Source organism: Achroia grisella, unplaced genomic scaffold, assembly GCF_030625045.1.
Source record: "Achroia grisella isolate CSIRO2021 unplaced genomic scaffold, CSIRO_AGI_Agris_v1 utg1096, whole genome shotgun sequence".
In the NCBI taxonomy this organism is placed as follows: domain Eukaryota; kingdom Metazoa; phylum Arthropoda; class Insecta; order Lepidoptera; family Pyralidae; genus Achroia; species Achroia grisella.
Genome location: NW_026712575.1, coordinates 856,200 through 928,288, shown reverse-complemented (window position 1 = coordinate 928,288; position 72,089 = coordinate 856,200). Strand labels below are relative to the sequence as shown.

General features: G+C 30.4%; 1 protein-coding gene across 1 annotated transcript; it reads left to right on the top strand.

Moving 5' to 3' along the window:
- The first annotated feature begins 14,936 nt into the window (after positions 1-14,936).
- LOC131849018 (tyrosine-protein kinase Dnt) lies at positions 14,937-67,536 on the top strand. Its single transcript, XM_059198997.1, has 13 exons — positions 14,937-15,155; positions 43,926-44,053; positions 48,524-48,630; positions 49,184-49,314; positions 54,271-54,457; positions 58,556-58,683; positions 59,459-59,574; positions 65,288-65,462; positions 65,702-65,864; positions 66,001-66,144; positions 66,382-66,541; positions 66,723-66,859; positions 67,184-67,536. The coding sequence occupies exons 1-13, from the start codon at positions 15,047-15,049 to the stop codon at positions 67,293-67,295; spliced, it is 1,797 nt and encodes a 598-aa protein (XP_059054980.1). The 5' UTR covers positions 14,937-15,046; the 3' UTR covers positions 67,296-67,536.
- Positions 67,537-72,089: the final 4,553 nt, after the last annotated feature.

Genomic DNA, 72,089 nt, shown 5'->3' with positions numbered 1-72,089 from the left:
ACGGCGGCCAAGTTGCGCAATCAGAGTCGTATGTAGGACAAGAGGCTGCGGCGCGGTGGACCCGTTACTTTTTACCCATACATGTGAACTGTTTTTTATTTTGTTTCTACTTTAAGATGCTGCAACTTCCACCATATAAAGTTTTTAATGTGTCACGTATTCTATATCCTTCTTCAGGCTTTTGTAACCCTTCAACAAATGATATTTATGTATGCAAATTAGTAGAGTAAGTTTTTTATATAATTGAAATAGCAAACAAGCTGGTATTCGACTTTAAGGAAAATGATATCCATCACATACATATACATATATACTGGACAAACACTACAGATTTCACGTCGTTGTGTCATAAATCCGATTTTGGAATACTAAGATATTAGGCATCCTTAAACTGTAATTGCATATTTCATCCATAAAGCGCCAAACAGCTTAGTTCATAAACTGTGTTAGTTTACGAACTAAGCTGTTTGGTAACTATAGTAGTAATAAAACATTTTGTAGTTCTCGAAAAATAGGTTAGAGCTATCTTTATTGTTATGTAATTAAAATGGCAAAGAAGTAATTGTAGAAGCTCATAGAACAAGGAATCGTAACCAATTGTCTAAAGATATAAGACAATATATATAGAAATAAATTATTACGTTCGTAAACTTTGCAAATAATTTCAGTACTTATATATATTTTCTTAATTAGGACCTCAGAAGGAGGCAGAGATATAATTATGTCCATCTTAAATAATTTCAATAGTCGTATTTACTATATTAATTGTATATATAGTCAAGTATGTTCGAAATATTAGAGTTAAAACATGTTTATACACAAATAAAATATGTCCAGACAAATTCATATCCAATTCATACATAATACATTTGTGAAACTACGTTATACACATAGCAACATTCAGTCCATCATACAAGAGGTCTGCGACATGGCAAAAACATTTCCTATCCCATATTTGTTGGTAAACACGTCTCGCCGATCAAACAACATATCCGATGGAATATTTGCTTGAACCTTAAACATCTAGTATCGTTTTGGCGTGAGGTACAAGTGATTTATTTAAGTATGTATTTAAGTTGATAAAATAAATAAAAATATAACTTTTCGATTGCTATTTGAGGTGGTGTAGTCAGAATCACTGCCAACTGCTGAAGTCATGGTGAAAGTCAGAATCAAGATGACATTTTATTTTGTTACCTTTTGTTACCTAGTGATTACCGTCGCCCATGAGCATCGAGAAACCAGAAGAATTGCAAGTACGTTGCTGGCCTTTTAAGAAGGGATTAGATCTTATCTTGAAGGTTGATCTATCTTATATCGGTTAGGTAATGCCATTCCTGGAACGTGTTCGTAGCTTTGATTAATAATCTAAAAAAAATAAAGAACTCAATTAAATTAAAAATTCGGCTCGAATTATTGATCATGACGGTAATTTATTTAAATATTCTTATTTAGGAGCATGTTTATGCTTAAGTGTAAGATTTACAAATACCTACCACAAAGTAGTAGAGCAGTGTTAAGAAAAGTTTGTAACTGTCAACAATGTCACTATGAAAAACTATGTATTTTCTTCTCCTGTTTCCTATATAATCATACCTCATTTATAGCTCACCTAATTTCCTAAATAAGAATCAGATGATACATAAGATATATGTAGAGATATATTTTATGTATCATCTGATTTTTATTATTCTGTTTATAAGTCAGCTTCATTTATTAACAATAATAATATAAAACTGTAGTTCATAATCGCTAAATTCTTTTTCGTTCGTTTCATTTCGTTTCGTATTTATTTAGCCGTCCTGTTGCCCGTCTTTTGTAAATGGCATATTGATCAATACAAACGCATTTTCCAAAAGAAGAAAATAAGTACTAACATCTATAACAAAATCTGTAACACCAAATATATATAAGGAAAAATTTCAATGTTAAAACAAGCCTCTTAATTGTAACTATAATCTATATTTTTTTTCAGAACAGAATTTCGAACCGTTAAAATTTATTCGTACGACAGAAATATCGCTACCGTCTAACGTAAATACCAACGTACAGAGATGAAACGGGGGTAGTCTACAGAATAGTTTCACTTTTCCGCACCGTGGAACTGTGCGCCATGAATGTACGAGTATACGCGCAGGAAACTTTAAAAGTGGAAATCACACGTTGCCTTCTAGACTGTTTGAATTTTTAAATTTAAATTTAGTCGGAATACCGTCAAAATAGTCACTCACTCTTTCTGGTTCGTGGACTCAAAGATATTTCAAACAGATCTCGGTGTATCTATTTGACTTATTAACTAGCTTCTCGTCCACGCTTCGCACAGGTGTACATGTATTATATATATATATATATATATATATATAAACTTTCCTCTTGAATCACTCTATCTACTAAAAAAACCGCTTCAAAATCCGTTTTAAAGATTTGAGCATATATAGGGACGGACAGACAGCGACAGCGATTTCGTTTTATACTATGTAATATAGAAAAACATCAGAAAATATTTACAAGTAAATTAATTACTGTGTGCTAAAAAGCAGAATAGCTTTATGCGTACACGGGGATTATATAGTTATGCGTACACGGGGATCATATAGTAAATAAAGTGGAAAAGTGCTAAATTTAGCGTAAGTATAAAATTGTATATTTTATAAAAATAATTGATTAACATATATAAGAAAATATAGGTGGAGCGACGACATACGTAGGGTTGCGGGTAAAAAATGGAAGAGAAGGGCTGAAGATCGTGCCCAGTGGCGTGCCTTGGGAGAGGCCTATGTCCAGCAGTGGACTGCAGTGGGCTGATGATGAAGAAAATATAGACGGGATCTGCCAAGAAGCTTATATCCTTCACTTATTCAATAATTCTAATAATGTAACTTATATTTATTCAGGTTTATGAATAGCACAAAAATGTATAAGATAGTACTAATCGTAGTTCTTTTTAATGGATGATAATAATATGGTTCATCCGCCTACGCAAACTGTATATGCTGGCGGGGTACGATATGATATGATAAATTAGATTAGTTAGCTTATCATAATGAATTCATCAAAAATTAACTACGATTGTTTCCAGAAAGGACCGTGAGGAGGTCGATCTGACCTGGTATTATGTAAACTACATGCTAGGAAATAATTAGCAAGCTGAAATGGATTTTTTTATACCACAATGGTGACAAACAAATATATGGCTATCTGATGGTGAATAATAGTGAGTCGATGGATGGGGGCTTAGGTATGTAATGTGGGGTAAAATGTAGGGAGCTTCATGTTTACCTGTGAGCTATAGACTAGTTAGATACTAATTTTAATTGCAATATATTGAAATCTGAATAAAATCTGACTAATTGCAATGACCAGGCCTATGTCCAGCAGTGGACGTCTTCCGGGCTGCGATGATGATGATGAATTGCAATGACTAGAAATGTATTTATCATACAAATATCACCTACATTTGTATACTATACACCAATATTAGTTATGGGAACTTGTTGACATTGCGTTGTTGACATTAGTTCATGTCAGATTGTATTCTGCAGAGAAAGTCGTCTAAGTCGTAATGTGAAACCAGTAATAACTCTCATGATTTGCTATTTCGGACGTCTTCGATATGTCATGCCCGGTACTCTATAATTTTATTTCCTTACCTTTATACCTTGCAAATATGTTGCTTTGTACAACATACAGGCGAGACATAGGTAGATCAGCGACTTTAATCAAAGTTTACCTCAAAAAGTATGTAACGTTAGTGCTTTAACTACAAATTTCATCGCCTTTCATTAAAAAAATCATAGTCAAGTCTAACTTTTATTTTGACGGCAAAAATAGGAAAAAATTACTTCACAGCCAGCGGACAGTATCTTCCCTCACGGGCCAATTCTCGCACTTTCCAATTAGAGGACAAAGGGGTGGAATTGTACCGTTTTGCACATAACAAAGGGTAGTTGCGCTCTATTCCGGCCACTTAGTCCCCTTTCTCTTTGTGAGCATTTTAAATTCCACCTAAAGACCACCATTACACAGTAGCGTAACGTTACTGATATTGGATTTAATTTAGTAATCTAAATTTAAAAATGAACTGTATTCTATAATGCATTATTCCAGTATACGGCTTCGACATTGAAACATTTCGTAAGAAAAAAATCAAATTAAAGTGATAGATAAAACTGGATCAAAATCAGCTGACTGTTCAATAAGAAGTAAGCGGAGAAACACAGATGCAACGCGACTGTGTGAAAGTCAGAAAATAATTTCAATATATATAAATCTTAAATAGCGCCGTTTCGCAACTTTTTATATTCTTAAATTATATACTATACTGTGTGCTCTGCTGCATGGTGCGGGGGTGACAGTTATTAATTTTATATTTAACAATTGCTATATTTAAGTTAATACAGTTGTTGATGATTTAATATATTACGAATGTGGTACAGCTGAAATACTAAGTCATAATTTGTAAGTCGCAGCAACTTTTAAAAGTGAAACGAAACGTTAATGAAACTGTCATCCACACCATGCTACAGCGCACATGGTATAGTGACATATTAATTCCGTATTTAATGGTCAATAAAAGAGCTAAACTGTCATTCTTATTCGTCGTGTCGTGTTATTCGATTTAGACTTGTACACAAATGTATTGTATTGAAGTCAGTATTGAAATTCGACTCCAGAGTAGAGCTACTGATATGGTATGTACCACTAATACCTAACACAACAATCTTTTCCCACTTGTATTATGTACGAATGAATACTGAATTGTACTCAAACAATGCTCTTTGGTGTGATACGCTGTTCGGAACCAATGAAAGTGCAGCGATGCGTTTGGATTTGAGCAATTATTTTAGTTTTGACTCATTCGAGTGGAAAACTTCTTGGAATGAGAAAGTTTGTTACAGACGATATTGAAAGTAAGGTAGACCGAATCAGGGTTTTATTCAATCGAATGAACCGTATAGTGTATACATACAGCATTATGGATTTTTATACAATTTTGTCTGTACAAAACTACTGACTAAAAAAACTGACTAGAGAACTGGCCAATTTCATTTGCGTACACATTTTAATATGTACATTATTACTGAGTGAATATTTCAGTCGCCAAATAGTCAACACTAGGCTTTCAAGCTACATTCTAACTCTATTCAATGTCTGATTATGCCTCGTTCAGAGGCAGAACTCGTGTCGCAATATGGGTGTAGACTCAATAACGGTCGGAATTTGATCACCATTAGAGAAGGTCGTAAAGGGTAGTCAAGTTTGCGCACTGAATATTTGTGGTCTCTCAAGCTAATTGTAGCGGAATTAATCAAAATAACATAAATCAATTAAGTTGTGAAATTAACTTCAGCAAAATAACAGTAACATTTTTATTAGATGTCCAGATCAAATTAATCTCAAAATATATCTGTATTGGAAAAATGCAGACACATTTTGAGTAGTTGTCGATGATATAGATAATATAATTAAGTGATGTGGGACTGTATGTTACCCTAACCTATGTGAGATGCTTAACAAAAAGATCCTACTCTCGCTCCCTCCCCTAGTGTAGCTGATGCTCATAGGCGACTGTAATCACATACCATCAGGTAAGCTCGTTTGGTATGGTATAAAAAAATAATATACAATTTCTTCCAGACAAACCTTTGGATAAAAAGGTAAAGATAAGAAAATAAGACAAAGGTATATATGTATTAATTTATGTAATGAATTATTAATTATAGTTTTTTAGTGTTCTTTATTTTACACCTGCGTATTTGCACCCACAATAAACATTGAAATATACGATAATGTGAGTAAACGGCGAGCCGTGAACCCGCGGAAGGTTTATGTTCTGAAGGCATGCTAGGACGGTGACCACTCGCATGACTGTCAACCGTTTGATTCAATACCTAACTGTATGGTCCTATTTATAAGTTGAGCGGTTTAGCATTTGTGACAAGGATCATACAATCACAGATAACATAATATTACATAATACAATCAATAAATATAACAATATATAATGAGATATTTACCTATCTTTGACGCTTAGAAACAGATAAAATGAATGAATTAACAAATACCTACAGAATATAGAATACCTAGAGATAATGGGTAAGTTATGGGATTCGTTTATTATTGTCTAAATTCATGTTACTAAAAATAAAAAGATATTTATTTTAGCTGAGTGTACTTTTAGAGTGAAGCTTTTTATAGATTCTAGAAAACGAAATATTTGGTAAAGGTTATAAACAATTTGGAATATTGAGTTTTTACATTGGATTTGGTATAAAAATATTGAATACTAGTGACAAACTGACTTCGCGCAGGTGTTTGTAACTTTCTGAGTTTTGTATATTTTAGCATAAAGTTATGTCACTCCGCAATAACGTTCCTTTCAAATATTTGAGGAACTTCTCAGATCGCTGCAGTGGCTATGGAGTTTATTTTCTTTATAACAAACTCCGCTCTCTCTCTCTCTTTATAATATACTAGCAGTTATCTGCGACTTTGTCCACGTGATAGTTTTTTTTATTATAAAGAAATTAAAACTCTACCGTATAAGTGGCCTAAGTTAATCCTTAAAACATTAACTATCTGCGGCTGAAAGTACTGTCACAATCGGTCCAGACATTACAGAGATTAGCAAAAACAAAGAGATAGAAAAGTAGACAATTTATTTTAATACAATTTTTTTCAACGGACACTTCAATTTTATTTATAAATAGAGATATATTACTATATACAGATATCACGGATAATATATAATAAATAAATAAATGATATATAATAAACTTTGGAATATATCTGTTCGCTTATGAAATAAGCCGTTTAATTTCAGGAGCATTAAGGCTTTCTAGGTTTACGACTTTATAACGACGCGCTAAACACAGTAAACGTGTCAAGTCTTATATGGTATTTTTGTTTAGCTATGTTTTTTTTAAGGAAAACATAGTTATCTTGATTTGATATCAGTTTTACTTCTTACTTACTTATTAACATTTTGTTCATTATGATTTTATAGTGTTTAATATAAGAATTTAATTAAATTGAATAATATTGAGGTTAAAATTGAATAATATTGAATTAATATTGTCGGTACATTATTAGATTTTATTAAAAAACCAAAGTTAAAAATCTAATTAAACTTTTAAAAATTATGTACAGGCAAATCATTACGGAACTCGTTCAACATTCCTATTAGATGTGGAGGCACGCCGCAAAATGCAATCTGAATTAGGGCCCACCGCTCGCTCGTGCTACTGACGGCTCGCCAGCATCCAACCGCTTTTATATTTTAGTTCCTGATTAAACTACAATCTGTTATAACTAAACAAAAGTTTACGAGTAATTATATTTTTTTAATGTGTTTAGAATGACAAATAAAATCATGGGTCACCTGATGGAAAGTGGCAACCATTAATATCATTGAACGTAATAATATCCTTGGACAATTCATACAGCGCCATCTAGTTCAAAGTTAAGCAGAGTTTGTGTTATAGGTATTAGACAACTGTTATTAATACATAGATACTTTTTTTATAAGTAAATACATATATAGATAACACCCATACCGACACAAACAATCATACTCATGAATACAAATGTTTGTACCGTGCGAAGAACTGAACCCGCGACTATCGAAAGTAAAGCGGTGTTATCTAGCACCACCGAGTCCGTCAAAATTGCCGTTAGACATGAACAGTATCACAGACGCCAATCTATGAGGAAAGCCTCATGGTTTCCATTCCAGATAACTAAAGTTAAATATTATGTCTAGTCTAGGTATTCAGTCTGAATTCAGGGACGCACAATTTACCATTCATTTTTTATTACATGATAATGGTATTATAAATAAATATTATGTTTGTTAAATAATAAGAAAATAACATTATCTCTATAATCTGATATTACTTACCTAAAGTAGAGATTATTTTACGTGATAGAAAAACTTTAAACGACAAAGGCGAATTTACGGAGACAAGAGACAAAGTTCCAGGAAATTGTGACTCTCGGAGAATATAATTTAAGACTGAGAAGTAAGTTAGGTGTATGAGCCATTTTGAGGTTATTAGTTTAAGAGTTTCAAATATAAACACACTTGTTTCAAAAATATATATTATTTCTGGGTTTCATCAATACCCTAAGTATTTAGATGTTATTTTTGTAATAATAATTATTTTTTAGTGATTGCGTACCACCATGCGTCGTAATTTAAATGCTATAACCCTTCAACCTAAACACAGCTAAAGCAAGTTCCTTGGCAGATGAGATTTGGACAGAGGCACAGATAAGATAATATTACATACCAGAGGTGTCCACGTAGACTAATTTGTATAAACTCTACCTCTAATCTGTACTAAAAGAATATGTTCTATATTTAAATTTGATTTTGGAACTCAACGCTATGCGTATCTCAACTAATATCTACATGATAATTTTGTAGCCAGCTTTTTGAAGTTTTGCATTACAAGATTTACGTATTTTATCATAATTTAAAACTTATACCATTATAATACAATAGTCTGTGCATAAGTGAATAAAAATGTCCTATAATTACTTTGATATAAATATTCCCATTTACCTTCTGCAGTTGGAACCGTAACCTGGTAACCAAGACATTCCTTATAAGTGTACAATACTATACGAAAATAAAGTCGTTACTGGCAGCTTACAAATATGTGCATTGTCATGCCATAAAATCACAATAAAAAACAGACAAAATTAAATGATTTTTTATTGAGACATTGCATTAACAAAAAAATATTTTTACATAATCAATCATCCCTCCAAATATTCAATTATTCATGTAGGTTTCTATTCTACGTATGTTTGTATGATCATATTATAGTTTTTATTTGCACCAGGTATTGTATTTCTGCAGTATTCCGCACCCGATATGGTTATATAAAAAACTTTGGTAGCAATAGAATCGATGTGATTGTGAGCATTCGTAAAATGTATATTGGATAGTAAACTGTTCGCAGTTGAATACGAAGTTGATGTCTTAGTAGTTCCTAAGTTATTTAGCTTTCATTAGAGTTTCAAAGTGATCCCAGATACTATTATTATAGCTGGAAACTTTGAGATTGTGCTCTAACGTATAGTTTCATAGTTCGGTTTTATCGCACCAATATATTTATATATCTGTATATGTCTTCATATCTATACTCTGTACTCATAATATACAAGCGAAATTGTGATTGTCTCTTTATTTATTATCTTTTCATACTAAAAACTTGAAGATACAAGGTACAAAAAATAGGTAATAATTTGTATTAAATAAAATCGATAGAGTTCATTTACTGTATACAATGCTGTAGGTATAATATTTATATGACGATTTATCAATCTGATAAGGCGCAAAGAAGTAACAAACAAATAAACGAACAAACAAATTCCTTTTTATACACTTTGTCCAGATAGGTAAATTTTAACCTTTATTTCCCACAAATTTATTCGTGTTAAAACCTGTTTAACTACATTAATAAGACAGAATGATGACAATGTGGAAATTACGAAAGATTTCACCGTAGTGTTAATAAGAGAATTTGAGTAAATCCTCGCCAACTCAACATCTGTGACCCAACTGTCAACACGGATATTTTCCAACTAATTCCAAGATCCAACCGAGTCGTGTTGTTCCCAAGATTATCATAACATGAAGGCAAACAAACGATCCAATATTGTGAGAGATCGCTAAATGTTTGTGTGCACTGTATAAATAACCCAACATCCTATATCTTAAGTAAAGTTTCACAGAGATGATCCCGCAGATGCTGTCCATCAATTTTCTTGTGGATACAAATAATTATATTTTAGGATTTTTTTTTGTAAAAATGATTTGTCTATCTCATTTCTTCATGTTTTTTTTATTATAATTTGCAATAAATATGTGTAACTAAACATATAAACAGATTGGATACGATTCTCTTTGTCTACTCTGTACTCAATATAATAAATATGTCAGAACAATTCACAGACCGCCATCTAGTCCTAAGCTAAGAAAGTTTTTTTTATGTTTGTACCGTGCAAGGATTCGATCCCGCGACAATCGGAAATAAAGCGGTGTGCTAAACCGCTACATCGCCATGGCTATGAAATTGTAGTGATTTTTTATAATAAACTCATGAAAATTGTTAAGGGGGTCTTCCTATGTGACGGCCTGTTTTTTAGGGATATTTTAGGATTTTTTTTCTACGACCAGTAAATATTTAGAGCTTCAAGTTTTTTATCATTTATTAACACATATTTGGACAGTATAAATATAAAATTTCAGCTAAAAATATTCAGTCAAACTAGAGTTACAGCGCTCTGAACACCCCCGCCTCGAAAAAAAGAGCTCCCACTTCCTCCACGATTCCGGCTGATCGGCTTATCTGAAAAAAAAAAAAACGGCGTTTTAATTTGTAGGCTTAAAAGCACGGAATGACCTATAATCAAATGAATATAAAAAAAATTGGATTTTTGATAGACATTTGAAATAAAAGTTGCAAATTAGGCGTTTTTTTTTTTGTTTTTTGCTATAAAAAAATCGAAGTTTTGAAAATTTTCGATTGATAATAGTTCATTCCATGCGTTTACATATATTGAGTGTGCCCTGTAAATTTCAAGTAATTCGGTCCAGCCGTTTCTGAGATACAATGGAGGAAAGTTTGAAAAACACAGTTTTGAGAAAACGCGTTTAAAGTTTCAAGTCCGTTAAAAACTATTAAAATATCAACTTACTCTCAATCGGCGATGCCTGGTCCATAGAGTATTCCTTCCTCTTCCTCGTGAAACTCTTTTAAAGCAGATTGTTCAGCTCTTGAGTCAATCCTGGCTTGTTTAACGACATCACTTACGCGCCGCTCAGAGCGTAAGATTCGCTTTTCATCCCGTTTCTCAACATACGCTTGGGCTTCACGACCAACAGGGCATCCCATAATCGACATAACTTTTAAAATACCTTGAAAACCTCCATTAAAGATAATAACTGCTAAGTAGCTAGCAATTTCAACAACTTTGGGACCAGAATGAAGATGTTTAGGAGCGAAAGTCCAAATCAAAGAATTCAAAGATTCGTTATTGTTTTGTGTCTCTGCTCCTAAACAACGAATTAATAATTCGTCTTTCGATAAATCTTCGAAAACCGGTTTGATAGCTTCTTGGACTTGCGGAATTAGAGGTGGTTTATCGTGATGAAATTGGTCCAGTTCATTATTAGCTTCAGCCTTACGCCATTTACACCAACTGTCTTCGCCTTCTGGACAAAATTGATGCTGAGGGTTTTCATCAGAAGAACATTTGTGATAGTACGTTGCCCAAACTTCCTTTCTCATATCTTCAAGCGAATCTGGATGGCGTCGAATTGCTAATCCGTAGAATTTTGTAATTTCTTGGATAACTTTATCAGTAAGTTTACCTGCTCCTTTTCCTCCTATTCCTTAATTTCTGTTTAAGTCTGTAGAAACGTGTCTAAACTTGTATAAACAAATATATTAATAAAAGGGAGGCCAGGTATAAAGCCGACGGTACACAATAGGCCCGGTCTCTAACTGCCAACTCACCGCTCCGAACCGCTCTTTCTTTTACCTGCTGTATCTTTAAAACGACTTCGAATTTTCTAAAATCGCTTTACTACCGTATTCTAGACATGTTAAGGGAGCAATTTATGAAAAAAAAAAAATCGATTTTTTCAACCCATCACATAGGAAGACCCCCTTAAGGAATATTAATTTAAATTTAATAGTAGACACAGTACTCTACAACTGTTGTTTTTTTACTTTTTACCATTTTCAAAGGCTTTTGCCCTGGCTACGTATGGTAACTGAATACAATTCTCTTCCTTCTATCTTCCTGAAAATTTTGTTTTTCTTTTATTCCACAAGTAAGAAAATACGAAAGCAGCAATTACACATCTAGACTAGTTGTTCGATAATATTTTCCGTACAAAATTGTAAAAAGGAAACCATGCAAAAAGTTTGCACCGAGCGTGCATGCTTCATGCCCGCGTGAGTTCCAGAATTTTCCGAGAGACTGCGCTTTGATGCTGGGTGCACTCGTTGTGGGGTAAGGCTGTCTCGAGACGCTTGCTCTGACTGATGTGTGAATAATCTCTACGCTATATATTTGTAAGTAATATCAGTATCGATTACCACAAGTTTAGCTAAACAGATGTCTACTACCAATGGGGAATGTACTCAATAATGAGAATGGGTAAGTTTAGACTTTAAAATTATCGTAATAACCAGGGTGTGGAGGGTATATGCTTAATATATTATAAGTATTAATTTAAGAACTTGTCTTTCTTATATGATTGATATGAGAAAATAGTTATCTACCCTTCTGTGGGTAACAATATATATATATATACTCCAGGGAGTAGTGGACGATGTGATTAATATATTATCAGTACTAATTTAAGATCTTTAAAGCGAATTGATTCTCTTTTTTATACGACTGAAATGATAAAAAAGCTGTCGGACTACATGTGATTTTTCTTCGAACTATTATAATACAGTTGGCTGCAGCTGGCCTTTACAGCTTAACCTAATGGTAAGGAGCAAGTGCAGATAGTGCTCCAAATCTCTAGCAGGACTTATGGAGAGGTCAACTCCTGGCTGATGGGTGACTAGTGTGGGGGCACCGCTATGAGTTAGAATCTCGTTTCTAGAAGAGCACCACGCATACCACCAGATATGAACTTTTTTTGTCCGTACCTTGTATTTTGAATGCCGGTGATTAATGACGATTTTTAGGGAAACAATATCTATTCCTATTCATAAAACAATGTTGCATACATTGCTTTACCATGTTACCATTCTTTTAAGAAAAGTGACATAGGTAAAAAAACATAAAATTTTCTATCTAGACTAACATTATAAAGAGATTTGATTGTTTATATTGATATGAAATATCCTTTTACCATTAGAATTGTACATTTTACCTGATGAACAGAGGCGATAGAATATTTTCAAAAAATGGTTCGGATGCGTATGAAAACTTCGATAACTGACTTAACTTCAATGAGTTAAAAAAATACCTGAACTTTTTATATCGTGTAGGCTGCAAATATTATTGATAATAGAGTATCAACAATTTCTTTTCAAAGATATAGTGATGTTATCGAGTTTTATAGAGAATATCAATGTTGAAGAGTATATACATATATATGTATGAAAAAAAATATAATTTTTGGAAATTGAATCATAATAAATGAGCGAAATTTGATTGTGTAAAGAAGTCTAATACAGTATGTAATCAGGTTCTTAGTAACTTCTCGTTTATTAACCAATGCCATCCATCAGTGCCAGGCTGCCAAGCCGCCAGCGGTGTGGGATTCGATTACTTATGCATTCCCCGCAGAAGCTAATCCGCAACAACATGGCGCTAGGAAACTAGCGGTTGCTTGATGTATGAGGAGCGAAAAATCTGTCAGTTTTGTTGTATGTAACTACTAAACAAGAACAGAAGCTGATAACATTTGCATTCTACCCTATGTATATTATAATATAGAGGTCTTTATGCTTAGGAGACTGGTCGCATATAATTATAAAATATCTCATGACAACCATTCATTATCAGATAATGTTGTAATCACTTTAATTTTATTTTAAGGAATATAGATTGTACTTGATAATGCGGCTAGTGCAATATAAGTTTATATGTTACATTTTTTATAGTAGTTCCTTTTATAATTTCAGTAAAACCTAAGAACGTGAATTAAGATCGATTATTTGTATTTTAATAATTAATATATTTTAATAATAATTATAATAATAATTTATTTATATCGGACAACATGATCCATTTGTGTTAGTAACAAAATAATTTAAAAACTATATTAGTAAGATTATATATTAATTCAATTAATATTATATAATAACTTTGGCTATATTAGCTCTTATAATGTTACAATTAAATTTTAACCATATAATCTTCATCATACCGTTGGTTGAGCCATTGTTAGATTGGTTAATGGTTTGTTTTAAGATGCACTTCTATTCTTTTACTTAATATACATATAATTTGGACTACCTTTGTTATATTAAGGCAGTATTAAAAACTTGCAACGTAGATCTTTCATCGTTAATTTGAATTGTTTTTTTTTAAATTGGTTATCTAGTTCGGTGACTTTCGGTATGACTGCCATAGCATTTCTTTTAAATTAAACGATTTGATGAAATATGTAGTTAGTTTTCTCCATAACATATATGTCAACATAAAGTAGATTTATCTTGTCAAATATGCAACAAAGTTAAATTTCCTAATCAAATTACGTGCCCCAACAAAGTCAGAATGGGATACTAGTATTCAAAATAGCGTACTAAACGGATCACTATATCGCGTCTGAGATTGTCAGTTGTTTAATTGTATTAATACAGCAACGTATTGAAGACTGAACTGGCACTCTATGAAAAGAGTAATTCTGTTACGTCGGGTCTAATGCAAAACGGAATCGCCTTCCCTAGAGACAAACTCAATTAATTACCTTTAAAACAGGAGTCGCTCTCAATGAAAGCCTTTCAAAATTTAAACACATTTTGACTTCAAGTTTCGAAAAAAGTTCGCAATACATCGAGCACTCGGTTCTAATTCTGTTACGGCTCTAGATAGATTCGTCGATGTATTATGATCTAAAGCGGTAAATACGATCGTAGGGCGCATGTCAGTAAGTAACTTGTTGGCTCGTAGAGTGTTTGAGAGCGGCAGTGCGGCGCTTCGCTCGCGCCCTACTGTACCTGGGCTGGCGCGTTCCGGTTCCGGGAAAACAGTTCTCGATTTTACGTATCTTTTAACCTTTTATTTTTTTATCATTAAACTTTTTACACTGTATTTAGTTTACATTCTATATTAAACTTTTAATTATATTCTTGGTTGAAAAGAGTTAAGTTCCTTTTTTAAGTTTTTATATTAGTTGTGAAAGTAAATTTAAATTTAGAATTATTTTGGTTATGTTTTTGCAGGCTTGTAATAAAATTTAAGTTATGGATACGACATAATAATGATGTATTTATAAGAACTTAAGTGTTAAAATGCACTCAAAAGTGAAATTGAAATGACTGGAAAGTGAAGTGATACGATGGCGGCCAAAAGACTTATTATAGTGTGGGCGGTATGGCTCGCGTTACCATTGGCAACGGGTCATCTCAATGTACTCATCAGTAAGGTTGAAGTAATGAAGCTATTAGGTAAGGATTGTCTTATCTTTATTTATTATCTTTTGTGTTTTTATGGTTGTTTCAGTATTAATAGAGATTGCCGGCATTTAACACTAATTATTTTATAAACTTTCTTGTATTCAATGTACTGTTAAATGTTATTAAAATAAAGTTGTAACTAACAGAAACATAACTAGTATGCTACTACCGCAGAAAACAACAAGTATAGGAAGTATATATGTTATAAGATAGGAAAATGTATATTAATTTACATACATTGTTTTTAAAAGTGTTCATATCTATATTTATTAAACAGAAAATTTTACTATGACTTTAAGTTTGATATAAATTAAAACTATATTGTTCATTCTGACATAGAATTATTTTAATAACTTTTTGGACATTTTTTAATACTTACTACTTTATATTGTATTTAATATACCGTAATTAATATATTACATTACTAGTCTTTCGTCAATATTAACATTTGAGATCTAGTAGAAAATAGATTTATATTTATTACGTTACAAAAAACAAGGTTGCCAGTAATAAATATACCTAGCGCGTACTAAATATACCACGAGTTTTTTTTAATATTATAATTACTACAAAGGGCAGACTAGTATTCAGTCACGTAAAAAGTTTGTTAATTTCTTTCATAAATAAAATAAATTGTCTACCCATAGACAATTTATTTATTTATGAAAGAAATTTATTTTATTTAGGAAAGAAATTACAATCATACTCCTCTGGCGTCTATAGATTGTTTGCAGATTTTTTTGGCGGTGATTATGAAATAGCGATGAGCCTGTACTGTAATACGCCAGTAGGCTACTAGTAAAAGATAAGAACAAAGACAGGTCACACAAAGGCACGACAGATATCCTACGATACCTTATACCACTGACGACATCAGCGGTTTAGATCACCGCCTCACTCTGACGGTCGCGGGTTCGATTCCTTGCACAATGCAAACATTTGTATATATGAGTGTGATAGTATTGGGCCGGCTGTTATCTATGTATATTATATATATATTTACCAAAATAAAGAATATAAGAATTTCTATCAGTTGTCCAGTATCCATAACACAAGCTCTGCTTAACTTAGTACTAGATGGCGTTATGCGGATTGTACAGGATGGTATTATTATTGTCGTATACTCACAATCTATGGCAAGTTGTATTTAAATGGATGAATTTTAAGTGGTGCAATCCTGCTAAATATATAACGCTGGCGAAGTGCCATGCGCCAGTGAAGTTGGTAGAACGAGGATGAAGCCGCATCAGTTAGCATATGAACTAGGGATTACTAATCCAGGAAGTACCGTCTGGAGATAAAACTGACAAGGAATATTTCCAGCAATAGATCTAATAATTCCCATTACTCCTAGAAATTCTCTTCCCCCAGCGGTATAAGATTAAAATTAGAATTATAAAAAACCTTCACTTTTCCCTAAAAAAAGTGTTAAGTACTTTTTAACTTTATCACTTTTTTGCATGGATAATACAAACTTTGGTAAATAAATGACCATCCTGAGAATGCCCTAGAGGCATTTTAAGGCAGTTACAGAAATTAATATCAATAAATAGGGTCGTAAAAGTATAACAAGCAGAAAGCCAAGGACAGTATTCATGAAATTGAATAACTTCCGCAAAGAAAACGAAGTCGAAAATTGAAATTATTTTTTTAAACCTTCATAGAAATTGCACAGTCACGTGATCAATTTAATGTGAAAAGTTCAAAATATAATTTCGGTATTCTACTAAGTAGAGTATCTAGTCTAGTCTTAGTTTTGGAGGGCAAAATTGGGCTGGAATTTTTTTAATTTGTATAATATTGTCATTGAATCTGCATAAAGTTATTATTAAAAATCATTTATTCATTGGACATTATAGCCGCTTATGAACGTCAAGTTTTTACTATTCATATTTTTCCTTATCGCACTAATATGACTATATTATTTACTAGAGGGTAATTTTTAGACCCATTCAATAATTAATATATTTATATCTAAATACAGGAATACTGAAGGACTATGGTTTTGCCTGGCTCTTGGCACCTTAGGACTTGTTTTTCAAGTGAGAAATATTATCCGTTATTTAGTCAAAGATAAAAATGTTATGGATTTGTAACTGAACATGTTAATAAATATCTGCATGTTGTTTTTATTAGACATCTGTAGAACAAAAGAAATAATAGACAAAATGTACTAATAGTACTCTTTCTTTGTTCTCTCCGTCTAATTGTTTGAGAGCTGCTTTAATAAAATTTTAAAGATCATTTTATATTATTGGAGTATATACAGAAATAACGTAGATAGGTAATAATAATATACTGTAAACAACCTAATTTCCTATAGTTACATATGATATAGTATTATTACATGAAAACATATCAACATAAATGCACAGACAAATAAGCAAAAATTCTAAAATCTATTTTTTAACCTCGGTAACATAAATACAATGTATAATATTTTAAGTCTAAGATACGGCTCACGGATTTTGTTATCTGTATTATGATTATATTTAATATATATATATACCATTCCTATTTATTTATACATGTCTATCTCCATCTCTATCTTTGACACTATCAAAACAAGTTTAATACAGAGGCCTTATGAATCCGCAGCGTTGACGTCAACCCCAGTTTCCGAAGATCAAAAAAATGTAATTATCAACCCTCGATCTACCCTCAACAATTTATATTTGTTCTACAAATTCACGTATATCGTGTACGCAATTGTACATGTGTCCAATACACGATGTAATCATACGTCAAAAAGCGTTTATGAAAATGTATTTGTAATAAATTATAATATGGTTCTTTTTATTTATTATAGTCGTTTCATATCAAATATAGTATATATATATATATATAATAATAATAATTATCGTAATAATTTATACAGTACTATATATTTTTTATATTATATGTTTAGCAGTAATATAATAACAACAATTATTTATCATACTTAATCACTTTCAAATGAATATTGGATACCTTCAATTTAAAAAAAAATTGTAACCCTACTGATATATTTTAGTTTGCAGAATATAAGGTTTTTTTTTTATAAATTACGTAATTGAAAATAAACAAATAATATTCAGTATACAATATATAATTTTATATAACAACTGATTTACTGCTAAATGTTTTTAGTTGTTTTTACATGTTTTAAACATCGATAAAGAATATTAAGATGGAAATAATCAAGATCAATTTAATTACTATAAAACAACAACGATACGTCATTCAATACAAAAGCCGTATAACAAATCCGCCAATCAATGGAAACGCACCACCAACGAGCACTATTACTAGTTTATTACTTTAGGGAGCACGAGACATCAGACCATCCGAATTGGAATCTTATTATAGATAAAAGAAACTTGTCCTCGTGCAATGCATACACAATTACGCACTACACCCGTATTGAGTCATAAACCGAGCTGTCAAGATGCGAAACAATATTTAGTAGAGCGGGGAACAATACATAATAGTTTGTGTTGTAATTTTCATTCATTCATTCGTTCAATGGCGGGAATAGGGAAGATTTTTTTAATAATGGTATCTCAGGACAATCTTATACTGCCATCTAGTCCTAAGCTATGCATAGCTTGGGTTATAGGTACTAGACAACTGATATACTGGAACAAATCGCTGTTTAGCGATAAGGCCGTCATTGCTACCTTTGTATTGTAATTGTGTTGTTTTTATATTTAGTATACATATTAAATTATGTAATTGTTATTTTATTTCTATGTATGAGTAAGAGTTTTTTTTATTTAACTTTCATTTCATAGATACATTTTTTATAAATACATAAATAATATACATAGAAAACACCCATACAGATACAAACAATCATACTAATTAATACAAATTTGTGCGAGGAATCAAACCTGCGACCATCAAAAGTAAGGCGGTATACAAAATCATTAGACCACTGAACGGCCTCAGTGGTGTAATGATTTTGTACCATATTGTAAGAGGATTTATCGTTATTTATAATCATTTGAATGAACATTACAAAAGCATTGTTGGGTGCCATATTATGTAGTAAAGATTATCTAATACCCATTCTCTCCTATAATGAGTAGATAGTACGTATTGTTCTTTTTATGTCTCTTTTATCTATGGAATTAAATATGAAGCTCATGATTGTTATTTCATATACATATATACAGACTGTATGGTAATTGCTTATAGTGAAATTGTCTCTATGTCTACCTATAATATACCTTGATGACTTACGGTTACGCTGTATTGACTATATCCCTTGTCAACATCACGCTACTTGGTAATCAATAAGTAATAAACCGATTTCGTAAAGGAGGAATTTCCATTTTTTTAGTACAGTAAAATTTATCTAGTCCTTTTTGAATTGATTTCGAATATATGTACTAAATTAGTTTTGATTGAAGTAATTTATCTATAAGTGCAAAAAAATATGTCAATTGACATCTTATGTTGTAAACATATATTCTATTCAAAGATAATTGCAGAAGTAACTGTCTATAACCATAAGCAAAATGTATTAAAAAATAAAACTGTAGTTATACCTGTATTAATTTACGCAAATATTCTGATTTTCCAACTTTCTTCAACGATTAAATACTACAAGTATTTACATATGGCATTGTACATAGAGGTACTTATATAGGTATATAAACTGGAAGCTTTTATGACTACAATTAGGGTTTTATTAATCTCAGATATGATACCAAATTATATTCTAACAAAATACCATAAGAAAATTAGTCTGTATGGTTTTATATCCTTGCTTATACAATTGTAAATAAAAATGTATCATAAGTAATAAGTTTATAATGTCATACATGGAATACAAAATGACAGTAATATAAACCTGTCACAGAAATACAAGGATACAGTACAAAGCAATTATAAAGATGACCTATAAAGTTAACAAAACGTAACTACACGAAATTACAATTTAATATCTACGAACTTAATCCTTCATTCGATTATACGCCACCACAAATATAAATCATCCTAAATGACAAATGACAGTTGTATGTGTCAAAAATAATAGACGAAAGCGACATCTGTCGGTTGGCGGGAATTAATGGCAGTTCAAACATCAATTTGGACGGAGTCTTATCGCGCCTCGCCAGCGTGGGGTGCCAACTACTTGCATAGAGCGACTTAATGCCACTGCATACGGTCGCCGAGATAATTGGATGCTTTTTATGTCTAATACGTGAATGTGTTTGTCGTTTGCGTCCATCTTAATTACAGTTCCATTTAGAAGTCATAATAATATTAATGACTTCATAGTAGTAGTACCTACTTAAAGTGAAGTAGACTTTACCTCATGTACTAATGCATATGTATTCAATTTTATAATTCACTAGCTGTGCCTGCGGTTTCACCTGATGTATAAACTATTATTCTTTTAAGTTTCATCAAAATCCGTTCTGTAGTTTTTGCGCTAAAGAGTAAAAAACATACATTCATACTCATCAACTTTTGCATTTATAATATTATATAGTAGTATTAGTATTTTATATGTATACTTAACCACGGTCGTTTAGCGATTTAGCACATTGATTAACGGTCGCTGGTTTGATTATATCCTGTTAATAATAGTGATATTAAAGAGTGTAGTTGTTTGTATTGGTCTCAATGTTTTCTACAATACATATACCTACAGGAAACACCTAGAGGTGATTTATAAAAATATGGATGTAAGTATTTTTATCAGGTAGATTAGTAACCATAGCCAAGCTCTGCGTAGTTTAAGAATACATGGCCTCGTGTGTATTGTACTGGGTTTTTATTTTTATTATTCATAATATTACTATGAGAGCGTCGCAACTTAGTGATTAACTTCCCTTAATTACGCCAAAGAGGTCTTGAATTCAAATCTGGCCTACACAAAAAATCAACTTTGGGTGTTACTATATATCTAACTGACTCTCCGGTGATAGAAATGCCGATAATAAATAAAAAAGTATAACGAGTTTCGCTTTCTGCCAGGTTGAAACGTTAAGAAATATAGAGCGAACTGTGGGCTTGTTAAGTATTAACATCAAAATTTGACGATGTATCTGCTCACCCCATTTAGGAGAACAGTCGTGAAGGATGTTGTGTCCTGTGGATGATGATGTAGAAATATTACACATTATATTAGAATATGATATTAATTATTCGCTACAAAGGTTTTTCATTTGAATATAATTATGCATTACATAAAATTTGTATTTAGTAGTAAAAGATCATCCATCAAGTAAGGTAAGAAATATTAAAGCAAATCATGTAGAAAGAAAGTAATGGAAAATAACTTAAATATGCACATAGCATTAATTATTAATACCAAAAGTTTTTAATTTGAATGTAATTATGCATTACATCAATTTATATTTAGTAGTAAAGGACCATTTATCAAATAAGGGAAAAATACATATTATAGAAAATTATTTCGTAAAGACAACATATATATTATTTATTATCTTAACAAAATTAAAAATAAAGTAATAAAATATTTCTGTTGACTTAATACTTTACTAAATCCAGTAGGAAATGAACCACTTGTTGTAAAGACGCCGTAGTAATGAAGCGTGAACAAGACGTATTACAGTTTCCCCTATTCTATCTTATAATAGTGTATGCTATGGGGTGATAATATGCCTGCAAGTTTATTAAAATTGTATTAATATAAAATTATATATTGTATTAAGTAAGTAATAATTAGGTAGGTATGGTTAAGTTATTGTCTATATGATATGATAATCCATGAAATGGAATCATCTGCTTCTTCCTTATCACATTTATTTGGGGTCGGCGTAATATGTTTTTCTCTTCCATTCATCTCTGTTCACAGTTTTTCAAATTAATTAATTATTATTTTAAATTAAATTTAAATTTAAATTAATTAAATTTAATTTAAATTTAAATTTTAAATTTTTAAATTAATTATCACAGTTTTAGTTATTTGGTATAATTTCAAACTGTTTAACCCGCACACACTTGCGGTAAATAAATTCAAATTTGATTACAAAAGTATTTCAGCATTGGCTATTGATATATGAACGTTGGTTTACGAATCAGTACTAGGAAAAAAATTTAGTGAACTATATTTTATAAAAAGTTAATTTTGTCGAAAGAAGGAGAAATATGATTTTGCCTAAAAAAAACATTCTAAATACTCCTAATACCCTAACGCACAGCAAAGTTCTTGTAACACCAAACTCATTTTTTCTCAGCATGTCCTGACGTATTGTTTATAGTTTTATGGACCCTATAAAGTTTATTGATTCAATATTTTCTTGTTTTAAATAATATATTAGGAGAATAACAGTTCTAATTTTAAAATAAATACTATTTTCTAAATTTAAGTGGCCTTTTATTTTTCTTAAGCGTATCTATTTTATTAAGCGAGTCGGCAATACACTGCTTATGAGAAATGATTACATTTACGTAATTTGATCGTGCTTTTTATTTTATTGTACGTAATTTTCATTCTTGACTATATTCTTGTTTTTAAAATAATATTTATCATTTTATATTTCGGACTGACTCTGTGGTTACGATAATATCGAGCAAGAGGGAAATTAGTCCAAAACATGGCGGTAGCTTATCTATACTATAATAGCGATAGTTATTAATTAATTTATAATATTATTAGTGATTTTTACTTAAATGTTATAACTTATTATTGAACTGTTACTAAGTAACTATGCAATATCAATTTTAATATCATTGTTGTTGACTATATACTCATATTGCACTAGAATGTGAAGGAAAAGTTTGTCATCTGAACGGCATTACCGCGGATGTCTGCGGATGTTCAATATTCCGCATACAAGTGCCGCATTAAACCGTTACTAGAGCAGCAAACTTAAACTATTTTATTTTAAAACTCTGCGGCGACTACAAAGATTTTTATCCCTCTTTAGTGAGCATTTTTCTATTTAATTTACCGTAATACGTTACGGTAATTAAATAGAAAAACACTCGACACGTTTGAACTTAAATTATTCTATTATCAAACAGATTAAATTTTTATATTGTAACCGATCGGCCTACCAGATGGAAAATGGCCATAGACCACAGATAGAACAAAATATATTGTGACGTCATATCTCATGTAGTACCATTCTCGAGGATTGAGATATATCCCAGTAATTTTTCTGCCATATCTCAAAATTTAAATCAAAATACAATATGAAAAGAGAACTGCTTACAAATACAGATAATTTTATATCTAGCAAGTCCAAGGTTTAGGTTAAGGTGTATTAATAAAGGAAATATATTATCTTACTAATATTACAAACGTGGAAGTTTGTGAGTATATCGTCCATCCATATATATGTTTGTTACTCTTTCACGCAACAATTACTTAATGGAATTTAATGAGACTTTACAAAACTTTAGCCGATACATCAGAATAACACAGGCTATAAAGCGGGAGAAACCGCGGCCATAGCTAGTACATATACTATAAACTGTCCACACGAGAACGTTACTAATGTCTTCCCATTTGGCTACTATCACGTTACATTTTAATTGGTCGGTTTGTCTCGTGACATTTTTCATAGAGTTATGAGATCCATAATACATCACGCTGTATGATGGAGAGGGTGCGTACTCGATACAAATCGGTTTGACTTCAAGATAAATTAATGTGTCAAAGGTTCGGATGTTACGTCCTAATTCATTATAATTGAGGCTAATTAAGATTTTATAAATGAAGATTGTCACTGCATCTGATAACAGATTTAGTATTTGTGAAATGTACCTAAACTTTACTGATTTGGTGAGAGATTGTAGTGCAGTGGTTTATTAATGTGGTTACAATTTTTAATGCGACAATGGAATAACTATACGATAGAATGTTTTGAAAATTTTGATTCATATATCATATATTTTACAATTTTTTTTTAACACACTATGTGTTAAAATAAAAAAAAAAGGTTACTTTACCAATAGGACTGAGCTGTACGGTCTTGGAGCAGGACATAAATCATTCGTAATACTTTTTGTAACAAGTATATATTCATAATTTCGCATATAGTTAGTTGCAATAAAATGGCAAAAGATGAAAGAGACCGTACCTATTCACAATTAGCTAATATTATGTATAGTCTATCTCCTACTATGATATTGACAAGGAAACAACACAAGTTACATCTTAAAGCAACACTGAAAACAATTGGGTCAATTTCTCGGTCATGAATCTGTGTTCGTGAATGCTTTCACGATACAGGTAAACTGTGTTGCGCTGTAGACTCACTACATCGTATGAGGAACTAAAACAGACTAAATTGGTATATAAGATATTACATAGTGTATAATTACGAAATCGTAATGTATATGCGTAAGTAAGTCATTTATTTGCATTATAGACTGATATATATTCATATATTTACGAAAATTACATGGACGGAAGAGTATGAAATTTTGCATATTTATAGTTTATATACGAAGGAGTGCACTACGTTATTTTTTTTTAATTATGCATAATAATACTGAATGTATCTTTATCACTATCAATAAAAAAAAGCACTACTATGTATTTCGCACTTTCTTTATTGCCACTGCATGTGATTATAGAACATATAATCTTTGACAATGGAACCTTCATAAAGTTTAAACTTTAAATTAATTATAGTTGAATTTCGATCACTAGGTGACTACTCCTAACCAGTACTACTATAAATATTAAGTCAAAGTAATTTTCGCGAATATTATTATTATGATGATACTTCTTCCTAATATCGTAGATATGATACATCATTTAATACTTCTACACGTGATCAATATTATTGAGCGTGTACCCAATAATAATAATGCTTTATTTATACAACCACTAGATTACAAAATGAATAAGGATCAGTACATAATAATTGAAGTTAGTTAGGTAATCAAATGGAGATGAAAGGAGAGAGAAAATGAGGACTCTGATAACATAAACTAGGTGTTACACCTGTGCTATAGGTATTAGTGCTCTTGCAGATATTTAATGGTAAGTGTGGTGTATCTATCTTAATCACTAAGTAGAATATGGATTACTAAAAATATTTGAAAATTTGAATATTGTTTTGAAATGAAATCAACTCAATTATCTCCGAAATACATTCTACAATTGCAATAACCTTTCATACGATATCATCTATGGAGCAATCAACATAATCTGATGCTTCCAATGGGACGCCATAAACTAGATACGAATTAAATGACTGTAAAACGTATATTTCAACAGTTATCATTTTTGGCCCGAATTTGGGTTTTTCATGCCCGTGGGTGCCGTTTGATAGGACATGAAAATATAACGTTGGGGTTTTGAAACGATTTATAGACCTGTATCAGAGCCCTTCGTTATAGATACTTGAAATTTCTCCCCGATCACGTTTTGTAATAGATTCCTTTTTAATTACTTTATTTTCTTCTCTTCAGTACGTACACAGAGATGAAAAATATAAACATAGGACACATTTTTGAATCAGTGGATTTCCAATTTACAGTCTGTTTATTTATTTTTATTTTTTATTTGAAATAATGCTCTAGATAGACAGAAGTAATATAATAATATATATTAGGTATGTCTATTGAGAAATCAGAAGAAATCGTTTTGACTTTAAAAAAGGGCCTTATATCATCAAACTGAATGATATTTATTTATAATATGGAAATGAATCTTAAAACTGTGAAAAAAAAAATTAAAACTATTTAGATAGACACAGAAAGTATTACGTATAAATATGAATGTGACTGGAGCGGGAAAACTGTACAGTTATTCAATAAAAAGTAGGTATTCCTACTTTTACGTGTAATTTCAAGATGGTTCGCAGGTCAGTTAAAAGCAACATATAAAAATAGGGAATCAAAATGTCATATATTAGAAATATTTAAAAAAAACAGTAGTTGATAAGCTGCCAGTAACAATGAAGATTAAACCGTCGAATTTCAAACTATCAATATTAGGCAATCCACTTAAAAAAATAATACCATTTATAAAATAATGCGAAATGGATATTATTATATAGTCAACTCCAATAGCAAAAATTTAAGAGTTATCCCAAAGTTATTCAGTTAGAACCGAACTACATTTTTAACAAGTAAAATCCTATTTATCCTCCCCGAAGAAACGCTATAAATAACCTCCCAAAGGATACCGTGGGAAGCATCTGGTGTGACAATGTACGGAACCGTTTGTCAACCTTTTCAGCCAATTACTATTTATCCCGTTCGCGGAAACCTGAGAATTAAATGTCGGTTTAGTTGACAGTGTTTACACTGTTTTAAAATAAAGTCTAGAAGAGTTTAAGTCAAATATAGTATATAATTTGCATATATATATATATATATACATTTTACTAAAAATAATAATTAAAAACAACTTATACTTTTTGAATTGATTTATTACCATTAAATTATACAAAAAAGAATAAAAAAAACTTAAAATCTAGTCGGTTCTTCTTTGGATTTCATTATTGCACTAATTTTAGCTGGCATGCTGCGTACAAGCATAGTGCAATCCTCCCTTATAATGGCATGCCATTCTTGTACTAACCCATTTTTAATGCCGTTTTCGATGTAGTACTATGCTCTTTAATCTTGCGCTTCAAAATGCTCCAAAGATGCTCAATTGGGTTCAAATCTGGGGGCTGTGCTGTTATGACCATCAAAAATAGAGGTTTGCTTCTCTAAGAAGGTATTTGTGACCCCGGTATGCCATCTAAGACAAGCATTTTATCATTGTTCAATTGGTAAACATGAATTGTGCATTTTTCTGGGGTGCCTAATACTTTTGGCCAAGGCTGTATATGCATACTTGTATAAAGTTATTTATGATTCACCTAATCAGCCGCCAAGCAGCTTGCTGTTGTTAGATGTGTTTCAGTTGAAGGGTTGATATGAGTATAGTATATATGAAGGCACGATACCTAAGTGCGGAATTAATATATGTACATGCAGCATTACACGATGACGTGATGTCCATTATGCAGTACATGTAAGTAACAATTGTCACTTACCATCCGGAAAGAATCCGAATTAGAAATTTCTAAAAAATAGCAGTAATTTGTTTCGTTTCGCATATATATTCGTCTTCTAATAATCAGTCACCTACCATATTGTAACAATGATTATAAAATTATATAGGTATAATTAACCAATTATAATTCCGTTTAAAAAACTCCTTTTGCGTATATATCTTATAATCTGACCGAGTGCTTAAGTATGATTGTATAATATCTATACTTAGAAACTTTCAGTAGTATAATATTAATAGGACATGCACTACCATGACGTAATTAAGCTTTTAGTCAAAAACTTAGTAACATTGTCCTCTCTACACACGATTCCAATCTAAACAATCTGAACCGGACACTTATGGCCAAAATAAACGAACCGTTAACTGTTTACGTTACGTGAGCCCTAAGCAGGGTTGCTAACTGCATAACAATTTTCGTACAGGTGTCAGATACTTAATATTCTCTACAAGGATAATTTCAGGCTCATGCAATTTTGTATAAATATTTGTCATTTTGAGTTAGTAAAAATATAAAGTTTCAGAGTCAAATTGAGTTAATATATAAAATTGTTTACTTCTTTGTAAAAAAGTAAATGTTTTAAAGTTGGCAACCCTGGCCTCGAGTGTACCACGCGTGTAAGTGTACCCTAAGTTGTCCCGGAGAGTTCGTGCGTGATGGAATTATAGCTGTTGAGAATTTTTATTTTTGGACAATGTTCCTGGATAAATCATAGAGATCGTGTTTTGGTTCTATAATAAATATTCTTTATAAATAAATATTTTTGTTACAACTATTTTCGTATGTAGATTCATAACACATTAAATAAAACAGAGTAGGTCAATGTTCAATTAAAAAATTCAAATTTTTATTCAAATTATTATTGAAAAAACAATATATTAACGCTTCTTTATTCTGCTACGTATTACTTATATTATATAATATTATGTTATCTGTGGTTACAATAAATATATACTCTTGTAAAAAGTAGTGTATACATTTAATTTTACTTATTGGTCAGGCACTTTTTAAAGCAGCCGTCATCATTACCCGATACTGCATCATCATTTTGGGAATCCAAGTCAAATGAGAGCAGTCTCCAAAGATTTGTCCATTTCCTTACAATCCTGAAGTTACTCAACGCATTGCCTATGTGCTCCCCATGTCGAAGAAAAATATCCGATAAATTATGTATAATATGTAAATACACAATAATAAATGTCATATAAGTCAACATAAAAGTATGCTCACAAAATGTCTGAACACGCTGGGATTTAAGAGAATTTGTGCTTCCTATGAATGAATTTGTAAGCAATAGGCTGATGTTGCTTTTTATTTCCCATACTAGTTACATAAAAAACGTACGGACATTTTTTTATTCATTTTATTCTTTAGTGTACAGTAAAACTTATACAAAAGGCGAGGGAAAAGCCATACGGCATTCTCCACCTGAATTAACTCTAACCATTTTTTATTTAGAGAAAATTCCTCATGTAGACCTAACTTAATCATTACCTTATTAATCTAACCTAAAGATTAGATATTTTTTATTCTGGAACAAAACCAGAATTCAGTAAAACAGAACAACGAAATGACGAGAACTTATTTGTGTAGCAATATCCACTTGTTGATACCTACTCGTGGGTGGTCTACATCTTGGTCTATTTGTCATTTTCAGTTCACCGTATTATGATGTATTACTACAGAAACTATTAATAAGTTCGACACCCTTGGTGGTGAATTGTTTCAACATTAGCTGCGCTTATATTCTGATGGTTGTGGCTTCGATAGATTTATATTCATATTGTGACTATTTTGAGACTATTTATATTTTGGATTTTTCCTATTTATTTTATTTGTGGTAATTGACCATGACTATAAAGTAATGACATGTCTAAACGTATACGCTACTAGTGATGGACAATGACAATGATAGGCCACAGAAAGGACAACTGAGATCCTATTCCACTGGCGGTATTGATGGTCTGGTGATTTTGCAGACCGCTTTACTTCTAATGGTCACGTATTCCTTCCTTGCACGGTGCAAACATTGGTATTCATGAGTATGATTAATTGTATCGGTCCAGACAGATACCGATTATGTATTTACAAAATTAATGTATATATGTATTTATATCAGTTATCTAGTAGCAATAATACAATTTCTGCTTAGCTTGGTACTAAATAGCACCGTCTGAATTGTCCTAAGTCGTTGTTATTATTATTATTTATGAAAATATATTTAACTATGTCTATATCAATGGTACTAGATCTCTAATATCAATAGTAGCTCCGCTTGCTTTGGATACAAGGTCTTCCGCACCCTTCCAAGAGGGTGCAGGTTGGAGCCTCAGGGCGGTTGGAACCCCATTGCCCCTGCAACATCTCCAGAGGCAACAACCCTCCCGGAGTCTGGATTACTAGCTTTCATCTATTACTTCGGAAATATTACTTCATTGTAAACTAGACTGTACTAGTAGTAAATTTTATTTTAGTTAGGTATTTGTAAATATAGTCCTTACCCTTAATTGCATCTATTTTCTGAACGGTACAAAATAGTGTAATAGCTTTTGTATGCATCTTTGTCTTGTTTTTTAAAAAATAAATAGTTTATAACTTTTTCGTCACATCACTTAATGAAATTTTATTAAAATTCGTTCAGCCCTTTAGTCGTCAAAAGATTACAAAAAACAGACCCATTTTTGTATTTATAATATTAGTATGTTTCAATAATACAAATGTCTTTACACTTATAAGTTAAATATAATACCCTATAATAAGAAAAGAATGGCACAAAGGCAATACAGAACGTAATAGCAGAGTATTAACCAAAAATACCCAGTATTGTGGTAGTCAATAAAAATAATATTTTGTTACCCCAAAACATTATTTTAGCCACTTGTTGCCGATGCGTACGTGCGTTCAGTACCCACTTAACCCTGAAATAACCTCATTGTTGTCCCGGGGCGGATGTTCAGCCATCTTTGTGGGCAAATTAACCGGAAATCCGATGATATCGGTGTCTGATAATACTATGATTACTTTTGCAATTCGACTGAGAGGCTTCAATGTATATTGGGACATATAAGCTTTTATTAATTTGAGAGATATTGCGGTGGATATCTTATTGATATTATTGTTTTAGCTTTGGTATATTTGACTTTTATAAATATAGAGATAAAGGCATTGCGGAAGAATTTACAGGGGTCATACGAAGTTTATACATCACAATCATTTTAAATCATTTACATTATTTACCTACAAGTAAAATTGACTTGTATTTTTTACTGATAGTAATTTTTCATATATACATGCAATTTATATTACTGTGAAATTAATTATAGACATATTATAATACAAAACATAATATGGTTATGATTAATTACGCATACGATTATATATATACTAGCTGTGCCGGCAAACGTTGATTTGCCTTAAAATAAAAAAAAAATTAGGGGTGGACTACCCCTAACATTTAGGGGGATGAAAAATAGATGTTGGCCGATTCTCAGACCTACTCAATACGCTCACAAAATTTAGAGTACGGGAACAAAAACTGTGACAGGAGAATTTTATATATAAGATTTTATTCTCATTAATATTAAATGTTAAAATTTTTAATTACAGAATACTAATTAAAGTTGTTAGGTAAAGAAATTATATATTAGAATATTTTAAATATAACTGTTGTACGTTTCATTCGCCAATGTTAATTATTTTAATAGTGTTAGGAAAATTGTACTTTTCAAATAGGTATTTATAAAATATGAGTCTATATGGGAACATCTGTCTGAATACTTCGTATTATCCCGACTTTACATAAATTAATAATTTAATTTAATATACAAATAAATTCTAAATATATATGTATTAAATAATTATATTATTCCAACTGCTAACGCCAACCAAGCCGCACTCATCTAAAGCCACCATGAATTTAAAGCAATTACTTAGGTATTTCATGAATTATATAGCTACATTAAATTGCTTACTGTACCTCACAAAGAGCTGTGGGAACATGGGGGTGTGCCAGACACTTGCTCCATTAGTCAAATCTTGTGACCGAGCAAAAACACCAAGACGCCTACAGTATTACGGTACGGTGTAATTCTATTAAGACTAAATTATCGTGGCTTCTATCGTTACATACAATATTTTATATACTGTTTTTAAATTAGAAATTGTTTCATGTTTTTTCAATTGATAAATTAAAAAAATTTAATATGAGATAGTCAAGGAAGAATCGTATGATGATTCTTTATTTCATCATACTTTTCTTCCTTACATCCATTACAAAAGCATTATCGTCTTTGCTATTTAGCTATTTCCTAGCATTTATCTTGTGTATTACAATAATATGTCCATTCATCAATTATTAAACGAATGAATTCATCAAGTAATGAACATAAACAACATTTTATTAACGAAACGTAAACATAAATACCTCAATAATCATTTATTTAACATACACATCGTTATTAATGGTTAATATTTTTTCAAAATATAAAATAAAAAACAAAATAAGTATGAGATAATCAAGGAATAACAGTACAAAGATTATTTAAAAAGAAAATAGTCTTAGTGCCTTATATAAGTGGATGTTGTAGCATTTATCTTGAGTATAAAAATAATATGGCCATTCATCAATTCTAATGTACATTTAGGACAATAACATTAATTATAGAATATATTGTTATTATAACACTTAAAAGTGTATAAAGAAATAACATGTAAGAATCATTAATTAAAAGTACAGATAATGAGTATATATTTTTGGTTATAATTGTTTACTTTTAAATATCCTATAATGTGACTTTGAAGAAAGTTAAGGGCTCAACAATATGTAATATTATGTTATCTGTGATATAACTATCCTTGAGTTGACCAAGGGTAAGTAGTATTACCATAAACGCAGTTACGAAAATGAGAAAAGATGTCTAAATCAGGAAATAAAATGAAATTGTAGATAATAAATTACTACTGAAAATACATATGGCTTCTACAACGATGACGTCATTAAGCTGACTGTTCAAGCAAATGGATGAGTCATAGAAGTTGAATGCTTGTTGGTACATAATACGATAATATTTCAGGACTTTCCTGTAAATGATAGGCCAAAAAATGCTGAATATAATAATATTAATATATATATAATAAATATATAATAATCACAACTATTAGCCGCATATGACGTAGTCAGTGGCATTGCTATCTGTCGACGTTGTATTAATCGCAACACTTTATATGTCTACATTTCGTTGAGTATAATTACCATTATATATTAATATGTGAAGCAAAAACTTTACATTTTTACGAAAATTACGGAGGAGTATGAAATATCTCACACATACAGTTTAAAGATATGTTTTTAAAATAGGTATAAAAATGCATTAAATTAAAAAAAAACATGACATATATGTATTTGACACACACATATATACTCTTTTGTTTATTGTTCAAGTCTGTGGTCAAATTGAGAGTAGATTAATATTGTTTGTCTTCAATATTATTTGTCTATAGTCTTCCTGAATGTTAAATTAATAATGGTCGACTTTCAACCATTGGACGACTCGTATTTATAACTTATTCTTATAACGGCCAAACTATTTAAATTTATCACTACATTGTTCTGCGTTCCTAGTACTTTATAGTACCAGTAGCTACCCACCCCGGCTTTACACGGGTGCACGTATATTATACATAAAAAGCAATAGTATGTTATGCAGTATTTATACAAAACACTAAAACAGCTATATGCGTTCACTGAAGTTGCCTCAATTTTCCAATATCTAAACCAATTTACGATATTCATTTCTTCTTTAGTAAACAAAGTTCTAGAATTAATAGGCCATTTCGCATCTTCGATAAAATCTTTCCTGCCATTAATACAAGGACTAACTCCGTTATCTAATGAGACTCTTCTAGTAGTTCCCAAATTTATGTAACCAATGTATATCAATTGTAGTGTTATCACAATTTAAAAAATAGTCTAAATAAAATAACTTACAACTAGTATTAGTTAATCTAGTAAGGAAGAAAATATATAAATTATTTTTTTGTAAAAGAAGGCTTTGGAGATCTTGCGATTTCGCCGTCGTTCTATACATAGATACTTCCGATGGTCGCAGGGTCGGTTTCTCGCAAGATGCAAACATTTGTATTCATGAGTATGATTGTTTGTATTGCTCTGGCAGTTGTATATGAATATTATGTATGTGATAATAAAAAAATATATTTATGTATTTCTATCGGTTATTTAGTTATCCATAACACAAGATCTGCTGCCTACCTACTAGCTAGGTATGAATTTGACTGAAAATTTCAAAAAAGAACTTCTAATTATTTAAAATTAATATACATTATATTAGTTCCAAAAAATTAAAGATCCTACAATAATTGCATTTTTACGAAATCTGGACGGGTTGCAAGTAACAAAAATATTGATGCAATATATTAAATTAATAATTTTTCATATCAAGGATTCATGTATATTTCATTAAAATACCGTTACCTTTAGGTTTCCTGCTACTTGATAGGCTTCCTACAAAAATTATTCAACAACTCATACTGCGTGAAATCGATACGGTAATCTAATACGGAGCCAGAGATTCAAAGAAAGCGAAAATAAGGTGCTTACACTTATTATACGTATCTCTTAATTAAATATACTGCGAAAATATATCTTCTAAACCTATTTCGAACATTTATTTCAATACTAGCCGAGCCTGCGATTTCGTACCCGTGTACTTTTTTGGTTTTAAATAAATTAGAATTAAAAAACAACTAAGTTTTAAATGAATATTTATTGAATACATTAATGAAAAAATAATACATTAGTGAAAATAGCACTCAAATCGTGAAAAAAGCGCGTATAAGTGCAAGACAAGTGCACAGACAAAAGAGTAAAAATCTAATAATAATTGTTGTATATTCTACATAATACGTTTATACAGTTCCCCAGTAATCATAATATTACTCCAAATTTATTTATATATATATATTGTCGGTGATACAACTTTTTGTGTACACTATTTTATATGTACACACAAAGTTGTACCACAATTTGTAAGACAATATAAATAATAAAAATGAATTATTTTAGATTATATATTTAACTAGCTGACCCAAGCAACTTGGTCGGCACATTGTATTTCTCACATACATACATAATATCATTTTAAATTATAACCTAAATGTATAAGCTATATTACTGTAAAATTTCATCAAAATCCGTTCAGAAGTTTTTACGTGAAAGAGTAACAAACAACCATTCATCTATTCATCCATACTTACAAACTTTCGCGTTTATAATTTTAGCAAGAAGTAAAATACGAGTAAATATGACGGCCTCATTGGTCTAACGGTTTTGTACACCGCTTAATTTCCGAGGTTGAGGCTTCGATTTCTCACACAATACAAACTTTTGTATACATATACAGTACTAGCTTTTACCCGCGGCTTCGCTCGCGTTAATTTATCCTCTTAGTGGTGGAATTTATGAAAATCCTTTCTTAGGGAATGCCTACGTCATAGTAGCTTTATGCATCCAAAGTCTCAGCCCGATCGGTTTAAAATTGATAAAGTTTCATACAAACTTTCATCCCCTATTTTATCACCTTGGGGATAGAATTAATCAAAATCCATTATTAGCGGATGCCTACGTCATAACATCTACCTGCATGTCAAATTTCAGCCCGATCCGTCCAGTGGTTTGGGCTGTGCGTTGATAGAAAACTATGTCAGTCATCTTTGAGTTATATATATTTAGATATACGTGAACTGTCATCGTTACACTACAATGGAATTAACGGCAATTATATAGAAAATAAACAATTAAAAAATTATGTCATAGACATATATAAATATGACCTTATTTATATACGTTGTGAGCACCTAAGCAAAAGCTGAGAAGCCCGGATTAGTAAATTAACAAAACAAGGCCCATATTTTTTTTAAATTAAGAATACTTCTGTTGTCAATGTAGAAACATTCAAACATTTAAAAATATAATTCTGAGTTATTTCTAGATTCATCTGGAATAGAAGAATACGCAATATTCTAAAATTAAACTTAAAATAAATATAAATAAATAAAAGTTGCCAGTACACTAGGAACAGTAACAATAAAAAGTAATATTTCATAAATTATGAGGCAGAGTAGATAGGTACTGGAAATAGAATGAAACATTGAAACTGAGCCGCGCGTCGAGTCAATTAAGAATTATAATGATGTAAAACTTATCAAAAGAATATCACAGAAAAGGTGATAATTAAAAACATAAATTTTAACGAGGCCGATTGTGAGCGGGCTTGATGAGATGTCAGCCCTAGCGGAGGGCTATTTCCTTTTCGCTAAAAACGTTGATACTGTTAACAGTTTTGTCATTCTTTAAAAATGAACACGGGTTTTTTTTGTTTCTGTTTACAATACTTGTTTCAAGTAAAAATTTACGTGGTATTAAAAGAAAAAAATATTTCTTTACTTAACAAGAAATTTCAATGCATTCAAGGTGATTCGAATAGATTTTTAATTCTCTTTGAAATATGAAAATTTTAATACGCGCGCGCGTTGTTTCTTGTATGTATATTCATGAAAAATATTAAAACTGTACTATTAATATCATATTATTAAAAAAAATATATTCCAAATAGTATTTCAGACTATGAATACTTTGAATCGTCAAATTATGGAATTGTTTTCCTAAAGATGCATCCTATAAATGCGTATAACCTGTCGAGTTTATGAATGGTCCAATGTACATACGTTACTGTTTTATACTTATATTACTGAATATTTTCCGCTTTACTGTTTTTAATTATCAGGAATATGGGAAGAAAGTGACTCTACAAAATAAATGTACATATTGATTTTATTTTTTTATTTAACATACACAATTTAATTTTATAATACACTATATTTTCAATTAACAATTCAAAATGTTAAAGTAGAATTAATTACTGTTGCCTTATTCCCATTGAAAAAGTTTACATAATAAACAAGAGAGGAAGCAAGTCACTTTCAATTATGATTGAAAACAACAAATTGCGACTGAAAGTGGCGGAATTTTGTGAATTTCGCTTTTGCGAAATGAGGCCGGGAACAAACTCAAATTTATGGGTCGCGATAAGGGAACTTCGAAAAGGCGGCATAAATTCAGCCGACTGTACTCTCCCGTCACTACTACTTTGAGATAAAAATAAATTCCATAAAAAACATGTCTAAAATATTATGACCTCACATCTAGGGATTTTTATCATTTGAATAAGCGCATTATTATTATCATCATAATTTTATTGCCACCGGACAGTTTATATGTGAAAAGTGATATGAAACATTTCTACATGGTTTATTATATTAGTATATTACTTAAATTGTTCATTATTTACAATAACTTGCAAGGCAATACTATAGTTAATAAAAAAATGTAACGTTTTATTTATCGCTCGCCGGTGAAAAGAGTTCGCGCGTATAAACCTAGTTGCTCATAATATTTGTTTCGTAAATTTCATACAGTCAGTACACTGTACAACCACAGACTAAGTCCACGACGGTTGTATTTTAATAACAATGATATATCACAAGTTTTATTACAAACTAGCTGTGCTCGCGGTTTCACCCATGAAAATGCCGCCTATGTGATATTCTGATGTATATAGCTTATAACTTATTTCTGTAAAGTTTCATCAAAACCAAATCAAATCAATCAATCCAAAATCGTTTAGTAGATTTTTTGTAAAAGAGTAACAAACATTCATCCATCCATTTATCCGTCCATAATCACAAACTTTCGGCGTTTATAATATTAGTAAGATTAATATAATAAATATAAAATAATAACTTAACGCTAACATAACGTCTGCAAAAAGCAGCAGCAGCGTTAAATTTTGTAATCTGTATAATTTTTGGACTACATATTGTATTTAGACTTTTTTGAAACAATACTCACTATTGCATTTGTTAGGATATATGATTCAAAGTTAAATTCAAGATAATATTAGAATGTACGGGAAACATTAACTTTTACATTTAAAGTGAATAAACCTAAATGATTATGGAATCTATATTCTATATCTACTTACTTATAGGTATTTGCATACTTAATAATAAACTGCATCTAACTCAAATTTACTCATTTTTGAAATTCGACCTTAATACAAATTATTTTTTACACAGTTCTTTGATGGAGAATAGAATATAATAGAAAATCATTTATTCAAATCAAATTAAACTTAATTTAAGCACTTTTGAATAGTCATAACAATTTGTTTTTTATCTACCACTCGTTCGGAAAGCTGTCTCATCACAAGAAGAACGAGCAAGAAACTTGGAGGAATAGACAAAGAGAATATACTTTATTTGTAGCATACAGTAAAGAAAAAACATAAATAATACACATGTACACTACATGTAACTAGGCCGTCATACTACAGTAAGACGGCCTAGTTACTACAAGCAATATTTTCAAGGCAACCTTAGGTAAACGGATTTAAATATCGAACAGGTAGGTAATATGCAAACAGGCGAAAAATAAAATGAAATAAGAAACATATAATGATAAAGGAAAATAAGAATATTACATGTCGTAATTTTAATAATGAAATAGTAAATTGTTTTGCACACTTGATATCTTCATTGGTGACATCGTGGAATGTACGAGAAAAATGTATGTAAATTTTAACAAAAGAAACAAAACAATATGGCCACTCTAAGATCGACGTTCCATTTTTAAAGTGAGTGTTATTATTTTTAATGATTATTTGAAGACTGCGATCACAATCAACTATTTAAGCATGCGTATTTATCACATCGACTAGTAAGCTGTTCTTGACATTGAATCGATAGTTAAAAGCGTTTGAATTTTCCTGTTAGTAGTAAGCCGCATGGCGTGACGATAGTAACTTTACGCGGTAAAAGGCGACTATCATTGTTTTCTTTATTGCCGCTGTTATCGCGAGCCATTATGTTGTTAGCGTGAGAAAAACAAACTGTAACTGAGTGTCTACTTCATTGGTTTAGAGTACTCGAAGCAATAGAAAATACATTAGTACTAGTAGGTATTCTTTTTTTATTTGCTTAATAAAATAAAAATACAGGTACTCAGGAATGTGGCAATAGTCTCTTATATGGATAGTAAGCCATTATATACCGCTCGTGACATTACGAATGTATTGAAGAAATTATAGATATGCCTCTACACTTTGCACTTTCACTTCTGTATTTTATTCTTAGTAGTTTGGATATTTCATTTAGCATAATTATTATAGAAATATGAAATTTACCCTTAAACATAAAAATATACTTAAGTCTGACTGTTCCCGAGCCCTCTCAATTCAAAACATATTACTATGAAATTTTTCTACAATAACTATTAAACTCCATTAAATTCTGTGTTATAGGACAACTAATCAGTCAGATTTTCTTTAAATAAGTTTGTTTTAGAATTACACGCAACAAAAAAAATCAGTTTTGTATTTTCTTATCCTTTATCATAATTAGCTTAGCTTTGCTTAAATACAAAGGATTTCACGGTATGCAGATGAACTGGACGTCTACCTCTGGTACAAGGTCTTGGTGTTATAGAAACACTTTTTGATAAGAGTATTAAATCTGTATACTTAAATCTTACAGACATACAAGTAGGTATTTAATATCAAGAGTGGAGCACAGGCATCTTTATGCTTAAAAGGAGTCTTCAACAACTGTAGAATGTAATTGTAAAATTGTGTTATCTAAATATATATAGAGATGATTTTTTTTTTAATCTTAAGTCGCCTTTTTAAACGAACGAACCTACCACTGATCACAATGATAGGGTAAGGGAATTGTTAGTAATGGGGTCTAGGGTTAATCACGATGGGCAAACTGACCTAACCTCGTGCTCACTTTATCATCCTCCACTGGTGCCCCGCCGGCGTAAATCGTTAGCGCAGCCGGGTACGTCATTCTATTATCATCCATAAAAAAAAATCACAGCGATAAATTAAAATGCAGAAAGAAATTGCATCCTTTTAAACTATTTTGTTTTCGTAAATTCTAAAGCTATTTGACTCGCGTGTTAACCAAACATGGCGACAATAAACAAACCTTTATCGCCATTTTAATAAATGTGCGAGGAACTTTCTTAGAATAAATAAACCTTAAGGTGCCTAATAAAAGCACTTTATCTGGAGAATTTCCGAGGCGCGACAAAAAGACAGCAAGGTTTATGATGGCCCTTTATGAATACACATGAAACAAATGTATTTACATATTCATGAATGTGTTCGCACACTTATTTATTATTAACTAGTTGTTATCTCATATGATTTCCACATAATTTTGTTATGGTTTAAAGGAATTATGGCGACTAGCAAATAATTGGATATCCTTATAATTTATTTGATCAGGTTTTCAGTCTTTAATGTACTGTAATTTAAATTTTAATGAATACCTTACAGAAAAAAATATTATATTAATTAAAATAATAATAATTTTATTTATGACATGTGTAACAATAAAAGCAGATTTACACTTACATGTTATAAGGAGCGTTTTAAAGAACAAAATATATTTTTTTTAATATTCAAAAGATTGAATTGTTTCACGGAAAATATGCTCTGTTTTAACTGATGGAGGCGTGCATTCAATCAACAATCGTTGCAAATATGCTAAAGAAAAAAATAAAGAATCATAGTTTCATATATAAAATATTTTGTACAAAATAACGCCTCGAATACTTTTAAAACTGCGTGTTATAAGTACTATAAGCGAAATAAAAAATACAAAAGTAATGTTCTAATTTTGAATTTTGAATTATTTTGCAAATGCATTTTCCTTATGTTCTAATTTGGATTTAAAATTTCTTTGAAATTACGTATCACTGTGTTCTTATTTTAAAATTCAATTAATGATATCAACACTGAAGAACGTTCTCGTATATATTCCCATAAGTAATTAACAAATTTATTGAGCTTCGATGGTAGTTTCAGATTGCATGTCTCATAACCATCCATTTTACTTTCATTTACTTTAGAGGACAAACCAATCGCATTAACTTTAAAACCTCTCATTAGCCCCACAAAGTCTCTGTAAACCATAATTAAAGGCTCAGTGGTGTCGTATCATTTGGCAGTTTCCTCTGAAATGGTTCATTAACCGTTGAAAATGGAGTGCGTTAGTGTTGTCTGTTTTTGGAAAGTATTTATGGCACAGTTTGCTCAGTTATGACTGAGTGTTATTACTTTTATTACCAATTACTAAATTAGAGAATATGAGACAAAATTCTATTAATTAAATAGAATATAGAAATTCTAATTGAATCGAATATATTAACATACTAACTTCAAATTTAAAAATAGAACACTTTCTTTTTTTTTTCAAATTTTAAAATAGTATAATAGTTTTGTTATGTATATTTTAGTGCACTAAAAAATATTGTTTATATTTTTTTGCAAGAGATCTGATAGTGTTGTATTAGTATTTGGTATTTATTTTCTAAATCATCAATCAGCACGCTAAACAGGCAATGGGCCAGGCACATAACTTAAATGGCGGGAAGAAAAATCTCCTCGAGTGGCAACTGTATAAACGTAGTGACGACGTTGTATCTCATATACTGTTAACACACAGCTTTATTTCCGATGGTTGGGGGTTCGATTCCTCGCACGGTACAAAAAATGGTATTCATTAGTATCGTTGTTTGTATCAGCCTGGATGATTTCTATCTATATTATATATGTATTTACAAAAAATGTATCTGTGTATTTATATCAGTTGCCTAAACACAAGCTTTGCTTAAATCGGATCTAGATGGCACTGTATAAATTATCTTGAGATACTATTATTATTATTTATTCATTGCAATTATTAACTGTTAATGAAATAATATTAATACATGTAATATTATTAATTATTTTTAATTAAGGACTGAACTATTTACGCTTCGAAACACGTACACCTCTTACAAATGTATCTCAAGAGAAACAGCATCTCGTTACATAAAGGTTTATGTAGCCATTATTATGGGCTTTGAGTCATTGATACAAAGGTACGGCCTGAGGCGTGGCGTTTATAGTCTGTCATTAAGGTTTTAATAATGAGCGAACTACCCTCGAACGGTATGGGCGTAGATGTATGTATGTAATATAATTTAGCTTGAAATGACGGCCTTGGTAGTTCAGCGGTTTAGGTCACGGCTTTATTTTTTAATTTTTTTTTTATTAAATAATCAATCTTATAATATAATATCACTAAACAGTACACACAACGTCATCTTGTCTCAAGCTAAGTAGAACTCATGTTATGGGTATTTGTCAACTGATAGAATACTTGTATATATTTTTTTTGTAAATATATATAATATACACAGAAAACACCCAGACCGATATAAACAATCACACTTCCATTTTATAATATTAGTCTGGAATGGTTAATATTAATATTATGTTATATGTGGTTAATATGCATATGAGTATACCTTTTGTTTTTTGGACTACTCTAATGCTGTTGGCCGCAGCTGGCCTTTACAGCTTCATCGGACGAGTGAGTATACCGAATAGTTATAGATACATGATAGTAATAATAATAATAAGGCTATATTTTAGATAAATGTGCAATAGTCCATCGCTTCCTAAGTGCTACAAAAGAATAAAAATGAAAATCATCATGAAAAATAAAGTAACGAGAGACTTGGCATCTCCTGTCTTCTGTACCAATCACCAGTTTCGCTGTGAAAAAGGGTAAATAATAATAATAATCTCAGGACAAGTCACATAGCGTCATCTAAACCCAAATTAAGCTAGCTAAAGCTTGTGTTGGGTACTAGATAACTGATACAAAGATATATTTTTTTTTTCGTGCATAAATACACAACCAGTCCGATACAAACAATCATACTCATGAATACAAATGTTTGTATCGTGCGAGGAATCGAACTCACGCCTATCAGAAGTACGGCGGTGTGCTTAATCACTAGCCCACCGAGGCCGCCAAGATGCGATAAATCCGTTTTGAAATTAAAAAATACCTGAATCATATCTAAGCTGTTATACGACATCGAATAAACGTAGGCAGCATTGTTCCGAGTTAATGTACCAAATTCAAAATAGCTTATGTATAAGTAGCCCGAAATATAGATCCGCTATTGCTGAATAGAATCTCAAGTTGGTCCAGGGTGTTTAGAGGGGTTGTCTGTTCCAAATAAGGGGTAGTGATTCATCAATTGTGCAAAGTGGCACTTCATATTCAGTTCGATTCACTGTCTCGTCCGCACCAACGCCTATAAATGTACCCTGATTAAATGAATTGGTCCTTTTTGAAACTTTTTATATATGTATATTGAAGGGATGTAGGTATACAGTTGTATTTATATTTTTATGTTTGTCTATACATTCTTATAGTTATTATCATATATATATATACAATCATATCTCAGTGTCTTTTTTATGTATGACTATAAATAGTTAACACAATATTCTATAACATTGTCTAGGTTTGCTAAAAGAAATCTCTTTTTAGAAATAGGCTAGCCCTTATACATTATATTTAATTGTACATTTTTTGTTTCCTATGTGTGTACAATAAAGATTAAATAATAATGAGTACTGTAATTTTTTTTATTTATAATTGAAAAACAAAAGCACACTATAAGTTTCCTTTTTTTACCGAGGGGAAATACTAATTCAATATATTTATTTTAATCTAAGATAAATAAAATATTTATACTTTCTTAGTTATAAAAAAAACTTATATCTTTTATTGTAACACTCTTAATATATTTATAATAGGGATATAATGAACAAAATACATGTTACATAAATATTTATTTAATTAATAAATCAATATTTAATTTCAAATTAAACTGATTCATTACATTTATAATTTGCAATATCTAATAAAAGTAGAAAAAGTATCAAAATATATCTACTCTATACATACTCAAATGTACTTTTCGGCTAAGCAAATAGAGTTAGTTGGATAATTTGACGTTGCTACGACGCCCCCTGGGAATCGAACATGCACTAGGGAGTACATCCATCTGCTTTTTATGCAATCGTCTGTAATGGTGCAAAAAGAATAATAAGATTTTCTTTTCTATACAGATGCACCGGGAATAAATAAAGAACTGGGGGTATTTCCATCATTTGAGGGGAAGTCTTTTTATATGTAAATTTGCATTAATTGACAATTAGAATATAATTTTATTTAACGGGTAATTTAAGGAATAGGTTAATATATATTATTGTTGAATAAAAAATTTTGAAAAACTATATCATAATTTTCAGTTAAATTCGTTTACTACTATTGAAAAAAAATTGGCATTTTAAACTTGGCTTTTGTGCTTATATTTACTATTTAAAAAAATAACTATGGCTATAAACATGTTTAAAGCAGTCGTATTTAGAAATCTATTTGATATGGTTTTCAACGAAGTATCATATAATAATTTACTCCAAAATATATAATAACACAACATATACTAGTTTATCAGATAGGTATGTTTTATCAGTTTATATGCGAAGAGATGACAGATAGATATATAGAGATATTATTTAGTTGTCTTAGTATTAGATAAAGTTGTAGGGTAATAATAATTATTACAACGGGTACCGATAAATTTAATCGAGAGAGAATAACTAATATCCTTTTTATTCTAAATACTTAGGTTTTTTTTAATTGATGTGTCCACTTCGCTCGTACATCACAAACATATCTAATCACAATCTGGAAACGTCGTAATCTTGCAGTCTGTAATTTCCCTTTGTATACAGAAACTCGTAATTATGCATATCTGCAATATTTCTATTATTTGTTACAGGTCTAGACGCGGAACTATACTATGTTAGAGAAGGAGTGGTGAATACATATGCCACCGGTTTCATAGTGCCTGTCCCGGCTCATATAGCTGACCTCGAGTTCATGTGGCAGGCGCTCGGCAGAAGACCTGTAAGTATATAGAAAAAGGTTTATAAATATTATTTATAACGTTATACTTTTCTGTTCAGTTTTGAAAGATGTATTATTGTACTTACAGTGACTGCGATAAAAAAAAATATAGCTGAAAATTTTAAACAAGAAAAAACAATGATAAAATTTAAAAATGGAATATTAAAAATGTTATACAGAAACCCACGCTGACTAAGCTGCCAGTAATAACATTGATAAAAAAAAGAATGTCAGAAATTACATAAAAAGTTTGAAAAAAGAATATAAACTAAGTTACCAATTATAATACTCGTTTATATAGTATATATTTTTATTAAAATCTGTTAATTATTTCCGATTCAAAATAAATACAGGTAATAAAATCGTGAATGGATTTTTAAATAAACATCTTAAATACGTTATAAGTATATGATTATATGTTAACGAGGTCTAATTAATAGTTTTTAGATTTCTTGTCTATTTCTCTATATGTTTGCGTGCTAATCTCTGATTGTCTAAGAAAAATAAACAACCAAAGTATTATAATAAAAACACTTGCTGAATTCTTTAATTCTGTACATGCTTTGAATATTGATTGTTGTGTAAACAGTTTAAGAATTAGAAATTCTTAATTATAACTGTCGCTGGTTCCTTACATTTCAATTTGGCTTGAATGAGATTTAATTTTGAAAACAAAAGGCCGGATTAAGTGTTCCTTTTGCAATGGCGTCTAACGAATATTTATAGCTTTCGTTACGTTTCTTCTGATGCTGATTTTTAATCAAGTTTTAAAATGTTAAATTGTCTCCTCTAGGTCGTAATAATAATAACTTGCAGTTTTTAATTAAAAGTTAACCAAAATTGAAGGTGGACTGGACTGATTGTATTCTAATAGGGGATAATTTAGTATAGGATCAACAATAAAATAAATCTCATTGGTTAGAAAACATAATTAAAGGAATATATTTAGTTATAGCGAAGTGTAGTTGTTTTCTAGTGAATCTTTAAAATAACAACAAGTAACAAACATGTTGCTATAGCCTCTATAAAAACATATATGAGTAAGTACAGAAAGACTAGAGCAACCTACAGATATTGTTCTATGTGAACATTGAATTTTGTTGGGTGTATGGCATAATAGAAAAAATAAACCCCTAAAATTAGTAGCTGCCGCTGTAATAAAATCGAAGTTAGACACTACGTAATATAGGTCATATTATTATTAGTACCTGAAGTAGATTTTGTAAAAAGTTAATTAGATACCTATTTCAGCCACCACGCTGCTTGTGTGCTGCACGTAAGCTGTGATTCGATTAAACGCAATCAAATTACAGAATAAGACATGACGTCTTAGACCTCTGGAATCGTAGCACACGATGGGTATCGCGGGTATGATAACGTGATTTCCGTGGTGCCATTCGACTGTATAGGCAAAGGTTATCGCTTACTATTTAGCTTGTTTGTCTTTCCCATAACACAAAAAAAAAATCTTTCTTGTACATAATACTAGTAGAATTACGATAGTAATAAATATATGAAATCAAAAGCCACAATGCCATCGGCGTGATGTTAACAAATCGATTGACAGCTCATTTGTGAAAATTGGTCCCATTAGGCGTTAATATTCGAGGGTGAGTACATAAATTATGGACATTCGACCAATTATGGGTGGATATGTGTAGGGTTCCGTATTAAAATCTGACTGTCTGTCTGTCACAGCGGCGCATTTTAGTAACTATTAATGTATAATTTCACTTCCCTTTTATCTCTAGATAGTCCGAAGTGAAAAGACTGAAATAATCATCTTTGTAAATAAAATTGATTGTTTGTATGTCTTCCTATATCCCTACTTAAATAATTCATACAATTGCATCATATTTGATTGTAATAATAATTCATAAAAAAAATCGAAATCAGGGCGGGTCGCTTGTGGTTAATAAATAATAATATTATAATTAAATATAAATTAAAACAGAACACAATCATATTTCTGCAAATTTTACGATGTTTGTACATCGTAAAATTTATCGCGTGAAATGCTATATTTTATTATATAGGCTGTATTTTGTTAATGTTAAAAAAAGAAAAAATTTAGATAAAAATAATATTAATAAATTGCAATCATTCTTTCAGACTATAAGCAGATTCGTTGATACTTATAAAAGATTGTGTGAGTTGATTCTCCATTGAGATTTCAGCATCAGAAATATTATAGCTTAGGCTCTGGTCTTTTTAAGTCTTTTACTTTACGTCTCTAATGGCGTATCACATAATCAGGTAAAAAAATATATTTTTCTAATTAGAACTGCATTTACATATATAATTAGCGTTTTATGTAACAAAAAGCCATTTTTTACAAAATACCCTAAGTACTGAACTCTTGGTGTGAGAAATAGAATCGTACTTGACTGTTTTCTATCCACTTCTACCTACTACATTCTACTTATGTAATCGTGGCGCTTGGTGTCAATAGTTTATAGGCCGACTTACTTGTGCCCGAACACTTCTGACGTGGCATGTAGGCAGCGAGTTTACGTGTCATATACAACACGAAGGGAGATATGTATTTTTAATATGTTATTCTATAACATTATTTTTTATTTGAAAACACAATACTGTATTACTAAAGGAAACTGTTATTCATTGCAGGAGATTTTTGATTATAAAAATGAAATAGTACGATATCACGTGAATACTAATAATTGTAATATAATTTGTTACAGTGTGTGATTTTAATTTAACAATTTTAAATATTATTAAAATTGTGAATATAGGTAAAATTAATATGACTTATGTCTATTGTAACGTCTATACATTATTTTATAATATATTTTGTTCTTATGGAAATCTCATGTTCATCTTTTATATCATCATAATGAAATAATACCAATAATATCTTTGAGCAAATCACACAGCGACATCCAATCCCAAGCTAAGTACACCTGTGCATAGCTTGGGATTGGATGGCGCTGGTGGTATGGGTACCTACTGATATAAATACGTAGATACTTTTGTTTATAAATCTATAAACAATGCCCAGATTGATACAAACAATCATATTCTTCAATGCATGAATTATATTGCATACGACGAATCGAACCCGCTCCCATCGGAACTAAAATGGTGTGCTAAATCGCTATACCGAGAAGGCGAGGCGAGGCCGAATATAATAATTAAATCTATTAAACAATACAAATACAAATAGAGTATATAGTAGTGTTGTATATAATGTTACTAATGTCTTCTACATTACTACTTACGAATACAGATATAATCATATATACATATGTTATTCAAACACTAATATATACTATATTCCAGGGTATTCTCATTATAAAATATCCCAAGGGTTTACTATTTTCTACAAACTTGGAACATACATAAATGCACAAAGTTGCATCTAAAACAGGTATACGTGACCTCACGTAGTGAAAACTAAGCTTCCACCTCTTTACGGATTGCAGACGTTGTTATATATTTTATATTGCCTTCAACTATATATTATCTAACGTTAAAAATACTATCTGTATAAAAATAATTATCATATAGATTAGTGAATATTCTTTTATGGATTTTGCATTGGAAATAACCACTTGATGGAATATGGTCAGATGATTAAAATTATTGTTAATACTAGCTTTTATTAATTTTAGTGCTGTTTGGAAGTTATAAAATAGTGAAAATTCATTATAATGATAATATACAATGGTATAAAAAATGGAACCTAATATTTAAAAAATAATAAAGGAATATTCCTCAATTATTCAAATATTGAAAAGTAACGGAGCGCTAGCGTTTTTCCAACCCAGAACTGTATTTATGATAAGAATATCCCATTTATCCCACTCTGTGATCGAAATGGGGGAAAGGGATTGTTAGTGACGTGGACTAATGACCCCTTACGAGCAATTCACCCTGTCAGATTGACCTCCACGCGGTTCCCCTTGGAAACCATCGTGATAAATTCTTGGTGAATTTGTCACCATGGGCTAACTGACCTGACCTCATGTTCATGTTATCACCCTCCACTGGTACCCCGCCAGCGTAAACCGTTAGGTGGGTGTTCCATTCCATTACCTTAAAAAAAAAACTATCATCGAAGTCGTAATCGGTGACTGAGTCGAAATTCGCACCTAGCACTACCCACAGACTGTATTTATAGTATATTATATATTAAAATATAAACGGAATCGGGTTGATGTTGGTTTATAACAATTTTATTTTGTTAATTTATGTAATTGCACTAAACATCTGACACAAGAATCAGTATAATTCTTGTTTTACAAGATATATACTCTTAATTACAAATACGAATATAAGACTACAACAGAAAATTTTAATACCAATTCAAATTTACCGTTAATAAATATCTAATGGTGACAGTGAATCCCAAAGTTGGTTGCATATTTAAAGACAAAATTATTCTATACTATTTACAGACATGTGTAGCAATGATCCAATGATAATACTATGATTGTTTGTTCCACACAGTTACCGTACGTGATGGGCATAGACTACGAGAGTCGGGGCGCCATGCTGCCGCCGCAGGTCAATATATCTGAGAGAGGGCTGGTACCTACCACACTGCAGACTTTTAGGTAAATTATTATTTTCAATGCTCACCAGAAAAACTTTTTTTTATTGATATAATTGGAAAGGATTAGCTGACAGCGCACCTAATAGTAAGCAGTAACCGTCCCCTATAGTAATATATAATATAGTAATATATACAACTAGTAATATACATATAATATCTTGGACAATTCACATGACGCCATCTAGTCCCAAGCTTGTTTAGTTTGGGAATAGATCGATTTGTGTTGTGAGCTTGTCTTATGGGTACTCCACAACTGGTATAAACAATTGGATACATTTATATTGTAAATATATACATAGGACACATAGAAAATACCAACACAAAGTCATATTCATGAATACAAATGTTGGTACCGTATGAGGAATCAAATCCGCGACAATCGGAAGTACAGCGATGTGCTAAACCGCTAGACTGTTAATTTCAAATTCAGCACGTCAGTAGTTTCTCAAATCTACCATGACAGACGGGTAAAGGCCAGACAGACAAGCTATTACTATATAACGGTTCTGCTTGACCTTTATGGATAAAATATTAATAAGTTCAATTTATTCCAGGGTTCGCTTGCCATGCACCGGTTCGAGAAGTGCTGAAATACTTGTAACCATCCAACTTAATATATCAGCACCTGATCGCGCACACAAGGATGTCAGATTGTTATTCAAAAGAAACAAAATATGTTGGAAAGGTAGGAAAACATTATTAAAACCATAGACTAGCTGTGCTCGCGGTTTCACCCTCGTGAAACTTATAGCCTACGTGTTATTCTGATATATGAGCTATATTACTATAAAGTTTCATCAAACATCCATTAATCCATCTCACATATTCTCACAAATTTTCGGTTTTATAATATTAGTAAGAGAAGGTGACAAAGAGTTAATGAAGTGTCTATTTATAATGTAATTTTTTTTATATACATTTCAAAAGTCTTAAGTCATAGATAAAATCTGCCAAATAAAAAATTTCAGTTCACATTTATTTAAAAGTAAAATATAGAAAGAAATATTTCTTATAGTAAATTCTTTCATAATATGTATAACAGAAGATTGATGGGAGAAGACCCATTTATTATATATTTACAAATTACTTCTTATTTCATCATCTGCTTCTTCCTTATCTCATTCATTTCGAGGCGGCGTAATATGTTCTTCTTTTCCATTCGCCCCTGTTCGTAGTCATCTCGTTATTTACTTTTTTCTAACCATATAATCATCCAACACAGTCCTATCTCTTTTTCGAACTTACTCGGCCCTTATAACCATTTACATTCATATGAAATACATTGAAATTACTTCTTGTTTACAAATCATTACATATTATATGAATTCATACGAAGTTCTCATTCAGTATTTTTGTCATATAACTCTACAGGCACTTACTCTATATGCAATATACGTAAAACATTTGAAAAATGATCAAACTTTAGTACTTTATTTCCCCTTCGAAATCAGTCTAACGAGTTATGGTACCTACACTAAAAACACATAAAGCAATAAAAGCGAAGTTAGAACACTTTCTCTGTCTACCGCAATAATAATAACAATAAATTTCTCACAATGTACGATAGAATTGATGGTATAATGGCGTAAGTACAGTTAGGGAATTTATTGGGAATTTGAAATTATTTCTCATATAGTTGGCATATATTAGATATGGAGATTTTTATGTATGAAACGTTTTGTTTACTATCTATTTTTGGTATGTTTAATAAGTCTAATGTTGATTATAAAGACTATAAGACAAATTGCAGTTACGAATACTATCAATCTAATTAAATATGATACAAAAGGCAGAGATATTGCTGTGGGTATTCTCAAGCAGACACACCTTATCCAATTTATATAACTCTGAAATACATCATAATTAAAATTAATACTAGTATTAATTTATTTAAGACTTCGTAAGTAAGTTATTTTTCTCTTAGTCTTATTTACATTCACAAAACTAATCAACAATATACATGTTCTAGAATTAATTCATTATTGTTACGTATCTATAACAGAGTTAATATGATATTTAACGATGCTGTTGTAGATTAAATTTCTTGTAAATATACGTCCCTTGCGGGGTATATATAGAATAAACTAATATTTAATCTGCAATTAATACTTATTGTAATTCTTTTTTAAATTATGCAAATCGCTTGCAAAGTATACATTTTTTTAATTACAATGCATATGATTTTGCATCAAGTTTGTATGTTGTCAGTTATAAATTAACAAATGAAGAACATTTTAATTATGAAGGCAAGTATTATCTTAAATAATAAAAAAAATATGATGCGCTGTAAAAATATAAAAAAAAAATCTAAAAATACTGGGCCTAGGATAATACAATTTATAGGTTCGTATATGTCCCTCTATCACCGATATATTGTCAGGTCACTCCTAACGGGATATAGGTATGTGAAATAGTTGCGATATTATTTACAATGTATACATACAATTAATATACAATGAATCTCATACTTTTTAACTAGACATACACTCGTAAGGTCTTTCATATTTAGGTAGGTTATATATGTAAAATTCATATTATATTTTTGTCAATAAGTTTATATTCCTACAATAATATTATCTAAACTATTAAACATTACTTTCCGTCCAGTTAATAAGCAAATCGTGTATGTTATTATTACCATTATATTAATATTTTTTCTGTCTTTATAAGATTGCTTATGATAGGAATGTTTTCAAGGGAATAGATATTATTCCAAAATTACTTTAACCTTCCTAGAAACGTATCCATTCTCTGAAGTAGCCAAAATTTTTATTAAACCCGTGGCTCGGAAATATTCAAAACAAAAAATAAAGAAAAATTACTTTCTGAATATAAAGAAACTGTAGTTTTATTAACAAAGTTAGATTATTAGATTGTCTTATGTAAATCACTATTTTTCTCACACTTTATTAGCATGTAGACAATTCATACATCCAATAGAATACTACTGAGTTATAAAAATATGTCTTAGTCGATTATGTCCAGATGAACAACGAGATCACAAACTAGGTATTATTTTAAAAAGCTGATGGAAAGTAACAACTTTAGGTCCTTGATCCTTGATGATACCCATTTCTTTTATACAACAGTGAGCACAACGCGGTACACTATACTGATATACGTACTTAATCTTTTATCATGTTATATCAATATACACGAATTTTATTACTTATATTTTAAGATACCAGTAAACGGAAATTTACAGAATAAAGGCAAACAAAATATATACTAGCTGTGCCCACGTTTTCACCCGCGTTAAATTTCAATAAAAATATAGCCTATATATTATTCTGAAATCCGTTCTGTAGTTTTTACGTGAATGAATAAGAAACCATACTCATAAACTTTCGCGTTTATAATATTACTAGCTACTCGCCCCGGCTTCGCACGGGTGTACATGTCTTATATGTATATACAAACCTTCCTCTAGAATCTCACTATCTATTTAAAAAAAACGCTTCAAAATCCGGTAGTTATAAAGATTTAAGTATACATAGGGACAGACAGCGACAGCGACTTTATTGTATACTATGTAATGATTTTCTGAAAATAAAGTATAGAGTTTTATTAAAAAGTTTAAGATTGGCCCAGCCGACAAATCACTCCCTCGCATACTTTATTAGTATGTAGACGATTCCGTAGACGCAACAGGATATTTGAGAGGGATACAAGCGTATCTGGGGCCGGAGGCTCTTCCCCTTAATGTGTTTACAAGGAAGTATCGATTGTTCTCTTGTACTTTTATTTGACTTGGAAATTTCTTGTTTCCCTTCCCGAGCGTTAAGAGTGCTTTATTGTGCCTTTTCAGTGTTTTTAAGACATTTTCTAGTTATGGGGCGTATTTTAAAGCCACATTTTAAAGACCGAAGCGAAGGCTAAATAAATAGTCGTGTCTTTATAGAATTAATTTCTTTTATTTGCGGTTACTGAGTGAAGCTAATGATTAGGTCAAGTTTATGTAGTGATGGAAATATTCATATATTTTTTTTTATCCTTAAGATGTCGTAATAGCTGTTTGTTATTAGAAATGTTTGTTTGGAAATTAATGTTTGGAATTAGAAAAGACATTAAGTAAATAACTAAATTGAATTTCTTTCTATATTTTTGAACATCATGATGATGATGATGATGATGTTAATAAATAATATCTGAAAAGTATTTATTAGGAATTGTTGATTATAAATTGATTTAAGAGATTATCTCGTAATTCTGATTGCCATCAGAATTATTAAGAATATTAGTACCATGGAAAAGCAATATATAAAAAAACTATATAAATAAATTCATGAGTAAAACTTGCACGCAATAAAAATATCGTCAGATACACATTGGTTTATCAATAAAATTGTGAGATCTAAGCACTTGAGCTTATTATATTCTTATTACACCTCACACCCTTCCCTTTTATCGTTGAAAGCTTTTCTGTTGCCCTTAATATTTTATTTAATAGGTTCCAAGTATATTTACGAGCACATCTTAAACTGATCTCTTATATCAGTAATAATTACCTATTATATCATAAATAGATAACATAAATGGCTGAGGAATAGACATCATAGTAATTGGATTTATAGTATGATAATTCTGACTGTAGTGCAATTTTTGTTTTTGTTTTTGTGTTATTTTTGTTGGGTATTGAAATATATTGTTTAAGATTGTATAAAATATACTTATTTTACGTTTAAATGTAACATGTAAAATTATAATCATATATAGTTATGTATGTAATGGTAGCAGGGATACATAATAATTACTATCGGTCCTGAACAGTCTGACGTATGCTGCGAATTATGAACTCCCATATTACGCGGCCTAGGTCATTTCTGAGACCTCGGAATGTATTCCTGTTATCTTTTGTGTGAAGTCCGTCACTTTGTTAAATTTTTTTACTGATATTGTGAAACCTATTATTAGCTATACTATTGTTTTGTACTTTCTGTTTTTATATATTGTGTATGCTGTTGGTTTCAAATAAATAAATAAAAAAAAAAAATATTTTATAGGTATGAACAATAGGATAATATTAGTAGTCATTTTGTAGATAATATTTATGATGTTTGTAGCTCCTGAACTTATAACAAACTTTATTCAAATGAACTAATACTAATACACACATTTCCTTAATTTATAAATATCTAATACTGATAAGTTTTTAATAATCTTATTACTATTAAATATTATTAAATAATGTTATTTATGCACAAATATATGGAATTAAATTGATGATGTATGTATAAAATAAACTCTACAAAATTTAAATCGGTGGAATATTTCTGTATGGGGATGATGATTATGTTGATGTGGTTATGTGTAACAGAATTATTGATTTGATATCTTTATGATTAAATAAAAAATTAGACTGAAGGATTTGTTAGCCTGATCAATCAATATACCAACGTATTCCATCAATCCTTCGTCATCATCATCATCATTATCTGTTTCTTCCGTACCTCATTAATTTGGGTATAATAATAATGTGTAATATATTTTCTCTTCCATTCATCCCTCAGTCATCTCGTTATTTCTCTCTTTCTTGCCATATTATATTTCACATAGTCAACTCCTTCAATGAATCACTATAGTTATTTACATATAGATGAAGTTGGATGTATGTATTTAAGATTATCACTTATTCGAATAGGTATGTCATCAGTGGTGACGCATAATGAAACAGCTCGCCTGGCCGGTGATGCATCCCGTGACTCCAGCGGGGTGCTGTTCGTTGCGGGCGGGTGTGCAGCGGCAGCGCTTGCACTGTTGACCGCGGCGGCAGCCGCTGGTACACTGTACAAGAGAGGTAGCAAGCAGAGACATCACGATTCTATACAGTAAGTATTAAATGTGCCTTCATTATTATTAATGTGTTCTAGCAACGTAGATATTAGCAAAGGTAAGAAATTATAGACAAGATGAAAAGCTCGCCAGCAGAGCGTTTGTCTGATGTTTTTTTTTTTATTTTTTCCAAGATATATAATTAAAATAATAATTATCTTAATAGACTTAGTGGTAAGGCTTTTTTATGGTGTCGAAAAATCTGCCAGAGGGGCAATGAGGGTGTGTGGGATTCTTACATAATAAACCACACGGTTTACCAACGAGTGTTATTGCTGAAGTCCAGGTGTTGGCCCACCCTGTTGAAGGAGTAGGGTAGGCCCCGTCTTATTATTGTTCTAATATTTTAATATTTGGGGCAGCCTATTTTGCCCTACTATAATTGTAAAGTTGCTTTACAACTATGGTACATATTTTAAAGCAGAATAGTAAGTAATCGAAACATTTAAAGTAGAATTATAAATTAATGATAAAATTATATTAATATCATTAAAAGAAATTATTTTATAAGATACTAGCTACTCGCCCCGGCTTCGCACTGGTGTACATGTATTATATATATATATATATATATATAAACCTTCCTCTAGAATCACTCTATCTATTAAACAAAACCGCTTCAAAATCCGTTGCGTACTTTTAAAGATTTAAGCATACATAGGTACAGGCAGACAGCGACAGCGCCTTTGTTTTATACTATGTAATGATGATAGTGTGTTTCAATAAAATACTAAGTAAGAAACGATGAGTAACTTATAATAAATGAATATGTAATTGATAATATTGTGTTCTAAAAATAGAATTATTCTCTCTACTATACGTAGGTTATGTGAAAATATATTTCTATCGCCTATATGTATAAAGTAAAACAACATAGCTAACAAGCGTACTATTACACAGGTAGCCGCCATAACGGTCCGTTATTTAAAATGTCTGCTAAAACAAAGAAGTGGAACTCAGCGGAGTTTTGAAACTAAATTATCTCGCTTTTAAAACTTCATTCCAGTTAATTGTGATGAAAGTCAATTCAAAATTGTTTTAAAAATGTTACCGTTTTTTGTTTACTTTTATTTTTAGGTGAATTAAAAGGCTTTAAGCTGTGGACTATGAATAGCTTAAATGAAAATCGTTTGTTGAATTTAAAAACTTTTTAATAGTAAAATAAATAATTTAAGAAATATTAAGTTTACATAACTATTTTTAAGTTAAAAATCGGATGTCAAATATCCAATAATGTTGAATAAATAGATAAGTAGAGGTAATAATCATAATCGGCAGATGCGCACTAAATACACGAAATATGAAATATAATACGCATTAACTATTATTTTTAGGTATTCAATTTTATCAGTAATTTTAAGTGTATAATTTTATAAAAATAAAATTAATAGATACAGCAACGCAAGTATTGGAAAAATGAATGGAGAACTCTAAACTATTTTATTTTATTTTATTAAAATTTACGAATATATATTCTAATATTTTTTTATTTTTAGTATAAATACATATATTTGAGTTTAAGGAAACTTTTAATACAGTCACTACACACGCCACATTGTGGAAGGCTCGTAAAATACTGCCACGAATATTTATGTATTCAGATGGAAAATGTGCGTGACAAAGATTTCGGGCGATACTAAATTCTTTGAGCAATGGAATCTTTATGTGAGTACAGATTAAATATTAATGTCAGCTGGTGCTGTGTAGATCGGAAATTTATTTTTATAAGATAGTACTGATTTACATTTCATAAGTCATTGTAATATGTTTAACTAGATATGAACTGACTACTGAAGGGTATCTCTTATGAAGTTAAAACGTTACTAATTGTATCATTTTGAAATGGTATTGGTATAATAAAATGTATTCTATTTACAATTAAATATATTCATATTAATTCATCCTGAAATTGGGAATATTTTTATATTAGTTAGTACTACTCACTTTAATTTCACTCATTGGCACAATATTATGTACCTAATTATTAAGTATGAATACATAAATCCCAACTGCTACATTTAAATGTTAATGTCAGTAGATCTACATATATATATATGAAATTTATTATACTTCTATCTTTTCCATTTCACTCAGTGGTAGAATATTGTGTAACTCATCTGAGTGTACATTAATAGTTTCCCCATTTCTGCATATAACTCCATATTTCATATTTAAAAATGATTACACCCTGCAGACTGATCGTGAGCTTTATTCTTTTTTGAAATGCTGACTAAAAATTTTATTTCGCGCGATTTGTTTTCTTCATTTTTTCTTTTTTGTCTATCAGCTTTTCTGTGCGCGTGAAACAATAAAAAGTGCACTTAAATAATACTTGCTTTCTTTTAAATAGTGTATATTATTATTAGTGGAAAAAATCTATACTGAAAATAACGTCGTGTGAATTGAAACAGAGAAATTTCAGCTCCGGTTAGACAGGGAAAGAATTCTTTGAAGAACTCACCGATTACCGCCCACAGGATTTCTATAGCATCAATGAACTTTCATTAAACGAGGCAAAAGTGCATCGGGAACAATGGGCAAGAACATAAAGGAATTCTGTGAGGAATTCGTTTGGAAATATTACGAAATATGCATTATCTCATTGAAACTAACTCCATAATTTTGAACAACTATAAATTATTATTAAAGTCGTATATAATATTTTGTACGTATGAATATTAAGGAATAGTGCGCCTATTATCTTATATCATTAACAGGGCAACATGTGGTGAATGGGGATTGACCCAGGTCAGGTCCAGGTTAGGCCCAGGCCTCAGTCAAAATAAAGATTAGAAAATGTTGTTAGGTCTCTACCTAGCAGTAGCGGTGTTATAGCGGTAGATTGTTTGCGAAAAATTGCGTTTTGCAGAAGAAAGTAATTATTTTTCTCAAAAAATAATCATCATAATTTCAAACCAGAATAAAATAATATCTAGATTTTATTGTAATCATCATTATTGTATGACTATGGACGAAAATGCGTATAGAAAAGAAGAAACTGTCAGCGAAATATTTTCAATCAGGTTGAACCCTCCAATTTAGCGCGGCGCCCTTTGCAACCTTTGAAAATTTTCAATAATGGATCAATTTCCACACAATAATAGGTCGAAGTTAACCTACACTCGTATTTGGTACAAGTTACTAGCGGAATATCAAGATTTAAGAATGTTAAAAAAGTACTATCATTTTTTCTGTAAATATTTTCTTGAAAGATAATGTACTTTTAAATAATTCATGCTCATTCAGTTTACTATCACAGAATAGGTAAGGTATTCGTCATATGAATATATACATATGTATATATTATATTAATTATGGTTTATATTTTATTTAACGTCTAATCAAATATCTTGCATTTCCCGTAGGCTGACTGTTTGAATGCCTATAGCATTTAGGCTACTTATTAGTTTTGTTACATATTTTATTGAAAAAATCAATAAACATTTCATTATGATATTAAAATGTGTGATGTTGATATTTAAATTTCATTAGAAATGTATATACTACTGATTTCATTAACTGAATTAAAGAAAAGAAAGACTATTTAATAAATATTTTGTGTCAGTAACTGTGTGATGATCAGTCAAGCTTGAGTCCACAGTAACTTAATATTATATACTGTTATTCAACTTTATATACCATCTTATGACTTGTGTCTTGTACCCTTACATGAAGCTATATAAGGGAGCGACCACGTCTGTTATACTTGATGGATGGCTTTGGCATTAAAAGTTCATCGATACAGGACTAATATAATCCAGATCTTACCCGTAACTTTGCTTATTTTAAGATAAATGAAAACATTTAACCTCATGTAAATGAATATGGTCGTATCGATGTACATCATATTAATATTGTCTATCTGTTAATATTTATAATACTAATAATTAAATATTATAAATTAAATTTGTAATTAAACTTTGTTTATTTAGTATTTAGGTATTTAGTTGATCGAATGTTATTAGAAATTTAAGTAGTTTTTTAGTACAAAGATTTTAGTTATTTCTTTACCATAAAGTTATAGTATATTTTTTAAAATTATAACCTAAAATTTTTAAATTATTATTATTAGTATTTATTTTATTTTGTCATAGCACTTCATACACAACGGCGGCATATGGCAGTCATCAGAACGTGTTACTGCGCCTCGATACATTGGGTCGCCCACCGAGTTCGACCGGGTCGTACGCGACCATAGCCAGTCTACACAAATTCCCATTTGGTATACATTACAAAAATAACATAATCACCTTAATCATCGCAATATTTACTACACTATAGTATTATCGATCTAAGTCTGTGAAGAAAGGTTAGCCAGGCCGTTACAAACAATCAGAGTCCTGAATGCAAGTATTTGTAATGTGTGCGGAAACGAACCCGTGACCATTGGAAGTAAGGTGGTGTAACTGTTAGACCATTGAGGCCGTCAAATCTTATTATTATTATAAACGCGAGCTTTTGAGCGTGGATGAATAGATCTATTTATTTATTTATTTTAATTTTAGGGTCAGCAACTCGCAAGTGATACCCCTGGTGTTTCAGGCGCTCATAGGCTACGGTAACCATTTACCATCAGATGGGCCGTATGCTTGAATGCCACCATCGTAGTATAAAAAAAAATATTACTACACTATACATACTATCCGAATCAGTGTTGCAATTTAGTACACTACACATATAATAGACGGTAGCTGGATGGATGGATGTTTGTTATTCTTTTAAACAAAAACTACTGAACGGATTTTGATGAAACTGTATAGTAATATAGCTTATACATCAGAAGAACACATAGGCTAGGCACTAAAGTCATACGGGTGAAATCGCGGGCACAGATAGTATACTAATATGACAAAACTTATACATAGTTATATTATACTCATATAAGATTAGTACCTATATAAAAAAATGTCGGTGTGTCAAATCAGATAACAACCAACTGCGAATTCAGATAATACCTTTATCTAGTGAATAAAGACATAATATTATTTCCGCAATAGGAAGTAGGAGATCCCCTTCACCATATGCCACAACTCATATCGGCGAGCACATTTATGCGAAACCAGAATCTCGGGTCTCCTACTACGCAGCATCTAATCTCACACACGTGTCACAGGTAAGCGGATTAGTATTAACTAGTGGTCGACCAATCTTCGAAATTAGACCATAATTAATTTAAATTATAAGTTTAAACATTAATAAGTTTATATTGTCAAAGACTATTCTTGCATGTGTGTATTGTTCGTTTTTATTGAATTAATGTGTTTTTTTTTGCATATTTAAAAAAATATTAGCATCGTGCACTCCTTATCTATGTATATAAACTATAAGTATGCGAAATTTAAGACTCTTCCATCCGAGCAATTTTCGTTATTGCTTGTAATGATTATGAAACTAAATCTCACATACAATTTTAAAAAGCCTAGCCTAGTAGTCTATGGCTTTTTATATCCCGAATATTATGTATATACCTACTATCCGGTTAATAGATACGGCAGACGACGTCCTGCCCGGTTTTCCCTATTGTTTATAGATAGGCCAAAAAACCTTTTAAAACTATGTGAAGTTGTAAATTTTTGAGCAAAATCTCAAAAATTAGGTTACATAACCGACCAAGTCCAAATGTGTTTTTAAACTGACTGGAGAAGAAACTGTATACCTCATGAAGAATTAGACCGCGTACAATCAAATGCAGTGTGTTAGTTACTGTAGCTGATATCCAGAATGTGCATTAAGCTTGCAACTTATTCTCCTTTCAAGATATTTGGCACACCCTATCGGAGCGTGTTCTATAGTATATATTTTTCTCTAGCAGTAGTAAATTAGTACAGCCTGATTTATTTTAGTTTACTGCAGAGTTTCTAGGTTATTTAAGTCACAAGCGGAAGCGAGCCGAACTCTTAACTGCGTCCTATTTTGTTTCCGCTGTAAATTATTCCTTAAAAATATATTCTGACTACAAAAAAATAACTATTAACAATACATATACATCATAATGAATTAATTCATTGAATTGTGATTAAATTATTCAAGCCTAATTTCATAAAGAAACTTCAAAATGTCTCATAAAAACATATGTTTATAGTATTTTCTACAATGCTCCAAACCAATTTAATAATAATAATTAAAAAGTTAACTTAAATACGTTTATCAGTGTCATTGTAAATTATGATACCTTTCCACGGCACTTTAACATACTGTATATAGCATATCTAACCAACTAACACAACTAATGACACAGTTTGGTTTTACAGACGATATGTAGTCTCCTAATCCATTGAATTTATTATCTTAATTTATGTGCCTGAATCCTATAACTTAGGGCAAACCTTAAATTTAGCCACAATCACAAATAAATTAACCCACATTATGTGGTTCCCGTTGATCTTTGGTTAAGCAATCCCATATTGTAACAATTTAATGGCGTTGCCCAGATTACAATGTGGTACTACGATATATGTGTTTGAAATATTTAACTCACTATATACTAGTAGAGTATGCAAACAAATTAGAAGATATATGTACATGTATGTATTTTTAATTGAGAAAAGGAAATAAATTTTGCTTTAATATTTTTTTAGTCATCAAAGATAGAAAGTGTGAGAGTATCACCAAATAATTCGCATTACTACTATCCGGTTTGTAATAATAGGCCTAAACTTATTATTAATTTAACGGAGGTAGACTTTATAACATCTCGTCTTAGTGTATTCCCTAGTCTAAAAGAATTCAGCCGACAGCCAGTTTGCTTTGTAAGATATGTTTCGGTTGTAGCATGCGATTAAGCAGTGACATTACAGGATTTGTGACTGGACGTTGTTGTTCTCTGGAATTGTAACGCATGAGTATCGCTTACCATGACGTGGGCCAACAGTTTATTTGGATTCCGATTACATAAAAAAAAATAGAGATTAAATTACTGAGTACCTACCTACTACTCAGGTTACTTTGTTCCTTAGTAACGCTATATAAGAAGTAATGTCACTGCATTACGGGTATGACAGTGTTTTTAATTATAACCATGATGCTGTATATATGTACATAGATAACCAAGGATTCGTTGGCATAAGCATTTATGCTACCCGGGTTTAAAAAAATATGAACTCGTAAATGAATATAACAATAAAGGATTTCCGCACATAATTACAGGAAGATTTCCACGTTTTATGATGAATTTTTTACGACTCTCCTTGAGCAGGAGGAATTGTGCATAAAATAAGTCCTTTACCTCATTAAGGATCCAATTTGAAACGAGTTACCCCGTCTCCCCTGCAGGTGATACAAACGTAACGCAATTAGCGATCTTCCAAAGGGTTAAAATATTGGCCACAGATATAAAAATGAGATGGAAGACCTTCATGTATATAACATAAATACGAGTAACAGTTCTTTGTTTTAATAAATATTAAATAAACATGTAGTTGTAATTAAATTGTAATGTGGAATGTTTGTAAATCTATTTTAAAAGCATAATTGGTACCATGTTAAATTTGTACACGTTTATGTAACTAAAAATAATATAAATATTAATTACGTGAACTGTTACAGTTATATACTTACTCTTATATAATAATATATATTAAAGATTCTTTGGTAATTTTTAAGAAGTATGATATATAAAATGCAGTAGAAAGTAGTGTGCAACAATAATTAAACCATGTACATAGGTTTAATCATTTAAAACCATATTTTACTCTAATTTTTAGATTATATATTAAGAAATATACTAATATTATACAGGGCAGGATTTGATATCTTTATCTGTGTTTATGTTTAGTAGATAGATTTAACTTCCAAGCCATTTCCAGAGAAGTTTTATATCTTTACATTATAAGACCAAGAACAGAACAGTTTTTAATTTGAGGCTGCACTCCCTCGCCGGCCAAATTTATAGCATTGTGAAAATTCTTTAGAAGAAATATGAATTAGTATTCTTAGAGCGAACTCATAACTAACATTGTTAATGTGAATTAAGCAAAAGTTAATTAAAATTATTGAAAAAATATTCTAAATTAAAAAAAATGCTGGTGTATTATACTATATAATAGCAGTATATTCAGTAAATTATATTTAAGAATTTATGGCTCCAATTATAAACAGATAGGAAGATGCTCTCTTACATAGCTTGCTATGAAAGGTTGAGGTTAGGTTTGAAAAAAACTACCTTTATAAAAAAGAATATACTGATGGTCTCAGAGGTCTAGCGGTTTAGCTTTACTTCTGATGGACACGGGTTCGATTCCTCGCATGGTACAAATGGTATACATAAGTATGATAGTTTGTATAAGTCTGGATGTTTTGTATGTATTTACAGAAAAAAGCATCCATATATTTATATCATTTTTCTAGTACCCATAATACAAGGTCTTACTGAATTGTCCTGGGATATTATTATTATCACTATGACTGTACATTTCATCTTAAGCTACTAATTTAAATAATTAAGTATTTTGTTACTTAAAGGTAAAAGAAACTTTTTAAATAAAAAAAAATACTTTTAGCTAAATTATTAATTAAATGAACAGTTCGAACAGAAAATAATTTTACATTACAAAATTTCAACTTCAATAGACAACGTATGGCCACTAGCATCTGTAGTTGGTAGAAAAAGCCATTACCTGTGATGAAGCACTTTAGCTCACAACTCGATTAACGGATATCGCTCGGCGACTGAATGCAATTATCTACCAGTACACCTGCAGTGTCTGGAGGTAGACAATAAACCTACAATGCTGAATGATAAACTTTAATATAAGACTTCAATCTAAATCTGTTCAGTGAAACGTTTATGAGTATTAATTTATAACTTACTGGCTTCTGTCTGTCGTCCACGTGAGAACTTGAGTTGTGTAAGTGACTTAAAATGTTCCACACTGAAAATTTAAAAATAAAAATCCCATTACGTCTTAGACTACCTTAGTCCAAAATATATGATGTATATTTATATTTTATATATTTTTATATTTTTTTCTGACATTAAAAAAATATATAAAACATTATTACTAAAAAAATAATAAGGTATTGAGTGTCGAAACTCAATTTACTTATTAAAGACTAGTATCTTGCCACACTTAAAGGATTATCCAAAGCATATAGTGACCCAATTATGTAAAATAATCGTTATTACATAAAAAACAATAAACAACACTCAATAATCTTTATATTAATGTTATCGATCGAAAAATATCGACCTCTGACCGCTGCAAAAATAAGCCATTGAACAACGAGATAGCTTGTTAAGTGAAACCAAACTTTATGTAATTTTGTGGGGAGTATACAATCCCACAACCCTGACTAAAAAATGGAGAAAATGGGATTGTTAGTAATGTGAACTGTTGATCATATTGCTAGCAATGTACCATGTCAGGTTGATCTCCATGCTGTTCCCCTGTAAACCATCGTGATAAATTCTTGGCGAATTTGTCACGATGGGCTAACTGCCCTGACCTCATATTCATCTTATCATCCTCTACTGGTGCCCCGCCAGCGTAAACCGTTACCGCAGGTAGGCGCACCATTCTATTATCATCAATAAAAAAAATTAACATCTACTCAGGGTTGTCGGGTTGTTCTCTCCCATTCAACAACATGAAATAGTACATCATAGTATACATATAGTGATGGGTACAAAAAGGGATAATAACCATAGTTTATTATTTTATTAAATAATTTAACGATTTTTTACATTCTTTATTTAATAATAACCCAGGTCCTGACTAAAGCTTGTACTATGATACTAAACAACTTGTTGCATGTCCTACAAATATTCCATTTTACTTTTATACTGCGTTTTGTTGTTTGATGTACGAGTACGTGCCGCTTTCGACATATCGCGCCCGCTTTATTTTACTACAGGGTTTTGAGATCCCGCAAAAAATTCTGGCAACTATCGGGTTACATTAGTTAGTAAAATTAAGTTTCTTTTAAGTTTGTTTTTTAAATTATTTATTATGATTCTCTAACTTAATCTAATTTATTAATGTGGGTAGTAGACATTGATAAATTAGATCAAGTTAATTAATTGAGAATAATAATAAATAATTTCAAGTTTTTACTGACTAATATACCCATCGCTGCTGAATTTTTTGCAGATAAAGCGGGATCTCGACTTAATATAATATTAATAATCTGACTAAACAAATATTATACTAAATAGGAAGCGTCTTATTTAGCAGAAGATTATTTAAATTTACAACTAGCTCGAGGAATATTCTAATACCGCTTTAAATATTATTAAATCCTTAAAGCAGCTGAAGAAATATTTGTTTTCGTCTTTTCATTATGAAAATCTTTTAATGTCTCACTGGGCATTGCTTATCCAATAATAATAATAACTATAATTAAGATTAAGTTAAAGGGATGCAATAGTACTTATGGTGACTCGATTATTTATTGTAGTACATTTTAATTTCTAAATTTATTTATCTCACACTACTGTATTGTATTTTATATCTCTATACCAATGATGACATCCTAAGTTTGTAAATGAGTAGTGTAACAATTTAAGATTACATCATCATGTAAAGGCGAATCTGATTAACAATAATAGCTATTTAACATCCAGAACAGACATCAATGCTGGGTGACCTAAATTCGAAATTAATAAATAATATCAGTCATTTTTTTAAAAGTACTTCTATATCTGAATCATAAATATACTGGACACACCGATAGGACACTAAATTAACCCGACTGATGGCAATTAGTTTTTTTGTTAATTCGATATTTGAGACACATTCGAAATATACTCAACAAAATATGTATATATTCCCCACGCCATCGACATTTGACTATACAATTACAGTCGTAAAGACATATGTTTTTTTTAGCAAACAACTAAAGACCGGATTACCGATCCAGCTGAGCAGCTGGAACACCTTACGACTGCTCGTGCAAATATACGCCTCGAAATTTTAGTTCAGGAAGGGACATTTGGAAGGGTATATAAAGGAGTATTCAAAAAAGGCGACACGTATGAGGAAGTTATTGTGAAAACTGTTTCAGGTAAGCTTTAATAAATTGATTGATGATGAATTATAGACAAAGTAACGTTAAATAATTATTTGTATTAAGATATTACTAAGACTGACAAAAAAACTAATTAATCTCCTAAAATACAGTAACGTAAATTTTGCCTAAGTAATAATAATTTATAGATCACAAATTATCGTGCTAACATTTTAAATGTACGTCAAAATATAGTATTTTATACAAAACATCCTTCATACCCTAAACAATTTTAGAAGCTGCATCAGCAATGCAAGCAGCTTTGCTAGTTGCTGAGGGTTTACGTCTCTGTGGGCTGGTCCACGCCAATGTACTTGCACCAATGGCAGCTTGTGCTGAAGAAGCGAGAAGGCCACTTCTAGTATATTGTTGTGCGTCACACTCTTCTAATCTTAAGAGGTAGTATCCAAAAGGTCTTTTACTTTTAGTAATACTATATGAGGTAACTGCAACAATTCGCATGCCTTTGAATAACTTGAGTTCTTATTTGTAAATCACACGTTGTATTTGAGCAATATATTAATTATGTCATAAGGTTCCTTACATCCTGTCGACTGGGTCATCAGGCTGCACCAGCTACCAGAGAATTAGTGGATTTGGGCGCACAAATAGCATGTGGTTTGGCATATTTACATGTTCAGAGATTAGTACATGCCGATATTGCTGCAAGAAACTGCGTGTAAGTTTTCTATGCATTTTTTTATTTAAATCTTTTATATAAGCCGAAACATGATTATCTTTTATTTACTCATTTAGAGTTAAGACATAGTATAATAGCAAATATTGTAAGAAATTCGTAGCCCCCGGCAAGTTAGTAAATCTAAAATGATAACATTAGTTAGTGTTAAAGTGATTACAAAAATTTTGTTATTACGGTAGATAACTAATTGTTTCTTAATATTTTGTCGTATTTTAGAGTCGATGAGAAATTGAGACTGAAAGTGACAGATAATGGTTTATCACGAGATTTATTTCCTGATGATTATCATTGTCTTGGAGATAATGAGAATAGACCAGTGAAATGGATGGCCCCTGAAACTCTGTTGCAGAACCAATATACTACTTCGTCTGATGTGGTATGTCTATATTTTTTTATTTACTTTTATTTTCATCTATGTCTTGTCTTTCATAATACATTAATAATTCTTAATACTGACCGTATTCATTCTGCTAATAATATTGTATGAATTATTTTAGGTAGATACCGTTCCAATAATTTAAATGATTTCATTGTTAATGATATTCTTTCTTCCACAGTGGTCATTAGGTGTAACATTATGGGAGCTCTCTACTTTAGGTTCATCTCCACTGGCAGAATTAGATGCAGCAGACGTTGGTGCTTTTCTTGGTGGAGGATATAGGCCGTCACAACCGCATAATTGTCCAGATGAATTGTAAGAGTTTAATTTAAAAAAAAAGACTAATTTAAACTAAAACATACATTAATGTTTTCTGATATTAAGTGCATGTTTAATAAGTATGCTGCAAATTTTAATTCTTTTTACTTTGGTAATTTGATTTTTTAAAGATATTTAAGATATATGAGAAATATTGTATAAAAATTTTAAATATAATATTTTATTTTTTAGAGGGTTATCTATATATTGTAGTATAATACATAGGATTTTTGTGATCGTCCGCTTCTTTCTAAAAGTGATTAATATAGAATAATATACATATTGCAATAGAATTTAAAATAAAAATACTGTTATTACCAGGTATGGCTTAATGTCTTGGTGCTGGACCACGTCAGCATCAGCTCGTCCAACTGCTCCGCAACTCTTAGCCGCTCTCCACGACTTTAGGCAAGCTCTCAGTACTTACATTTAATACTTTAGTCTTTGTATCTATATTCTCGAAGGAACAATTAGATATATATATTAAAACATTATGTCTTTTGTCTATTTCAATATCACTAATCTAAAATAACTTGTCAATTTTCATACAAATCCTTGCTACTATTTTTCTTTACACTGTATCTTTACCAAAGTGCCTGCCAAAGAATTTGAACACTAAGCAGTATTATTTTATTTAAGAAATAATAATTCAGATAATCCATAGATGCAGTAAATCAATTTAATAATATTATTATTATATGTATTTTAAATATTATTTGTCACATTTTGTACAATAATATCAGGATAACTTTATATTAAGGCACAAAGGCCTACCACCTAATTAACTATTTTTAGATCAGGATAATTACAGTGAATTATGTATACATTAAAGTCAACTGTGTGTACGATAGTAATCATATGACTTCATCTAGCAAAATAGGAAATAATAGACTAAAGATCAAGAATGTTTCATTTGATAACCGTCCTTATTAAGCTCACACAAATAAATTTAAGTTTTATTTTAACGTAAGAATAAAAGACATTATTATTTTTCTTAAAACTTAAATTATCCTGGATGTGGTCATAATTAGCAATAGTATATTGCTAATATACAATGTAAGAATAAAAACCAAATATTTAAATAACTGTGCTATTATAAATGAAGATGTTTTAGGACATATTTTAACTAAGAAAGTGATATACATGTAAGTAAATATAAATATTATTCACCATTTCATGGGAATGGGTGTAGAATTCCAAATGCTAGAAAATGTCGTTTAAGACTTATATAAATGATATAATTTAAAAGAACTTACTGAGAATAATTTAAATTCCAAATAAATTGAACATAAAATAATATTCATTAGAATAAACATTATTTACTCAAGTCATCCTAAAAGTTTCTAGATTAAGAGAGATTAGAGAGATTAAGTAATAAACAAATGATTTTTACAACGTATTTGATGAATCGATTACGATTAAAGTTTAATTTGACTTAAATAAAAATACATATTATATATTGTGAAGTAACTACTAAGTTTAATAATTGTTTGCTTCTAATAAAGGATCTAAAATTTAATCAATAGGTGCAGAAACTTTTAGAACGACTCACGTATGACGTAATGAAATTAAAACAAATAACTATTTTGTAAATAATTATGCCTATAGGTAAGGGAAAATATGCTAATATTAGAATATGTGTACATACGGTTCGATGCAAATGGAATTTAGATTTTAAATGTAATGAAGACAGAGCTAGATGGAATAACTGAGACTCATATTAAAGTTGAAGAGTAAGTTTTATAGAAATCCTTGACCAGGAAGGGACTAGAGCTACTGTTTTAATAATATTATGTTTTAAAAAGATTGAAATATAAAAGTTAACAACCAGTATTAACTATTAGACAGGTGCAATCGCGGAATCCACAACTTGGATTGTAACTGTCAAATTGTACATACATAATCATAAAATTTTGAAGTTCAATCTTTTAAGACTTATACGGTATATAATAAAGACCATGTGGACATTGCTGATATACTGAATATCTCTCTTCTGGGCATGGAGTCTCATTGCATTTATCCTTGGCTAGTGAATTTTCAGGTACGTTGACGTGAATATAAATTAATGTCTATTATAAGGTTTAGGTTAGGTTCCTGAGGACAAAAGTCCGTCCAGGCTCACAAAAGTATCAAACACCAAAACAGTAGTTAGTCGTGAATTGTTGACGATTTGGCTTTGATGAATTAAAAATTAAAAAACCTTTGTAACCGTTGTATAAATATCATAAAATATAACTTTGTATTATTTTTAATATGTATATTATTATACAATTTTTTATTTTAGTTAAAATGTTTATTAGTAATTAGTATAATTTAATTATTTAATTAGTTTTCAAATTAATTCCTTGAAGCCCAAATTCGTTACATTCATGAAAAAAGTATATATTTGTCTATTATACCACAATTATAAATAGAAACTATAATGTACTAATCATACATATATTCGAATATATCTAAGGAAAAAGAATTACAATAGTAATTAATATGATATTGTAAATACGATTATTTGAAATAATTAAATAAATTATTATGATCATTGAAACAGCTAGAATTAAAAGGGATAATACAGTACGTACAGTACCAGATTAGAATATTCTTATTTAATCATTTTCAAAATAATATTTTTGTATTCTTATGTTTTTGCCATAATCTGCATTTTTACTATAGGTTAATGTAGCAATATATTTTTCTCTTACTTCATTAAGTATATACTAGGTATATTATTTGTATTGGTTTTTTTTTTACCATCTTATACACCATTACCATGATCCAGTAGTGACAGTTTTTAGTCGTAAAGTCTTTTTGAATTAAGTCAACCGCTACATTGTTTAGTAATATATCTGAACTTGCTTATTTTTAAATTCATATTGTGGTATTATTTATGAGTAAAAAAGTTTATACAAATATTAATTTCACATTATTTTTACATTTACTGTTATTCTATAGTAATTACTGTAATCACACATTTACTCATTGTGTAATCTCTGACAATTAATTAATTAATTAATGTTATCATACTGTTATTGTTATGTTACTAGTATTGGTCTACTTTTCTATACATTGGTTCCACAATAGATGTACTCGTAATAATGCTACATAGAGTTCGTTAATTTCATACTTTCGTTAATTTAAGTTCTCTGCCGCTAATAATAATAGTCGAGTCATATAATAGTAATTATGAATACTTAAATCACTTCAATATTAACTAATTTTATGAGTGTACTATAATTAAAGAACAATTTTCAACTTAATTTGATATTTTAGAAAAACTTGCTTATGCTAGGCATAAAGATTTTTAAACTCGTGGAATGTCTAGAATTTTGAAGAAAAAAAAAATTTCCTTTAATGATAGTTTCATTATACTAATAATAGTATTATTTCATTACATGTATAATATACAAATTAACAGTGGTATATAAAACAATCATTGTCGTTTAACAAAGTGTTAATTAGTTCTATTTATTATACATATATAATTATTTACTTACACTGATTGTAAAATTTAAAATTTAAACATTATTTCACAACAGAATAATTTTAAATCCCTGTAATTATACAACACCCTTGTTTGTTCGTTTACGACTTTATTGCAATTATTTTATTAAAACTATTAGCATAATATGTACATGCTACTTATATAATTGTATTTATGACACGTTATGGATCATACAGGGTGTTTAACTATTAGGCATTATATTATGCATCTTAAAGATCATCCGTTTGAAAATCACTAGTTTGCGCTCTATCGAGATTAGCTTGTAACTTTCTTATTAAAACGTGATTCGGTGTTCTTGTATATTTTTTATAGTTAAAGCACCTTAAACTAGTACTCGTCTATCCTATATTTAAAAGAAGGAATCTGAGCATGTTCTATGGTCATAATCGAATTGAGATCGTATAGTATAATTGTACTTTCAAAGTCTGGCAAATATTAAAAAAATATGAAGAAATTCGTTATACATAAAATATTAATTTAATTATCTTATTCCCATAACTATAACATATTTTACAGTTAACATTAATACTAAAACTATTTTAGATTGCTCTTTTCTTTTTTTTAATACTATATTATTATTGATTGTTGATATTAAAATATAATATTATTTTGTGACAGTTAAGATGAAATAATAATAATTGTGTGGAATCGTTTTATACAAATGTCATATTATGAGTGACATCGAGTGCCAGATGAATGTGATTGTATGTTAAATGTTGATGTATGTTTAAATGTTCTTGTAAGTAACTGTTTATATAGTGTTAACGAAATGTATGTAATATTGTATGTACTCCGTATGGCTTCATGGACATTACAAGAAACGAAATACAACGTTATTTTACAATATAATGGTGTTTTAATTGATTTTTATTTACTGCAGTTATTTTAGCATTGTATTATTTGATTTTTTATAGCTTTAAAAAATAATAAAATTTAGAATAAGCCAATGGCATTGGGTTCTCTTAGCCTACAGCGTAAGGGATCTAGTATGACGATAGATTTAGTGAAACGACAAAGATGTTTTTGAGTAAAGTAATTTATATAAACTATTAACAAGAGGTAAGTTTACTAATTCCTTTATATCAAAATCTATATTATTGAAAGTTGATACGTATTAGGTAGACTTTATAAAAAGTTGTCAGTGTTCAGCTTCAACCGAAACACTTTTTACAAAGCAAGCGATTTGTAAGATGTGTTTCGGTAGAAGCGTGGGAAAAAGCAGTCAAATTACTGAATAAGAAGTATGACATATTAGTTCTTATTGATGGCAACGTGTAAGTGGTGGTCAAACGCGGGCGTCACATGACAACGTAATGTCGCAGTAGTAGCGGTCCATGTAAATTTCTACTATTTCCATTACTTGTCTTTACAAGTATACTCTTTCACGTGCTAATAGGCTTTCTCGCAGGAAATAATGTGCATGTAAGTGTAGACAAAGAGAACGAGAAAGACCGCGCGTGCATTTCCGCATTCTTCGATCAATGCAAAATGGTGGACAAATGACTGTGCAGCAGAAACATAATTATAGAGTTTTTAATAATTTAAAAACCTTAAACGTGTCACTGAAAAAAATATTCTGGCAAATAAAAAATAAAATTTTAAACGAAAGTTATATAACATGAGTCATACTTACAAATACGTGTAAACAAATATAGTTTATTGCAATCCTTCACAATTGTCTTCACAATTATTTTCATCATTCTTACGTAAGAATGGATCTTGTAAAGGCAC

What these genes read in the sequence shown, in the direction of transcription:
- LOC131849018 (XM_059198997.1), top strand. Translation starts at nt 15,047, where the DNA reads ATGGCGGCCAAAAGACTTATTATAGTGTGGGCGGTATGGCTCGCGTTA. An exon ending in AGACATCACGATTCTATACA is followed by an intron (nt 54,458 to 58,555) that starts GTAAGTATTAAA and finishes ATTTTGTCATAG; the next exon opens with CACTTCATACACAACGGCGG. An exon ending in ATTGCTGCAAGAAACTGCGT is followed by an intron (nt 66,145 to 66,381) that starts GTAAGTTTTCTA and finishes GTCGTATTTTAG; the next exon opens with AGTCGATGAGAAATTGAGAC.